We start from the raw sequence: 72,089 nt of genomic DNA, 5'->3' as shown, positions 1-72,089 counted from the left end.
ATTTCGAGATTTATAGTGGTGAGGAGATGATTCCATCATCTGGTTTGTCCTCTATCTTGTTCTCCTAGGGTATCTTGGATCTTACTTATTTTGCCCTCTGGTATAGCCTTTTAACTCCAGCTACTCCAAGCAAGACCATTTCACTGGGCTGATGCTTCTCTCTACAAGGGCCAGTAAGAAGGTATGAGACAGTCTGCTTCATTCCTGCCAGGGTTATTTCATTGGTACTGAAAATATAAGTAAAAGCTTTTTACTTAATTGTCGCACAAATATATAATGAGATTACAATCCAAGAGAGAAATGGTTTAAAACTTTGCTTTCTAAAGTAATTTCAATATACTCTTTTAAGTCTTTCTTCTTGAGACTCCTTGCAGTGCCTTAAAGAAACACCCCTTTTCTATGCATTAAAAGGAATATCCATTTCTGAACCTATTTTCTTGCCCTCATGAAATGCCCTGTTTCTGTGTCCATTATTCTGCAGCATTATTCGTTTCTTGGCATTCATATAATACAGTTCATGAGGGGTTTGTACTTCTCTACTAGAGGCCATTTGAAGCTATACTGGAATATTTTGTCAAAATGACTAGACAACAGTACTGCTATTTTTGGTGGACTGGAGGATACTAATTATACCATAAGAAGAAGGACAATCCCATCCAAATGTCAAAAGCACTCCATTAATTAAAACTGAGAAGGATGCTTCAAGTTTTGGATATTATGAACAGTGCTGTGATGATCATTGTTGCACATGTCTTTTCCCACCTAGGTGTACAGTAGTCTAGGGATATAGGATATAACATATGTCTTTGTGAGCTCTAGTAGATATTACCAATCAATTTTCCCGAGAAGTTGTATGGAATTTATACTTCCGTGGGCAGTGTATGAGTGTTCTAAAAGCTCTATAACCTTGTTTCCACCTGGTATTTTATTCTTTTTATTTATTTGCCTTTAGATTTAGCTGTATTATTGGGTATATAAAGTTATCCTGACTTGAATTTGATTTAGCTGATGACTACCGTGGTTGAGAAAATTTTCACGTTTTGGCGGATTTGCCTCAAACTGTTTTGAAATTCCTACTGAAAATTCTTCTCACGTTTTATTTTTTATGTTTCCTTCCAGTTTTATTGAAATATAATTGACATACAGCACTGTATAAATTTAAGGTAAAGAGCATAATGGTTTGACTTACATACATCATGAAATGATTACCACATTTAGTTTAGTGAACATCTACCATCTCATATAGATACAAAATAAAAGGAAAGTTTTTTTTCCTTGTGATGAGATCTCAGGATATACTCTCTTAACTTTCATATATAACAGACAGTAGTGTGATTTATATTTATCATGTTGTACATTATATCCCTGGTACTTATTTATCTTATAACTGGAAGCTTGTACCTTTTGACCATCTTTGTCACCATACAAAGATATTACATTATACTGACTATATTCTCCATGCTGTATATTCATCCTAGTGACTCATTTGTTTCTCTCCCACTTTATATCCTGCCTTTTTACCCCTTAAATTCTATCGTTTAATGAACCAATGTTTAGTAATTTACCAGTTTACTTTATTTTTTTAAACAAAAGTATGATTTAGCATAGTTAAAATAAATTCAAAATATTTTAAAATTTTTCTTGTGACTTCCTCTTTGACTCATGGATTATTTGGAAGTGAGCCATTTAATTTCTATATCATTGGGAAATTTCCCTATGTCATTCTTTTATTGATTTTTAGTTTAATTTTCTTGTAATCAAAGAACATACTTTGGTTTAATTTTAATTTAAAAATATTTTATTTCTCTTTCCCAGGCTTTATTGAGGTGTATGTAATTATACACCTCAAATAATGATAAATAAAAGTGTATATATTTAAAGTATACAATATAATGACTTGATATGCATATATGTTGTAATGATTACCATATTAGGTTAATTACCACATTCATCACCTCACATAGTGTACCTTTTCTGTGTGTGTGATGAGAATGCTTAAGATCTACTCAGAAAATTTCAAGTGTAAAACAAAGTATTATTAACTATAGTAAATATGCTATACATTATCCCTAGAACTTATTCATCTTATCACCCTTTGACTAGCATCTCGCCATTTATCCCACACTCAACTCCTGGTAACCACTATTCTACTCTTCCTTTCTATGATTTTTTTTTTTTTTTTTTAGATTCCACATTATTTGTCCTTCTCTGTCTGGCTTATCATAATGTCCTCTAGGTTCATCCCTGCTGTCATGAAGAAAATGATTTCCTTCCTTCTAATGACTGAATTACATTGTGTCTGTCTTGTCTGTCTATCATCTACCTATCTATCTAACTATCTATCTCACATCTCCCTTACCCATTCATCCATTGACAGACACTTAATGTTTCTATATCTTGGCTATCATCCCAAATGGTGCAATAAACATGGTGATGTAGATATCTCTTCAAAATAATGATTTTGTTTCATTTAGATATAAATGGGTATATATGCAGAAATGTGATTGCTGGAATGTCTGGTAGTTCTATTTTTAGTTTTTTTTTTTTTTTGAGCAATCTCCATAGTTTTTCAGGGCTGTGCCAATTTACATTCCCACCAACAGTTTACAGGGGTCCCTTTTCTCCACATTCTCCACAACATTTGCCATCTGTTATCTTTTTGATAAATGGTGTCCTAGCAGGTGTAAGGTGATAGCTAATTGTGTTTTTGTGTGTTTATTTATTTATTTATTTATTTTGTGGTATGCAGCCCTCTCACTGTTGTAGCCTCTCCTATTGCGGAGCACAGGCTCCGGATACACAGGCTCAGCGGCCATGGCTCACGGGCCCAGCCGCTCTGCGGCATGTGGGATCCTCCTGGACTGGGGCACGAACCCGTGTCCCCTGCATCGGCAGGCGGACTCTCAACCACTGCACCACCAGGGAAGCCCCACTAATTGTGGTTTTGATTTTCATTTCCCTGATGATTAGTGGTGCTGAGCAACTTTCCATACACTTGTTGACCATTTATATTTCTTCTTTGGAAAAATGTCTATTCAGTACTTTGCCCATTTTAAAACCTTATTATTTTTGCTATTGTATTATCCGTGTTCCTTATATATTTTGGATATTAACCCCTTATAAGATATGTGGTTTGCACATATTTTCTCCCATTCTGTAAGTAGCCTTTCATTTTCTTGGTGGTTTTCTTTGTTGTGCAGAAGATTTTTAGTCTGATGTAGATCCACTTACTTATTTTTGCTTTTGTTGCCTATGCTTTTGGTGTTATATCCAAAAAATCATTGCCAAGACCAATGTCAAGGAGTCTTTTCCCTAAGTTTTCATCTAGAGTTTTATGACTTCAGGTCTTAACACTTAAGTGTTTAATCCATTTTGAGTTAGTTTTTATGACTAGTGTAAGATAAAGGTCCAGGTTTATTCTTTTGCATGTTCATATCCAGTTTTTCCAACACCATTTATTTAAGAGACTATCCTTTACTCAGTCTTGACACCCTTGTCTAAGATTAGTTGACCATGTATGTATGGGTTTATTTCTGGGCTCTCTTTACTTCTATTCCATTAGTCTATGTGTTAGTTTTTGCCAATACCATATTGTTTGGAATGCTTTGTACTGTAAGTTGAAATCAGGAAGTGTGGTGCCTCCAGCTTTCTTCTTTTTCAAGATTTCTTTGGTTATTCATGGTCTTTTGTGGTTTTATACAAATTTTAGGATTTTTTTTTCTTTTTCTATGAAAGATGCCATTGGAATTTCAATAGAGATCACATTGAATCAGTATATTGCTTTGGGTAGACCTTTCAACAATTTTAATTCTCACAATCTATGGTCATGGGATATCTTTTCATTTATCTGTGAATTCTTCAATTTCTTTCATCAGTGTCTCATATTTTTCAGTGTACTGATCTTTCACCTCCTTGGTTAAATTTATTCCTAAATATTTTATTTGTTAATGCAATTATAAATGGATTGTTTTCTTAATTTATATTTTTGATAGTTCTTTGTTACTGTATAGAAATGCAACTGGTTTTTGTATTTTGGTGTTTTATCCTGCAAATTTACTGAATCCATGTATTAGTTCTAAAACGTTTTGGTGGGATCTTTAGGGTTTTCTATATATAAGATCATGTCATTTGCAAACAGGCCCAATTTTTACTTCTTCCTTCCCAATTTGAATGCCTTTTATTTCTATTTCTTGCCTAATTTCTCTGGCTAAGACTTCCAGTACTATGTTAAATAGATATGGTGAGAATGGGCATCCTTGTCTTATTCCTCATCTTTGAGGAAATGATTTCAGCTTTTCCTTGTTGAGTATGGTGTTAGCTGTGGGTTTGAGTTATACATGGCTTTCCTTATTTTGATGTACATTCCTTCTATATCCAATATTGTTGAGAGTTTTTATCATGAATATAGGATGAATATTGTCATTCTGTTGAGATGATCATATGATTTTATCCATACCATTCTGTTAATGTGCTGTATCACACTTACTGATTTATGTATATTGAAACATCCTTGCATCCCAGGGATAAATTCCACACGATTCTGGTGGTACGTGATCCTTTTAATGCACTGTTGAACTCTGTTTGCTAGTATTTTGTTGAGACTTTTTGCATCTATTTTCATTAGGGATATGGGCCTGTAATTTTCTTTTCTTGTTATGTCCTTTTCTGGCTTTGGTATCAGGGTAATGCTGGCCTTGTAAAATGAGTTTGGAGGTACTTCTTACTTTTCAGTTTTTTGGAAGAATTTGAGAAGTATTAGCATTAATTCTTTAAATGTTTGGTAGAATTCAGCAGGGAAACTATGTGGTCTTGAACTTTCTTTGTTGGGAATTTTTGATCACTGATTCAATCTCTGTACTGGTTTTTGCATTTTTCATTTCATTTATTCTGTTCTTCATCTCCAGAATTTCTGGGTGGTTATATTTTATGATTTCATCTTTCTGTGTAACCTCTCAACTGGTTTGTGTATCATTTTTCTGATTTGGTTTTATTGTCTTTATGTGTTTTCTTATAACTCATTATGTTTCCTTAAAACAATTATTTTGAATTCTTAATCAGACAGATTATAGATCTTTATTTCTTTGTGGTCAATTACTGGAAAATTATTGTGTTCCTGTGGTGATGTCATGTTTTCTTGATTTTTTTGCATGTTCCTTTACATCTTGTGCTGCTATCTTTGCATTTATAGAAGAAGTAACTTCCTCCAGTCCTTACTGAGTGGCTTCTAAAGAGAAATATTCTCACCTGTCAGCCCTGCTAGGGATTCTGAGGTTTTCTCAGAACTTTTGGATTTACCCCTCTCAAACTTATGGATTTACCCCTCCCACACTTATTCTCTCTTGGGGAAGGGTGATAATTCTGAAAATTGTATGCCTTCTGTTAAACTTACAAAGCCAGACTTAATGCTGACAGCCTCCCATTTTCTTTCTCTAAGGTGGTGCTAAATATTCAAGTTTGTGTGCTTTCTCTTAATCTTTGTAGTTGGGCTGGCTTTCTGCACATGCTCACTAACTGTCTTCAAAGTCTGATACTTTCTGCTCATGGGGCACACTCAGGCAGCCCATCATAGGGGTTGGGAGTGTGTAGGTGAGGCACATGGAACACTGGGGGTGGCTGTGGGCCAGTCAGGGGGATCCACAGGTGAGGAATCTTCAGCATTCTCTGGACAGGCTTTAGATGGAATCCATGAAGCAGTTAGTAATCCAGTCGAGGCTGGATTAGATTGTTCAGTTCACCTGCGATATTCTCTCCAGGAGTGGGGTCCACGTGACCACTAGTCCTCTACCTCAGAGCCCTGAGTTATGTGTGACCGCCCTGTTCAGCTTTCCTCTCTCCTCTCCCTGAATGGGGTCCCTGCATGGAACTCAGCCTGCTTGTGGGTTCACCACCACTCCCGGTTCGTGTCTCCCACTTGTATTAAACGGTATTGTTCTAATCTTATCTATACGCATGAAGTGGAGGAAAAGCCTTGGGACAGGGGAAAACCTTGATCTCCATCTAGGTTTCTTTTTAATATGGAGAAAAAACCCTATTGAACTATGTAATGCTTAGATCTGAAAGGCAAACTAACTCCCTAGGTGACAGTAGCATGAGCAAGTAAATGTAATGCTTCCATGAGAGCCCCCGTGGAGCTTGCAGGTTGAGAGAGAGCTCCTTAAACAAGCTTTCTTCCAGGACCTGGGACTGCTTCCCTCAGGACCAGGCCCAGCAGAACTGGGCACGGGGCTGGCAAGACCAGTCCCTCCTAATCTGAAGCACCAAAGCTCCCCAGGCCCGCAGTTAGTAGGATCCACAACCTTTTGATGAGCTCTGAGCCCTGGCTGCTGCATTCCTACTCTCTCCCTGCCCCACAGTTGTGCAGGCAGCCTCAGTACTCTGGATGGACTGGGAAAGAAGTGGACCTCTTAGCAGCATCCTGCACAGCTGGGGAAGAAGGTTCACTTTCCCTTGTGGGAGACATCATAGGCTAAGAGAGTCTCTCTTGGCATTGAGCTGTGCTGTCTTGGGGGAGTGTGATGTGGGCAAAAGTGAAACTATTCCTTTTACCCTCCTCAGTACGTCTAGTCTCAGATTTTTTGCTTCAATAGAGTACTAGACTACCAAACTTCCACAAAGATATTCTCTCTTTTTCATGGGTGATAGTCAAAATTGGTGTTCTTTGAGGGGAAAAAGAGAAAACTCCTATTCTACAATCTTGCTGACATAAATCTCCCCCATTATTAAATCTTATGTTTATAATTAGATTTTTCTGTATTGTGCTTAAGAATTAGTGGTATGCCTGCCATGATATCATTAGGTAATGTTCTTGTAGTATGTTCTAATATAATATAGATAAGTTCTATATAGAAATGTTCACATATATATATGAATTTCTGGAATCTCTAATCTGTCCTATTTCACTGATATATTTATTTATCTTTACACTAACACCTCACTGTCTTAACTATGGTAAACTTCATGATAAATTTGATGTATGACAATGTAGTGGTACAACGTTTAAGGTCAATTTAAAATGATCATAGTTGTACTTTGTATTTTGAATTTTCATATAAATTTTAGAATCAGCATTTTCATTTGGTAAGATAAAATACTGCTAATATTTTAAATAGCATTACATTGAAACTATTGAACGATTTAGGAGGAATTGACCACTTTGCAATATTTAGACTCCCAATCCATGAACATTTACACCTTCCTCAATTGTTCCCCATAATGTTTACTATAAAGACTCTCATTCGTTTCTTCTTTAACTGTTCTCGATTGTGGTAGGCAGTATGGCAAAAAATCCACAAGCTAGTCTCTGGAACCTGTAGATATGTTACCTTGCATAGCAAAAAGGAACTTCGTAGGTGTGATCAAGTTAAACATTTATGGATGGAGATTATCCTGAATTATCTGGGTGGACACAATGTAGTCACAAGGATCTGTAAGAGGAAGACAGGAGGGTCTGAGTCAAAAGAGACGTGACAAAGGAAGCAAAGACTGGAGCAACGTAGCCATAAGCCTACTAATATAGGCAGCTTCTAGAAGCTGGAAAAGGCAAGAAAAATTCTCTGCTAGAGCTTCCAGAAAGAATGTAGCTCTGCTGACCCACTTTGTAATTCTGATCTACAGAATTCTAAGATAATGCATATGTGTTCTAAGTTTGTGGAAATTTACTATAGCAGCAATAGGAAACCAATATGGCCATAATATTTACTATAAAGATCTTGAACATCTTTCGTTAGTGTATTTCTGAGTATTGATATTTTTGATGCAGTTGTAAATGATATTAATTTCATTTTCTAAATACTCTTTGCTGTAAAATAGAAATGTAATTATTTTAGTACAGTATTTACCTTGTTTCTAGTGACCTAATTAAATTTATTTATAAATTTCGATATATTATTTGCAGTTTTTTGGGAGTTTCTATTTATACAATTATGTTATTTACAAACAGCAGCATTTCATTTCTTCCTTCCCTATACTTCCTAATTCTTTGTCTTATGGCATAATTTAGGATCTGACCTAGTATGGGGTACTAGTAGGAAAGAATGTATATGCGAATATAATGTGTTAGACATTTGAAAGATATAAATAGCTGTTATAGATATTATGGAATTAGATTTTTTTCTGAGTATAATTAATGCCTTAGAGAAAAAGAAAGAAAAACTAAAGGTGATTAGCCACCAATTAATACCTAAGTGTGAAAGCTAGTCAGTCTTTTTGAAAACACATAAAGACTCCTATCTCCTAGGATCAGAGGGTAGAAAAATCTGGAGACCAGGCCTAGTACAAAACTATAAGAGTAGAATACTTTTCAACAAATGGGTTGGGAAAATATGCAAAAATAATTAACCCTAAACATACCTTGCACTTGGTTTAGGTAAAGAGTTCTTAATAGAATTCAAAATCATAAATCATAAAACAAAAGAAAAATCCTCTTTTAGTGATAGGGATAGACAAGAATATATTAATTGGCTCACTGGTCACCTTCCTTTTACTTGAGGCCTTGTTAATGCTCTAGGGAAGACACCAGATATAGCATAACTTCAGTTGCTGTTAGTACTTGCCCATTGTCATTTAACATAATCTATTTGGTTCTGTAACAGCCAGACTGGTAATTATATACAGATAGACAGTCACCTCCATCCTTATATTCTTTATATCTACAAGATCACTATTAATTTCTGCCATTACTCTCTGGAAGTAATCTGTGTGTGTGTGTGTGTGTATGTGTCAGTGGAGAGGGTGTTGTTGTATTTGTATTTGTATTTTTATTTACTAACATGTCCAGATGTGGCAGATGGGTAAATTTAGAGAAATCACACATTAATTATATTACAAACAAGGAAACCTTAATTGAGCAATAATTTTTCATTGACAAGACACATAAAGAAAATAACAATAAAAAAATACATTTGCCAAGTGATCCATGTTATGAATTTATGAATTGTATTGACAGAAACATAAAGAAAAAAATTCAAACTTCCCTTTTATTTTCAAAGGAAATGCTAATCAGAGTAGAAAAGTATAGAAAATGTTGGTATAAAAAAGTAAAGTACAGTTTAGGTAAGACTGTGGGAAAACAACTGTTAATACCAGTTTAGGTAAGACTGTGGGAGCACTAGATTTGTCCTTGCTCCATCAGGCTATTAATTATATTAACATATGTTTATTGAACACCTGCTACTTCTGTGGTATTTTATATTTATTTCCCTTATACTTGTTTACAACCCTTTGAAGTATAATTCCTAGGATAATGATTGCAAAACTTGAGACAGAAAGTTGAAATAAGGTAAATAAGCAGCAGAACCAAGGAGCCAACCTTGAGTTCTGCCCCTGATTTCCTAGCTCTTGACTCTCTACCAATCATCACTGAAAACTGATGAATCACAGTGAGCATAACATAGTTGTTCTTGGGATAAGATGGGCTATTTTAACACATACTCTACCACTTATCTATGGTATTTATCTCTTTAGAAGCTCTCTAAGGTTAGAAATACTCAAAGACATAATTTTCTTAAAAGTAAATGACATGGTTCTAAGTGCCAGGACCATGGACAAGTGAATTTCAGTCTAATGTCAATAAAATTTTGATAAAAAAATTCAAACAGATGATTTATAAATATTTAGAAAGGCAGTGAATGACCCATAAAAGCCAATGAGGATTTTAAAAAATCCTCACTTAATTAAAGTTATTTTTTGATAGACTTGTAGAAGAAGAGGGTTCATTCCTCCATTCCATCATTTAGACTTTTATTCAGCAAACAGTTTTTGAGTGCAAGGAATTCTTCAAAAGACAGGGGATAGGCTTGTGAATAAAACAAAAAGGCCCTGCCCTCTTGGTGAAAAATGAAAAAAGGATAAAAATATAATTGCCTAATATAAGTGTATATCTATATCTATCTATCTATCTATATATATATCTATATACCTATGTATCTATATCTACATCTACATCTATGCCTATACCTACCTCTAAATCTATCTATCATCTATTGATCTGTACATGATACATATTATGTGATATGCAATGTCAAGTAGTGACAAATACTATGCAAAAACATAAAACAGTGTTAGGAGATAAAAAGTGATGGAAAGGGCATGTTCTTTGAAGCAAGATAATTAGGGAAGGTATTTGTTGGGATATATTTGGGTAGAGTTTGTACACTGTGAGGGAGAAAGCCATGTCCCTATGTGAGGGAAGAACATTTCATGTAAGAATATCAGCAATTACAAAATTTCTAAACAAAGGCAATGTTTTACAAGAATGGTTGGAGATAACTAGAGTTCATATCATGTGGGGACTTATAGGAAAGACATTGATACATTAAGAACAGGGCTGTAACCTAATCAGATTTGAAGGATTATTTTGTATCCTGAGCAGAGAACAGTCAGAAGGAGGAGAGTAAAAGCAGAGAGGTGAGATATGAAATGCTAAAGCTACAGAGTAAGAGAATTTTAACGTGATTATTGACAATTTTTTTCATATTTTTGAGGAATTGATGGATAATTCTGAACTTCCTGATAATATGGTTAGCTACACTTAATAACTTCTCAGTGAGAATCCCAAGGGAATGTTGATTAATGACTCAGTGTCAGCTTGGAATGAACAGAGGCACAGGACTTTGTTCTTTGTCAGCTTGGAATGAACAGAGGCAAAGGACTTTGTTCTTAATATTATCCTGTTGAGCGTCTTTATCTGTGATTTAGCTGGGTACATGGAAAACATGCAAATGAAATTCACAGATGACCTGAAGCTGGCAGTAAGCCATTGAAGCACATAAACAGGCTATAAAATTACCACAACAGACTGGAAAATATAGTCATATTTTCCAGAGAAACTACTTTGCTTCAGAGAGGCAAGTTTAAGACACCAGACAAAAATTCCACACGAAGCTAAGATCACCAACCCTACAAACCCCCAAGTCCCATGGAAAGTCTAAACACCATCACAGAGATCAGACTATAGCTACAATGGCAGAGAAAAACAAGAAAGTGTGCCATCCATATGTCAAAAATTTTCAGAAATTTCTGTCAGTAAAGAAGAGGATTTCATTTTCTACAGAGAAAGATAACCAGGGAAATCACAGTTCAAATCAATAACAAAAATACATTGTTGATGCAGTAGGAATATTTCAAGGGATATATAAACCAAACTTAATAGAATAATATTGAACCCTCTGGCGTTCACTAGAGTTATTAAGCAGGAAGTCATAGTATAAGAGGGTTGGCTAACCACTGTTAACACTGAAGAATGAGGGAGATGCTTTAGGGAAGTTATAAAGTCTACATAATCCTACCCCTTCCATGCACTCAATAGAATTATATACATAGAACAAACACTGGTGAACAAGAATTAGTCATTAAAAATACAGAAAAACAATCAGAAAGAAAACTAATTCCATGAAGGAAAGTTAACAAATTCAAAAAAATCTAACAGTACAAAATTTAGAAGTTTTGGGGAAAAATTTTATGTAAATAATTAACACTAAAAAATATCCTACGAAGCTGATGGGCATCTAGTCAGAAAAGGAATTTGTATACTACTGGAAAATCATGTTGGCTTCAAATATTCTCAAAATAAAACAAAATTTTGAGTAAAGGAAATGTATCTCAGTAATTTTATATTCAGAAAAAATTCAACCAGCCATAAAGCAATGAATGATCTTATATCTGCATCCATCCTTGAGCATTTACTATTGAGAAAATTACTAGAAGAGTATCATATCTGGACAACAAATAACTCCCTAAAAATAAAGAATGAAGGAATTTGGAAGGCTATAGTTTAAAAAATAATTGATTAGGAACTTTGACTCTATTCAATCTCAAATCAGGGCAAACTAATTTTAAAAATTATATTTAGGTAAGAGAAAAGTAAATGTGATATATCTTGACTATATAAAATGGTAATTCACCTGACAAAATCAGGTTGTTGGAATGGAGATAAAAGGTAGGAAGAAGTATGCTAAATCTCTCATTTTTCAAAACAGAGTCAGCAGGTACAGTCAATAATATAAATGTTTAAAATTATTCTAATTCTTTTCATATAATTTAATATCAGTTAAATGTCATCATTCATAATTTATATTGTACATGAATATAGTGATTTTTTTCAGTATTGCAAAATGTCTTCACACAAAAACATCTGGAATATGAGAGCTTATATAAGGATGTATCCATTAAAAATACGTCTCCTTACAAAGACATCTCAGCAGCAATTGAGAAAACACCTATATTAACAGTGTTTTAATTACACAAAGTTTTATTCCTTACTCAAATCTCTGGAGATTTGTCATTCAAGTTGGGATCATTGTTCCTCCAAGTTACCAGTAACAGGTTGCCCTCCCTATTTCCAGTGAAATCTCCCTAGAATATTTAGCTCATACTTATACTCAGATGTTTACATAAGCTCCATATATTTATAACCAAATTTCAAGCACATTTAAAAGAAACCAATGAAAGGAGGAAGTTAGAGGAAGGCAGAGAGGGACACATCTCTCCTTAAAGACACTTCTGAATTTAGCACAGACTGCTTCCTTATATATTCAATTTACTAGCACTTGGTCAGTTATCTATACACAGCTGCATGGGAGGCAAGAATGCAGTCTTTCTTCTGGACCACCATAAAAAGGCAATATGAAAAATATTTGACAAAAATAAAATTTTTGCCCTGGAAAAAAACAAGACATAGTGGACATGAAACTTTTGCTAATGTACTCAGTGTCTGACACATAGAAAAATGATGACCAAGAATTTTTGTGAGTCTAGAGAGCTAAAGTGAGATGCATGTTTATAAGATTTTGGAGGGAGGTGGCAGTATAAACCATAGAGAACATAAACATTTGCACATTTGCTTGAAAATAGAATTGGATATTCTCTGTGTTCTGTGAAAACACAGAACACTAGTGATGTTCAAGCAGAGATAGTAGTGTGGTGTAATGAACTAACTAATCTCTACAATTCATTTTAGATTTGATCCTATAATGATAAAATAGAAATTATTTTGTTAGTAAGGTTTTAAATAGCAAAATAAAGATTAAACATGTATCAGTTCTGAAAATCTCTCAATTCTTTTTGGTATTATTTTTTACTATTATAAGAGATAAAATATATCATTTTATTTCTTATGCTGGTTAAACTCTTCCATTTTAATAAATAAATGTGCCCAAGAAAAATATACTTCTATAAAGTGAACATGGAAATATTACAGGAAGATAAAAAAGGAATAACCAAAACTAAAGAGGGAAACATATGAAATAATTTTCCTTAAGTTCAAATCCCATAAGTAATGGATTTTAAATCCTAAAATCCCAAAAATTAATTTACAGTAAACATTTTTTAGACATATTTGTTTTCTTAGGGTTCTTTTACAGGTCTTCTCTACCGTGCAAGAATGTTCCAAATTCACTTATTAACCCCCTACCTTTATGTATTCAGACTTTTATTTTATTCTGGTTTAGACATCCCACATAATTTTCATTATTAATCATTGAGGTAATAGTAAATAATAGTGGTGAGAAGCACCTCACTCTTTCATCCATGGAGTAAGCTCTTCACCTGATTTTGGTTCCTTCAAGTGAAAGCAGAACTACTCTCCTATAACTCCAGACCAGACAAGGGAAATTTCAGTAATTGGAGAGGTCCAAGGAAAAACTTTTAATATTCAGTGCTTCAGTGAAAAATTAGGGATTTTCACAGAGTGGATCTATTCCTTACTAGTGAACTAAAATATTTAGAAAAAAACCCAATTCTAATAAATATATGTGATATTTAATATTTTTTGAAATCCTCACCTTATTTTTCTACTTAAAAGCAATTCCACTGCAGAGTAAATAAGCCCGTGCACCACAACTACTGAGCCTGAGCGCCCTAGAGCCTGCAAGCTACAACTACTGAGCCCACACACCCTAGAACCCATGTGCTGCAACTACTGAAGCCCACATGCCTAGAGCCCGTGCTCCACAACAAGAGAGGCCACCACAATGAGAAGCCTGTGCACCACAATGAAGAGTAGCCCCTGCTTGCTGCAACTAGTGAAAGCCTGCAAGCAGCAATGAAGACCCAACACAGACAAAAATAAAAATAAATAAATAAATTAATTAATTAAAAAAATATTGGAAAGCAATTCCCCAGATATTCTACATAGAGTGTTTTGCATAAGCAAAGATTTGCATGTCCTTAGAATGGCAGAAAGAGAATTTAGTTGGCCTTGTTGAGGATTTAATATATCCCAGGCACTGCACAAAGTGCAGTATATACATTATCTCTGAAACAGCATTTCTACTTAAACATACACTTCAAGTTCATTTAAATATTTTGCTTTGTTGTAACACTTTGCAGATATTCCCTTTAAATTTTCTATTGCCTTTATTGTTAAACTTTATAGTTTTTCCCCTTTAATTTCATATTACATTGGGCTGCAAAAAGGATACAGGATAATGTATGGGCATCGAGTAAATTAATTTAGGTGTGAACAATTCCATATACAATTTAAAGTAAGCATATAATCCTTAGGTTTTTGAGAAAGTGGGACTAATTCATTGAGTTAGTTAACGACTGTCAATTTAATTATTTCCTTTTAATACTATCTTTACACATCATCATTTTTATTAAATATTGATATGAAAGTAGCAGAGATACTAATGATTTTCAGTACCCATTCACTCCTTCTAAAGAAATTTAATACTTAGCTGGTCATACAGTCAACTCTAATAAAGACCATGATTCCATCCTCCTTTGCATTGTGGATGGGCTTTGAGACTGCCATCAACCAATGGGTTGTAAATGGAATCTCTACATAGCAGTTATGGGAATCTTCCTAAAGAGATACTATTATTATTTTTGATTCTTTATTATTTTTCCTATTGTTTTTGATTCTTTTTTCCATCTTATTACCTTGAGAACAGATGCTACTCTGCCACATGAGGATAAGTTCCAGACTCTGCACAAGGCTGAGTAATAAACTGAGTTCATGGAGATACATTTTGCCATTATGCTAGTATAATTTCCGAGGGTTTTCTATTGCTCACAGGTAAATCTATGTCTAAGTTACATATATAGTATTTCCCTTATAGGTAATACATTTTTAGCTTAGAACGATTCTTTCTTAATGTAGATGCACTAGCTTAGTATAAAAAAGAGTGAATCCTTATTTTATTTACAGTCAATTTCTTATTAGCCAAGTCAGTAAGAAAATTGCTATTAATATCAGGAAATGATGAGATTCACTTTACTAAGAACCAAAGTGTCGATTTTCAAATATGAGGGATATATTTCCACCTCAGAGATTGGTACCGCAATCCTGTCTTCTCTCTCTGAATTATTTTCCAAAGTGATCTTATTCAACAAGATATACTTTAATAATATTGATATAGTGACAAGTCTTAGAGTTATGGACTCAGCACCTTCCTCCCCTGAACTCCAGACATGTGTATCTATACTTTTCTACTTCATGTATCCACTTGGATTTCCAATGATTATTGCAAACATAGCAGAAAATAAAAGAATACTTGATTTCTACACCTACTCTCAACCTTCTGCTTAAGAATGTTCTTTTTCTTCTTTTTCTCACCCTTTTATTTCCAACCTATTGGCAAATTTTAATGACTTTATTTAAAGAACATATCAAAATTCCCCTCTCTCCACTACTACCACTTTAAATAAATCCATTCGTTAGATCCATCCCAGGACTAACAAAGTAGTATTTTATCCTAACTTCCTTCTTCAAAATACACTCCCTTTCCATTTATTCTCTATATATTAGCTTATTCATTTCCTGCACTTCAACCAGAATGATCTTTCCAGATACTCAGATCCTGAAGATACCCTATTTAAGCCCTCAATCGATTCCCATTAACTTAAGAATAAAATCTGAACTCCATATGATATTCTAAAAAGTTTGCCATTAACTAAGGCCCTATTTGTTGACTTCACTTCCTGATATCCTCCAGCATCCTCACTGAAGTCTAATCACACTGGCTTACTTTCTGGTTCTGCAACTACCAAATTTTATTCCTCTAGGCCTTTATATGACCTGCTTCTTCTTTCTGGTCTATTTGTATCCCAGATTTTGGCATGTGTGGATATCTCTTGTCATTTATGTATGATGCTTAATATTACTAGAGTAATGCTTTTCCTGGAAATTTAACTGAATAGACCCATCCATTTTTTATCTCAATTAACCTATTTTATTTTTATTATATAATTTACCACTACTGATCAATCTCATTATATTTTTGTTTTCTATCTCCCTTTACCAGAGTGCAAAATTTATGAAATAGTGGTCTTATCTTCTTGTTTATCTGAATTTCCCCAGAACCTAGAACAGTACTTGACATGAATATTTAAAGTAAATTAAGGAGTAGATTACTTTGAAGCTTATTGTCCTGAAGTCTAGACTGTTGACTAATATTGCCTTCATTACACATTACTAATTTTTGCCTCTATAGTTATAATATAAGCAATGAAAAGGAATTTTTAGATTTCATTTTGCTCTTGATTGATGCAAATAAATACAGAAAATATTCTCAGTTATCTGTAGACACTGTCATTGGATTGATGAACAATCTTCACCTTTTTGAGATGTTTAAATATTTATTTTTAAATGAAACAATTCTCTTGCTCAGATTTTAGGCTTACCCTTTGTGTGCGTGTGTGTGCACGCATAATAGAATCATCCAAGGGTTACAGAGGATAAAACAAGTGGAAGATAGGGACCTACTTCCTCTTTATTGGTTAAAAGATAGAGCTTACTTTGCACTGAGCTACTGTGGGTGACGATTAGAATAAAAATCTCAGTTTCTGGTGGCTGTACTTCCACTTACTAAACCTGTCTTTTGCCCACTCGTTTCTGATGTGATCCAGACCCAATGATTAGCTTTGTTCTTCACTTCCTAAAATAACTGGCATCTGTCAACTCCTTTTGTAGATGTGAGCATTTTCTAGGACTCAAATCCTGACTTTCAGTTCTCTACTATGCTTTTTTTGAGGTTAGTTCATTCTAGGATATCTAACACCAATCAGAATTTTAAGCTATCTTTAATGACATTCCTCTAGTCAGTTAAAAATTGATATCAGTACACTAAAATAATAATAGCATAATTGTTCATTTTTATTGGATACAGAGTAAGTATTCAACAATGTACTCAAACCTTATTTTCACTATAAACACTCTATCCTTTGAAGTGATTATTATTTTTATTTTTCAAATGAGAAAACTGAGACTCTAAGATTTAGGAAACTCAAACTCAGATGCACAAATGCACATAATTTGATTTCAAATGTCTCACATATACCCAACCATGTTATGGAGGAGCATTATTTTTCTCAGGAAAAATAAATTACTGAGTTCCTTTGTGTTCCATGACATCAAAAAGTGATAGTATCCCTTCAGTATAGGCCATCAAAATCAGGGCGTTTCTCATAGCCTATACTTGTGGAAAAAGTGCCAATATATTAATAAGTAAGAAAATTTAAAAGTTTCAAAAAAGAGGGTAATACACTATATCAAACCATGAAAAAGTTTAATTAGAGAAGATACCTATTTCATTTGAAGATAAAGATACATTTCAGTAAAACTATATAGTTGCTATTGGGTCTGTTTTAGAACTGACCCACTGTACTTTAAGTGCTGCACAGTAGAATGTAACTGGTAAAGCTTATCTGGTACTTAGAACGTAGCAAAATACAAGAAATCACAGTAAGCAGGAGTAGCCTCTTCTTTTTATATTACAGTCTCTTGAAAAAGGAGGAGAAAGTCCAGTTTAGCTTACTGAGAGATACTTTTAACTTATAGATCTCCTAACTTCATTTTTTTCCAGCGATAGAGCTTTAAAAGCGATAGATTTAAATTAATGTTACAATGTCCCATTTAAATGGATAATTATTAACAAAATCATTCAGATTACTCATCACCAATTTGAAAGCCAAGAAAGGTAAAGCTAGGGCTTCTCTGGTGGCGCAGTGGTTGAGAGTCCGCTTACCAATGCAGGGGACGTGGGTTCGTGCCCCAGTCCGGGACGATCCCGTGGAGCGGCTGGGCCCGTGAGCCATGGCCGCTGAGCCTGCGCGTCCGGAGTCTGTGCTCCGCAACGGGAGAGGCCACAACAGTGAGAGGCCCACGTACTGCAAAAAAAAAAAAAAAAAAAAAAAAAAAAGTAAAGCTATATAGGTCAAGGTCCGTGATTTCCACTTGTTTTATCCTGTAACCCTTGGATGATTCTAATGCGTGTGCATACGCAAGTACTCACACAATTAAAGGGTAAGCCTAAAATCTGAGCAAGAGAATTGTTTTCTTTAAAAATAAATATTTAAACGTCTCAAAAAGATGAAGAAATAAGGACCAGTTAAATTATAGGAAACAAAATATAGGAATGAAAGGCTATCTTTGTAATTATATATTATGTCTCTATAATCAGTGTTTGATTACTCATCCTTATTAGCAAAACTGGCTATTTGAAATATACTCAGAGTTCTATTCATGAACCTTATGTAACTAATTCAAAACATAGATTTATTTGCACAAAAACATTATAAAACACTTTTCTTTTAATTCACTGTATTCTAATTACTTAGAAAAAGAGACTTGAATCTAATTAGCATCTTAGAAATAAAATATTTGGCTTGACAGTAAAAGAGGAATCATAACCTTGTATTATACCATGTTGCCTAGGCTGTATCACTTACAGTGTGGTTTGCAGCAGTAGTTTAAGTCCATTTAAAGAATACAGAAATGATGTCCAGAATACTGAGAAATGACTTCTACTTATCTGCTGTCTCAGATACATCATGGTGTGGTTCAATTCAGAGACTATTGTATCACAATTCAGCCTTGAAGTTAAGTGTGAGCTTCATTTATAGGGCAAAATCTTTGAGAAGTGGGTTATGACTATGAAATGCAGAGGAAAATCTGACTTAGCATCAAGTATTTATTATATTCCCTTTCTTAAATAAATAATCCTCTTTATTAGGAAGAAAAAGTATTAGACATCAAGAACTATTTATGCTTGTACTTCTAGATAATTGTATAGATTTCCTTACAGAGTTAACTATAACTTTCATCTAACCAATACCAAATTAAATTCAATAAATTTTCCCATATACTATATATTCAAGTGCCATAAGGGCAACATTTTATTTAAAAGTTATTCATTCTTTCAAAATGTTATAAAACAACCCACACTCTGTTAAAACATTCCACTTAAGGACAGGCTGCCTGCATAGCACTATAAAACTGTTTAATTGAAGAAATATTCCTTTTGTTTAATTAAAGAATAATAATTTAATATTGATCCTGGGATTGCAGATAATCTACAAGCTATGACTGTGGACACTTAAGGCAGTCATACTGAGTCTGAATTTTATGCCTATAGTACTTTGAGCTGTATGACCTTGAGGATGATCTTTCACACATTTGCAAAATGAGACAAAATTTATTGCCTTACCTATAAGCTAGTTGTGTGACTTAATATGAATTTCTCACCTCGGAAAATTGGGAAACAAACCAGTCTCTCTGGACAGCCTCCCTCTTTCCACTTTCTTAGGTGAAGCACCTTGCCATAAATGGTGGAACGGGGCTTCTTCACAATGGCAGCTGCTCTGAATATTACAACCTGGAGTGCAGGGGAGTTTGCTTACCATGGTTGGAACCTTAACCAAAGAGAAATGTCAGACAGGAGACAGCCAGACATATAAATTCCTTGCAGTCCTTCAAGAAAAGTCTTCCATGCTGAGTAAACACAATGCTGAGAAATTTGCTTAGTTTGTTCTTAGACATCAGTGAGGCAGGTGCCAACAGGGTGAAAATGATGTTGCTTCAAATCTTTCCTTGTCTCATTTCCTTTTTCTCCCCCTCCCCCATTATTATCCTAAACTTGTACCTTCAAAATACGCTTTCTAGAGGACATGGCTTAAAACATATGATGTCTAGCAAGTCAATTATTTATATATCTTAGGAATTATTATTATTATTTATTTTTTTGAGGTGGAGAATGGTAGTATGAAGTTGTAAATTATAGAATATTTCCCCTTATTATAAAATTAGCATCATGAAAAAGTGTATTATTAAGGTGAAGGTTTAGAAATTAGTATGACATATGGGATAACTAAACATTAATTTGAATCTTTTGTTTGTGTTTTATTGTGACAGTGAGGCAATAAAATTAAATGCTAGTTTCTGTTTACAAGTAGCATGAAATAATGGAAGCAATTTATTTAACTAGTTCTCTTTTTGTTTTTTGTTTTCCCAATTGTGTTGAGGATAAAATTTTGCTTTAAGTCTTTGGCAGCAATTTCCTTATGGATTCAAATCATAGAATATACAACTCGGTGTAGGAAGAGAGACAGCTCCTGCATAGATTGTGTAGTTTTCAAAAGCTACTTTAAGTCTGAATTTTTATTTCTATATTCCTAGTTCCATCTGTTTTTTTTTTTTTTTTCTTTTTTGACATCTGTATGTTGAGTTCTCCCATCTGAAAAAAAAAATGATGACAGAAGAAAACAAAAACTGCAGTAGGGGGCTTCCCTGGTGGCGCGGTGGTTGAGAGTCCACCTGCTGATGCAGGGTACATGGGTTCGTGCCCTGGTCCAGGAAGATCCCACATGCTGTGAAGCGGCTGGGCCCATGAGCCATGGCCGCTGAGCCTGCACGTCGGGAGCCTGTGCTCTGCAACAGGAGAGGCCACAACAGTGAGAGGCCCGCATACCACAAACAAAACAAAACAAAACAAACAAACAAAAACAAACAAACAAAACTGCAGTAGGAAACAAAAGTCACTGGAAATGTTAAACAGCCAGAAAATTCCACATGAATATCAAACATTTAAAACAGTAAGTGTAATACCTGTGTAGTTTAAAATATACATAGAATTAAAATGAATATAAACAATAACAAAAAATCTGAAGTGGAGAAAATGTGTTTTAAATTATCTCTAACAATATTGCAGGAGGTGGTAAAGATAATAACTTGTATCCAATGTAATAAGTCAAAAATAATGGTTGTGTTATCTACTATAACCACTAAAAGAACACTGAAAGAATGTAACTAATAAGCAAATTATACAACAGAAAACAAGAAATGAACACTTTATTAATTCAAAGAAACAAGAAGGAATTAAAACAAAACAAAACAAGAAACAAAAGAGCCTAATTGAAAACATAGTTGGCATATTAAAACCTATTTCAGTAATTATTATAAATGCAAATAGACTAAATAGTTCATTGTGACTAAGATAGCCAGATTCAATTAAAAAAAAAACCATATGCTGTTTATAAGTGACACACTGAACACATTATTGACCGGGGGATCTTTGCAGAAACTAACACCTATGTCTGTAATACATCTCTGGTCAAAAATATGTTAAAATAAAACAGAAAATTGAATGATAGAAAAAAAAATGTAACATGCAAATATCACAATGAATGAAAAAACTGATGTAATTATGCTAATATCAAACATTAACTTTAAGGAAGGAAGCATTATTAGTGATTAAGAGGGGTAATTTTTAAAAATAAAGGGGTTAAACCCCATAGGAAATTATCACAATTAAAATATTTGACCAAAGTGGCATGTGGAGAACCACGCTTTCCATGATGAAAGAGTTCACATAGTTTTGTCAGGTATCCATGTAACAATTACCATAATTGGCAAATCCTGAGCCATATAGAAAACTTCAATAAATAAATTTTAAAATTGTTCAGCATCTATTCTTAGACTACTGTGAATTTAAGTTGGAAATTATTAATAAAAGGATAACTAGAAAAAAATACAAATACCTAGAAATTTTTTAAATACACTCAAAATTAATTGAAATATGAAAGAAAAAGTTTAAAATATTGGCTGAGATTAGTAAAACAGGTCAATTAGATGTTTAAATGATTAATATGGGGATAAGGAAATGCATACTTGTGGGTTGTAATTAAAGAAGCTCTCCAAGGTATATTTATAACTTTAATGCATATATTAGAAAATAACAAGATTTGAAATTAGGTAACCTAAGCACTTCCAACAGAGGAAGCTAGAAAACAAAGAGCAAATCCATCCCTAAGACAAAAAGAGATATGAGGGAGAAAACCTTGAAGATAAGAAGAGAAATAAATGAAATAGATAAATAACAGAGAAAATTAACAAAGCCAAAAGCTGATTCTTTAAAAAATAATATAAAAATATATTTTTGTAAAGAATGAGGAAAAGCCAATTAACCAAAACTAGGAATGATGAAGGGAACATTACTAGGAGTTCTATTCACAAAGAAATTAAGATGATATTGTGAACAACTGTATGCCAAGGTATTTCATAACTTAAAGCAAAACATAAATTCCTTGGGAAAGCAATTATATTATCTGACATAAGAAGAAATAAAAATTTTGATGAGTCCAATATTTATTAAAGAAATTGATTGTATTATTAGAAACCTTCCTATAAGAGAAAGTTCTATCTCAATTAGATTCACTAGTGACTGCTCCCGATGTAAGAACAATGAACATTTATCTTGAACAATGTTTTCCAAGGAAAAAGGCAATATTTCTTAACAATTGTTGTAAGACCAACATAACCAGATATCAAAAGCTGACAAACATAATAAAGGAAAATTATAAATAAATCTCTTTCATATACATAAATTACAGATACTTAACATATTGGCAAAACACATCCAGATATATAGTGTTCTATAATCAAATGTTGACTTCTATATTATTTCTACTTGTTCAAATTATTTTTTCTGTTTAAATTCTTTCTCTTGCAGTTGAAAAGAAGTACATTTTTCTATACTACCGATGAGTATATGTTGATATATATATATATATATATATATATATATATATATATTTATTTATTTATTTATTTATTTTACAGTAAGTCCTTGTTGGTTATCTATTTAAATTATAGCATTGTGTACATGTCAATCCCAAACTCCCAATCTATCCCTCCCCCACGACCCTTTCCCCCTGGTAACCATAAGTTCATTTCTAAGCCTGTGAGTCTGTTTCTGTTTTGTAATTAAGTTCATTTGTATCTTTTTTTTAAGATTCCACATATAAATGATATCATATGATATTTATCTTTCTCTGTCTGACTTCCTTCACTTGTATGATAATTTCCAGGTCCATCCATGTTTGCTGCAAATGGCATTATTTCATTCTTTTTAATGGCTGAGTAATATGCCATTGTGTGTGTGTGTGTATATATATATATATATATATATATATATATATATATATATATATCACATCTTCTTTATCCATTCATCTGTTGATGGACATTTAGGTGGCTTCCATGTCTTGGCTATTGTAAAAAGTGCTGCAGTGAACATTGGGATGCATGTATCCTTTCAAACCATATTTTTCTCTGGATATATGTCCATTAGGGGGATTGCTGAATCATATGGTAGCTCAATTTTTAGTTTTTTAAGGAACCTCCATAATATTCTCCATAATGGTTGTACCAATTTACATTCCCACCAACACTGTAGAAGGGTTCCTTTTCTCCACACCCTCTCCAGCATTTATTGTTTGTAGATTTTTTTGATGATGGCCATTCTGATTGCTGTGAGGTGATATCTCATAGTTTTGATTTGCATTTCTCTAATAATTAGTGACATTGAGCATCTTTTCATGGTCCTCTTGGTGATCTGTATGTCTTCTTTGGAGAAATGTCTATTTAGGGCTTCTGCCCATTTTTTGACTGGGTTGCTTCTTTTTTGAATATTAAGCCACATGAACTGTTTGTAAATTTTGGAGACAAATCCCTTGTCAGGTGCATCATTTGTGAATATTTTCTCCCATTTTTTGGGTTGTCTTTTTGTTTAGTTTGTGGTTTCCTTAACTATGCAAAAGCTTTTGAGTTTAATTAGGTCCCTTTTGTTTATTTTTGTTTTTATTTCCATTACTCTGGGAGACTGATGAAAAAAGATATTTCTGTGATTTATGTCATAGAGTGTTCTGCCATGTTTTCCTCTAAGAGTTTTATAGTATCCGGTTTTATATTTAAGTCTTTAATTCATTCTGGATTTATTTTTGTGTACGGTGTTAAAGAGTGTTAAAATTTCATTTTTTTACATGTAGCTGTCCAGTTTTCCCAGAACTATTTATTATATATATATATATCTTATTAATTATATTGTTTAGGTTGGGTCTTCTCTGTACTTATGTTTTATTTCCATTTGAAGTGTTTTGTATATAGAGTAATAAGTTAAATCTCTATTTTGGGTGAATTTTGTCTGACTATCACTTCCTTCATTTCTTGTAGTTTCTACTTTAGAAATTTTGTTGCTGTGTTTTTCATAGGCTAGCTGTTTGGAATTGTTGTACAACCATTGTGAATTCCAATCTTTAATACTATAGATCTATCTCATTTAATGGTTGGAGGTTAAATTCTGCCTTGCTTGATAAACCTCTGTTTTCTTTTTGTTTGCATTTGGCATATATTTTGTTGCTCATTTTATTTTAGCCTCTTTAATTCAACTTGCTTTAGGCTTATCTGTGGCATAAAGCATATAAATCTAATACAGAGAAAAAACTAAGTGTGTATAAAGTTAATATGGAAAAACAAACAACAATAACAAAAAAGACAATTAAAACATTTCAGCAGATTAAAACACTTCCCTCAATAATTTTCAAAATGGAGGCAATTGAATATAATATTCATAATATAAATACAATATAAAAATGTAACTACAAAATTGTTTACATGAAAGAAACCAAGAAATTCAAAACCAGAATATAACTGAACAGAAAAATCAAGGAAATGTTAGATTTGAACTTCCTGAAATCAAAAAATAAATTGAAGAAATGACAAAGCAATCTCATAAATAAAGACAAATTACAAGATATCTAAAATATATATGACGAAAATCACAGTAAGGAACATAGAGATAGAAAAGAGCAAATAAAGACAGTGATTGATATAGGCAACAGACAAATATATTTCAAAATATTAAAATTTGAATCTCTGAAGGAGAAAAACAATATAATGCAATAAAACAAAAACTGAAAACTGTAATTGAACAAAGACATGCTAGTTGAACATATTACAAGGGTACTAGTAAAGATGACCCAGGATGGTCAGGCGGGTGCTAGGAAGTTAACAGAAAAAAATATTTCTGTGTGGAGGAAAAAAAGGAAGTTTATCAAGGAAAAAAATAGTTTTAGGTGTCTGTCATCTTTTTTAATGAATCTGAAAACTATATAGATGATGATATTCTCACATGAAGCTTATATTTTATATATAACATAAATATATATCAATGTATATGTATATGTGTACACATATAATATTAACATATATATTATATATGGCTATATATATATATATATATATATATATATTCATATATATAGAAGCTGACCCATGAGCAACACGAATTTGAACTTCATGGGTCAACTTATGCATGGATTTTGTTCCATAGTAAATATTACAGTACTACAAGATATATGATTGGTTGAATCTGTGGATGCAGACATGTGGGCATATCCATGGATATGGATGAACTGCATGTACTGAGGGCCAATTATAAGTTAAGTGAAGATTTTCAGGTGTATGGAGAGTTGGCACCCCTAGCCCCTGTGTTGTTCAAGGGTCAACTGTTTATTTATAAATATATATGTTACATATTTATATAGCATACAAATATATATGGATATATAGATACATGGATGCATATGTATATGTATGTACATACATATATATGAACTTTATATATATATGTATATATATACATATATTCTAATACTCTAAAATTAAACAAGCAATTAATAAAAATGTAAATGGATGATGTGTGTATTTCTGTAAATCACCCAAATGGCTATTCAAATGTAGAAATAGTCAAGTCATATTATTCACTCAAAATTTCTTTGACAATTTACCCTATAATAGTAGATACTGAGTACTAGTATTTTCTGGTTAAAAAATGATATATGAAATATGTTCTCTGTTGTAGGCATTGAGTTAACATTGGGACTGAAGATGAATAAAATGCCCTGAAAACCATTAGGATTTAATTCACTTAAACGTACCCAGTTATTTTTTTTTCTGCTTTATAACAAATTTAATCAGTTATACATATACATATGTTCCCATATCCCCTCCCTTTTGCATCTCCTTCCCACCGTCCCTATCCCACCCATCCAGGCGGTCACAAAGCACCGAGCTAATCTCCCTGTGCTATGCAGCTGCTTCCCACTAGCTATCTGCCTTACATTTGGTAGTGTATATATGTCCATGCCACTCTTTCGCTTTGTCACAGCTTACCCTTCCCCCTCCCCATATCTTCAAGTCCATTCTCTAGTAGGTCTGTATCTTTATTCCTGTCTTACCTCTATGTTCTTCATGACATTTTTTTTCCTTAAATTCCATATACATGTGTCAGCATACAGTATTTGTCTTTCTCTTTCTGACTTACTTCACTCTGTATGACAGACTCTAGGTCCATCCACCTCACTACAAATAACTCAATTTCATTTCTTTTTATGGCTGAGTAATATTCCATTGTATATATGTGCCACATCTTCTTTATCCATTCATCCGATGATGGACAATTAGGTTGTTTCCATCTCCGGGTTATTGTAAATAGGGCTGCTATGAACATTTTGGTACATGACTCTTTTTGAATTATGGTTTTCTCAGGGTATATGCCCAGTAGTGGGATTGCTGGGTCATATGGTAGTTCTATTTGTAGTTTTTTAAGGAACCTCCATACCGTTCTCCATAGTGGCTGTACCAATTCACATTCCCACCAGCAGTGCAAGAGTGTACCCTTTTCTCCACACCCTCTCCAGCATTTATTGTTTCTAGATTTTTTGATGCTGGCCATTCTGACTGGTGTGAGATGATATCTCATTGTAGTTTTGATTTGCATTTCTCTAATGAGTAAAGATGTTGAGCATCCTTTCATGTGTTTGTTGGCAGTCTGTATATCTTCTGTGGAGAAATGTCTATTTAGGTCTTCTGCCCATTTTTGGATTGGGTTGTTTGTTTTTTTGATATTGAGCTGCATGAGCTGCTTATAAATTTTGGAGATTAATCCTTTGTCAGTTGCTTCATTTGCAAATATTTTCTCCCATTCTGAGGGTGGTCTTTTGGTCTTGTTTATGGTTTCCTTTGCTGTGCAAAAGCTTTTAAGTTATATTAGGTCCCATGTGTTTATTTTTGTCTTTATTTCCATTTCTCTAGGAGGTGGGTCAAAAAGGATCTTGCTGTGATTTATGGCATAGAGTGTTCTGCCTATGTTTTCCTCTAAGAGTTTGATAGTGTCTGGCCTTACATTTAGGTCTTTAATCCATTTTGAGCTTATTTTTGTGTATGGTGTTAGGGAGTGATCTAATCTCATACTTTTACATGTACCTGTCCAGTTTTCCCAGCACCACTTATTGAAGAGACTGTCCTTTCTCCACTGTACATTCCTGCCTCCTTTATCAAAGATAAGTTGGCCATATGTGCGTGGGTTTATCTCTGGGCTTTCTATCCTGTTCCATTGATCTATCTTTCTGTTTTTGTGCCAGTACCATACTGTCTTGTTTACTGTAGCTTTGTAGTATAGTCTGAAGTCAGGGAGCCTGATTCCTCCAGCTCCATTTTTCGTTCTCAAGATTGCTTTGGCTATTCGGGGTCTTTTGTGTTTCCATACAAATTGTGAAATTTTTTGTTCTAGTTCTGTGAAAAATTCCAGTGGTAGTTTGATAGGGATTGCATTGAATCTGTAGATTGCTTTGGGTAGTAGAGTCATTTTCACAATGTTGATTCTTCCAATCCAAGAACATGGTACATCTCTCCATCTATTTGTATCATCTTTAATTTCTTTCATCAGTGTCTTATAATTTTCTGCATACAGGTCTTTTGTCTCCTTAGGTAGGTTTATTCCTAGATATTTTATTCTTTTTGTTGCAATGGTAAATGGGAGTGCTTCCTTGATTTCACTTTCAGATTTTTCATCATTAGTATATAGGAATGCAAGAGATTTCTGTGCATTAATTTTGTATCCTGCTACATTACCAAATTCATTGATTAGCTCTAGTAGTTTTCTGGTAGCATGTTTAGGATTCTCTATGTATAGTATCATGTCATCTGCAAACAGTGACAGCTTTACTTCTTCTTTTCCGATTTGGATTCCTTTTATTTCCTTTTCTTCTCTGATTGCTGTGGCTAAAACTTCCAAAACTAGGTTGAATAAGAGTGGTGAGAGTGGGCAACCTTGTCTTGTTCCTGATCTTAGTGGAAATGGTTTCTGTTTTTCACCATTGAGGACGATGCTGGCTGTGGGTTTGTCATATATGGCCTTTATTATGTTGAGGAAAGTTCCCTCTATGCCTACTTTCTGCAGGGTTTTTATCATAAATGGGTGTTGAATTTTGTCGAAAGCTTTCTTTGCATCTATTGAGATGATCATATGGTATTTCTCCTTCAATTTGTTAATATGGTGTATCACGTTGATTGATTTGTGTATATTGAAGAATCCTTGCATTCCTGGAATAAACCCCACTTGATCATGGTGTATGATCCTTTTAATGTGCTGTTGGCTTCTGTTTGCTAGTATTTTGTTGAGGATTTTTGCATCTATGTTCATCAGTGATATTGGCCTGTAGTTTTCTTTCTTTGTGACATCCTTGTCTGGTTTCGGTATCAAGGTGATGGTGGCCTCGTAGAATGAGTTTGGGAGTGTTCCTCCCTCTGCTATATTTTGGAAGAGTTTGAGAAGGATAGGTGTTAGCTCTTCTCTAAATGCTTGATAGAATTCGCCTGTGAAGCCGTCTGGTCCTGGGCTTTTGTTTGTTGGAAGATTTTTTATCACAGTTTCAATTTCAGTGCTTGTGATTGGTCTATTCATATGTTCTATTTCTTCCTGATTCAGTCTTGGCAGGTTGTGCATTTCTAAGAATTTGTCCATTTCTTCCAGGTTGTCCATTTTATTGGCATAGAGTTGCTTGTAGTAATCTCTCATGATCTTTTGTATTTCTGCAGTGTCAGTTGTTACTTCTCCTTTTTCATTTCTAATTCTATTGATTTGAGTCTTCTCCCTTTTTTACTTGATGAGTCTGGCTAATGGTTTGTCAATTTTGTTTATCTTCTCAAAGAACCAGCTTTTAGTTTTATTGATCTTTGCTATCGTTTCCTTCATTTCTTTTTCATTTATTTCTGATCTGATTTTTATGATTTCTTTCCTTCTGCTAACTTTGTGGTTTTTTTATTCTTCTTTCTCTAATTGCTTTAGGTGCAAGGTTAGGTTGTTTATTCGAGATGTTTCCTGTTTCTTAAGGTAGGATTGTATTGCTATAAACTTCCCTCTTAGAACTGCTTTTGCTGTGTTCCATAGGTTTTGGGTCATTGTGTCTCCATTGTCATTTGTTTCTAGGTATTTTTTAATTTCCTCTTTGATTTCTTCAGTGATCACTTCGTTATTGAGTAGTGTATTGTTTAGCCTCCATGTGTTTGTATTTTGTACAGCTCTTTTCCTGTAATTGATATGTAGTCTCATAGCATTGTGGTCAGAAAAGATACTTGATACGATTTCAATTTTCTTAAATTAACCAAGGCTTGATTTGTGACCCAAGATATGATCTATCCTGGAGAATTTTCCATGAGCACTTGCGAAAAATGTGTATTCTGTTGTTTTTGGATGGAATGTCCATTAAGTCCATCTTGTGTAATGTATCATGTAAAGCTTATGTTTCCTTATTTATTTTCATTTTGGATGATCTGTCCATTGGTGAAAGTGGGGTGTTAAAGTCCACTACTATGATTGTGTTACTGTCGATTTCTCCTTTTATGGCTGTTAATATTTGCCTTATGTATTGAGGTGCTCCTATGTTGGGTGCATAAATATTTACAATTGTTATATCTTCTTCTTGGATCAATCCCTTGATCATTATGTAGTGTCCTTCTTTGTCTCTTCTAGTAGTCCTTATTTTAAAGTCTATTTTGTCTGATATGAGAATTGCTACTCCAGCTTTCTTTTGGTTTCCATTTGCATGGAATATCTTTTTCCATCCCCTTACTTTCAGTCTGTATGTGTCTCTAGGTCTGAAGTGGGTCTCTTGTAGACGGCATATATATGGGTCTTGTTTTTGTATCCATTCAGCCACTCTGTGTCTTTTGGTGGGAGCATTTAGTCCATTTACATTTAAGGTAATTATCGATATGTATGTTCCTATTCCCATTTTCTTAATTGTTTTGGGTTCGTTATTGTAGGTCTTTTCCTTCTGCTGTGTTTCTTGCCTAGAGAAGTTCCTTTAGCATTTGTTGTAAAGCTGGTTTGGTGGTGCTGAACTCTCTCAGCTTTTGCTTGTTTGTAAATGTTTTAATTTCTCCATCAAATCTGAATGAGATCCTTGCTGGGTAGAGTAATCTTGGTTGCAGATTTTTCTCCTTCATCACTTTAATTATGTCCTGCCACTCCCTTCTGGCTTGTAGAGTTTCTACTGAGAGATCAGCTGTTATCCTGATGGGGATTCCCTTGTGTGTTATTTGTTATTTATCCCTTGCTGCTTTTAATATGATTTCTTTGTGTTTAATTTTTGACAGTTTGATTAATATGTATCTTGGCATATTTCTCCTTGGATTTATTCTGTATGGGACTCTCTGTGCCTCCTGGACTTGATTAACTATTTCCTTTCCCATATTAGGGAAGTTTTCAACTATAATCTCTTCAAATATTTTCTCAGTCCCTTTCTTTTTCTCTTCTTCTTCTGGAACCCCCATAATTCGAATGTTGGTGCGTTTAATGTTGTCCCAGAGGTCTCTGAGACTGTCCTCTGTTCTTTTCATTCTTTTTTCTTTATTTTGCTCTGCAGCAGTTATTTCCACTATTTTATCTTCCACCTCACTTATCCATTCTTCTGCCTCAGTTATTCTGCTATTGATCCCATCTAGAGTATTTTTCATTTCATTTATTGTGTTTTTAATCAATGCTTGATTCATCTTTAGTTCTTCTAGGTCCTTGTTAACTGTTTCTTGCATTTTGTCTATTCTATTTCCAAGATTTTGGATCTTGGAAATAGAATCTTGGATCATCTTTACTATCATTATTCTGAATTCTTTTTCAGATAGACTGCCTAGTATCTCTTCATTTGTTAGGTCTGGTGGGTTTTTATTTTGCTCCTTCTCCTGCTGTGTGTTTTTCTGTCTTCTCATTTTGCTTATCTTACTGTGTTTGGGGTCTCCTTTTTGCAGGCTGCAGGTTCATAGTTCCCGTTGTTTTTGGTGTCTGTCCCCAGTGGCTAAGGTTGGTTTAGTGGGTTGTGTAGGCTTCCTGGTGGAGGGGACTAGTGCCTGTGTTCTGGTGGGTGAGGCTGGATCTTGTCTTTCTGGTGAGCAGGTCCACGTCTGGTGGTGTGTTTTGGGGTGTCTGCGGACTTTTTATGATTTTAGGCAGCCTCTCTGCTAATGGGTGGGGTTGTGTTCCTGTCTTGCTAGTTGCTTGGCATAGGGTGACCAGCACCGTAGCTTGCTGGTCGTTGAGTGAAGCTGGGTGTTGGTGTTGAGATGGAGATATCTGAAAGATTTTCGCTGTTTGATATTATGTGGAGCTGGGAGGTCTCTTGTGGACCAGTGTCCTGCAGTTGGCTCTCCCACCTCAGAGGCACAGCACTGACTCCTGGCTCCTCAATTTGGGATGTTTTGTTGTCTATTCATGTATCCCACAGATACAGTGTACATCAAGTTGATTGTGGAGCTTTAATCCGCTGCTTCTGAGGCTGCTGGTAGAGATTTCCCTTTCTCTTCTTTGTTCTCACAGCTCCCGGGTCTCAGCTTTGGATTTGGCCCTGACTCTGCGTGTAGGTCGCCGGAGGGAGTCTGTTCTTCGCTCAGACAGGACAGGGTTAAAGGAGCAGCCGCTTCGGGGACTATGGCTCACTGAGGCCGCGGGGGAGGGAGGGGCACGGGGTGCGGGGCGAGCCGGCAGAGGCTGGCGTGACGTTGCACCAGCCCGAGGCGCACCGTGCGTTCTCCCAGGGAAGCCTTCCCTGGATCCCGGGACCCCGGCAATGACGGGCTGCACAGGCTCCCGGAAGGGCGGCATGGACAGTGACCTGCGCTCGCACACAGGTCTTTTGGCGGCGGCAGCAGCAGCCCCAGCGTCCCACGCCCGTCTCTGGGCTCCGCGCTTTTAGCCCGGCTCGCGCCCGTCTCTGGAGCTCCTTTAAGCAGCGCTCTTAATCCCCTCTCCTCGCGCACCAGGAAACCAAGAGGGAAGAAAAAGTCTCTTGCCTCTTCGGCTGCTCCAGAGTTTTCCCGGATTCCCTCCCAGCTAGCTGAGGCGCATTAGCCCCTTTCAGGCTGAGTTCTCACCGCCAGCCCCAGTCCTCTCCCTGCGCTCTGACCGAAGCCCGAGCCTCAGCTTCCAGCGCCGTCCGCCCCAGCAGGCGAGCAGACAAGCCTCTCGGCCTGGTGAGTGCTGGTCGGCACCGATCCTCTGTGCGGGAATCTCTCCGCTTTGCCCTACCCAGGTACGTGGGGGAGTTTCTTGCCTTTTGGGAGATCTGAGGTCTTCTGCCAGCGTTCAGTAGGTGTTCTGTAGGAGTTGTTCCACGTGTAGCTGTATGTCTGGTGTATCCGTGGGGAGGAAGGTGATCTCAGCGTCTTACTCTTCTGCCATCTTCCCCGGAAGTCTGTCACGGAAGGTTTTACCCTGTTATTTCTATCATTCAGTTCTATTGTATTAATTTCCTAATGTTACTCATAACTATTACATAATTTAATCTCTTTTAACCACAAACTTCTTGTTTTAGCAGTACATATTTATGTAATTGTTTTTAGGAAAAAGTAAATAAGCTGAATAATAATTCACATATTAATTAAATATTAACTGTTTGTATTAAAACAAAGTTTTGGGGAAAATTTGCAAGGTTCTATTGCTCATCTGAAATGTCAAATGTTTCAAAGTCTCCTTTGAGAGAGGGAACACAACAAAAGCACTTAAGATTCTGAAGGAACACGGATGGTAGGAAGAAGATAATACAAAGCATTTGTTTCTAAGGGCAAAAGAAAGACATTGGTGATATCAGAGAAAACCTTTCTAATTGTTTCTCAGGGAATTAGTGGCAAGTAATATTCTACTGATAAGTATGGTTTGTTCCAAGTTTGTAAATCAGACTTAAGCATTTGAAATGTAAGTAAATATAAAGATAGAAAAAAACACCACTTTGCTTCTAGTTCAAATTCTCCAGTTAGTTCCAAATACCTATTTGTATCTTGCCCACTGAGAAATTAGAATAGGGGCAGAGAGGAAAGTTTGTTGGGGGAAACAGAGAAAATGTCTTTCCATTATTTTTTATAAGGCTCCCATTTTAATATCCCCCAAGTATATTTGTCTTTGTTTCTCTTTAGCATCATTATATCTTTAGCATCCCACAGAGGTGGGAGCTCTTGAAGTAATCTATGAACACTCTTGTAATTTTTATTATGATAAATGAAACTACATATTTTGGAATATAGATATAGATATATAGATTCAAAGATGTATGGGATGTGTATGCTGCTAAGTAATGTGAGTTTACAGATAAGCTAGTTATATATTGTAAATGCTCACATTTTAGTCAGCCATCTGTTCTTTAAATATTAGGACTTATGCATAGTTTCAACATCTGTGCATGCACATGTAGATTTGTACAGTGCTGGTAAAGTGCTGACAAAAGTGTAAACAAAAAAGTAAACCAATGAAACTTCAAAGGCCTTTGCTTTTATGAATTTATGTAGATTTATCTCCTGCCTCTAAAGTACATCTGTTGTTATCTTCATTGAAATTTAAAACTAATCAGAATCCTTTTGAGAACAAAAATGCATTTAAATTAAATTTTAAATGCTTCATAAATTCATTTGTAAATGTACACAGGTGAACTAGATTTTGAGTATCAGTAAGATAATTTACCATAAGCCATACATGGCCACCCAGTTACTTTAAAAATATCACTACTGATTAACCTTAAAGAATTTAGTAGCTATTTACTGTGACTGACTACATTTATTCCAATCAGGAAAAAAATTGCACACACACAACATCAATCTGATAAAGGAGAAAAAAAAAAAAAAAAAATATATATATATATATATATATATATATATATATATATATTTTTTTTTTTTTTTTTCGGTACGCGGGCCTCTCACTGTTGTGGCCTCTCCCGTTGTGGAGCACAGGCTCCGGACGTGCAGGCTCAGCGGCCATGGCTCACGGGACCAGCCGCTCCGCGGCATGTGGGATCTTCCCGGACTGGGGCACGAACCCGTGTCCCCTGCATCGGTAGGCAGACTCTCAACCACTGAGCCACCAGGGAAGCCCCAGAAAATATAATTTTTGAGGTCAGTATTTCTGAAGAGTCTACCAAAGATATAAATATCTCTCCATATATAAAGGGAAAAATAAAGGAAAAGGAAGAAAGAAAAATGGAAAAAAGGAAGGAAGGAAGGAAAGAAGAGAGTGGGAAAGAGAAGAAAAAGGGAGAAAGAAAAAGAGAGGAAGGGTTATAGAGAATGTTAGGAGAGAGAGAATAAAGGGAAGGGACAGAAAGAAAAATAAGTTACAAGAATGAAATAATTAACTGAATAATTCATATCAGAGAAAAAGTATTTAGGATTTTAAAAAGTTAGCATTTGAAGTGAAAATACATATGCCTTAAAAAATCTTGGAAATGGCCTTATTGTATTAATTTTTTTATGTATGGACACAACTTTTATCTTAGAGCATAGGAAAAAATATTTTTTGGGGGGAGAAATGCCACATTTAACTTTAAGCCATATGGAGAACAGATGAATATTATTTAAATCCTAGCCAGGTCAGATTACCATATAACCAATAGGGAATAACAAAATAAATGCAATGAGGTTTCAATATGCTTTCAACTGGGAAAAAAAGAGAGAGAAATACATGTACCTGAGATTATTACAATGATTGTTTTCATTTGAGTTTGCAATATACAACTACATGAAAGTAGATAAAATCTCAAGTATTTTGAGATATTTCCTGTACACTATGAATATTCATTCTTTATTTGTTGACAATTAGGGTACTAAGGGACTCTCAAGGTGGACAGTGACATCGCACATTATGCAGTTAAGCAGCAGTCTTACTCTGAAAAATGCAAAGCCTTTTTGAGTGTTGGAGTTCCGAGTTTGTTCTTAGTCCTTTTCTGTAAGCAAATCGCCATTGCTATACTTTTGGGAAGTTTATCGTTAATCACTGATTTCCATATAACTATCAGAGTTAGCCACCATTTTAACAGCATGACATAATAATAGGGTGCATTATTTGTTACTAGTGTTGGGGAAGGGGAAACTTCCCCTTCTACCCTTCTTGTGTTCTTGTGGCTGGACTAATAATGAAATCAACACAAAACAGATTAGCAGAAAAAAAAAAGAAACAACTTTTAATTTGTGGGCTTGGAAGTCTCCTAGAAAAAGAACCTAAGAAGTGGCCAAAGCAGGTAGCTTTTATACTTTTTAGACAAAGAAACAATAAATATGTGATAAATTGACAGGGTAAAGAAACTTAAGCTTTGGGTCCTTAATTAGTGAAGAATCTAAACAGAATTTGGACTTGGGGGTGGTAAATTAAAGAAATAACAGGATTTATTTATATGAGCTTCTCCTCTCAAATTCCCTATCTCTGGAGATAAGGGTGTTCTACCTCAAGTTAAAGGGATTACATCTTTCACATGGGAGATTTGCTTCCTGCTTTTAGGGATACAGAGAGAAGGGTCAGAGTGTCCCTCTTGCATTGGCCATTTCTTAAGTAACTTTAATTCAAAGCAATCAATACAACATTGAGCCATATTTTGGGGTGACTGGCCCTGGGCCCCAACACTAGATAAAACCATGAGGGAATTCCAGAGACCCTGGAAACTTTCACTCAGGATTTAGGGAAAGTTGATTTACTTCTCGGGGAATCAGAGACGTTCTCAAATAGGAACCCCCAGCACATCATAAAAAGCCTGATTTTCTTTGACTGGTATCCTTAGTTTAAAAAAACAAATACTAAAATACCGCAACTATTCTGGAGGTTTTGGAAATGTGTTTATTTCCTGCAGGACTGAATAAGAGTGCATCAACAGAGGGGGCAGTATGGGAGATCTTCTTTCATCCAGGCAGTTTCACAAGACCCAGCTTTAGGGTTCTAAAAGGAAGAGCCAGATTATGTTTTTCCCATTTCAGCACTCTCTGCCTTTTATTCTTAGTATTAACTATTAGGTTATCACTGAGTCCTAGTTTATTCTGGTATTTTATGATTGTCTGAGCTTTCATATGTATAGCAGTATAATGTGAGATATAGCAATAAAAATTGAAAATTTTATGTTAGTTACAATATCCCCATATAAACTTGTAAATGCCCTTGAGTATCCTTTCTAATGTTGGAGCTGGTTAGATGAAGAGACCTGGAGGTGGTCTTTCTTCATTTTTTAACTTCTCCTCAAATCCAACCTGTATCTTCTACCTTTCTTAAAGTTGTGAGTAGAAAATGCTTTCTTGGGCTTCCCTGGTGGTGCAGTGGTTAAGAATACTCCTGCCAATGCAGGGGTTAGAGCCCTGGCCTGGGAAGATCCCACATGCCATGGAACAACTAAGCCTGTGCATCACAACTACTAAGCTTGTGCTCTAGAGCCTGCGAGCCACAACTACTGAAGCCCACGTGCCTAAAGCCCATGCTCCACAACAAGAGAAGCCACTGCAATGAGAAGCCCATGCACCACAAGGAAGAGTAACCCCTGCTCGCCATAACTAGAGAAAATCTGCGTGAAGTAACGCAGCCAAAAATAAATAAAATAAATAATTTTTAAAAAATGCTTTCTTCTTTGTAAATATTTCTGATTTTTTCCTGGGCACCTCAATTTGGTTGCTGTTTGATTTTGAGACCTGAGTTTTACAGACAATCTATAAAAAATACAGCTTTTGCTTTCTGTTACAATTTTTTTCTGATTTTTTATAAGATTTTTTTTTATGTGGACCATTTTTTAAAAAGTCTTCACTGAATTTGTTACAATATTGCTTCTGTTTTATGTTTTGTTTTTTTGGCCACGAGGAATGTGAGGTCTTAACTCCCCAACTAGGGATTGAACACGTACCCACTGCATTAGAAGGTGAAGTCTTAACCACTGGACTGCCAGGGAAGTCCCTTTTTTCTGTATTTGTTAGTAATCATAGAGAACATGATTAGTTAACAAAAATGAATTATTTTTCTTTTCAAATAAAAGCTTGACTTGGTTTTAAACATTTCCAAGGCTATAAGCATCCATTAACTCTCAACAACGTATAGGAAATAAACTGATCAGAGCTTAATGTGAAATAGAATGTCTGAGATAAAACTAATATCAACTGGCAGAATTATCTTTAATATCATTATAACATAAAGGGGTCCTGGAGCAGTCTCTGCTTTTAAGCATAAATGCCATTTTTGCTTTGTCGTAACTTATGTACTAATGTTTTAATGTGCATGACTATAGTTTAACAACAACAAAAGATTGCAAATTAAAATCTCAATACATTATTGCATATTTAAGCTTTTGAGATATTAAAATCAATTGATTTTCTGATGGTGATTATTTTAGAAAATAGATTTTCACCAGCAAAAGGGATTCTAATCTTAAAAAAGGAATTCACCTAACTTTATTTGTATCCTTCTGTAACTTCTTTACGACTGTTACAGCTGCTACTTTTTAGAGTAGCTACTACATCTTTCTGTGAACCAAGAAACAATATTAATGGTACTAACAGAGGAGGAGTTCAAATACTTAATGAATTTCAGAAGTAATAACTATTTTAGAATTTAGGCATCTGACCTAATCTCAGTAGTAGGCACTGGAGGATTTAAGACAATACAAAGAAATTAAGCAAATAGACAAAATATGGAGCATATACATGAAAGAAAATTTGGTGCTGTGCAAATAACATGCTATATAAATGCTTCATAACAATATAATGTGGGTGAATAATTAATATAAAAGATCTTTTTTTTAAATGTGTGACTTTTATCAACTTGACAAGCATGATGATAGTGATTTGTCTTCTCCTTACTTGATTTGAATTCATCTGCTAGAATACATTTAATTATACACATTCCAATCCTAGGAACACATAGATAAATGAAAACCAGGAGCTCACAGCAAAAGCAATATGAAAGATTAAGAGGGTGAATAGATAGACTAATGAGAAGGGATTAAAATACCTCAAAGTTTATGAGCTAGAGTGAACAAAGTCTGCCTGGGGACATAAAGTCTATCTGTAAATATCAATTACATGTAAACATGGATTAAGGACAAAATTTTTAACCCAAGAGTAAAGACAGGAGCACTGGATAAAAAAAATAGGACAAATGAAATATACTGGATATTTGAGAAACAACTGCATTGCTTCAGAAAGATGACATGGGCATAACTTTTTGATTCTTTTGGAAATATCTTCATAATGAACTGAATGGTATAGAGGCAACATAGTTGCCTGGCTTAATTCTATTGAGAAGTCCTCAGTGACAAAATATGGGAAGCATTAAAATTTAAAAAGTAGCAGTGTGTTGCACTGTTTCTTTGGAAGACCATAGCCCTAGTTCCTTATGTGTGGCATGCATAGTAAACTGAAAAATATTTTTCTTTAGTTATTTCTATGATTATGTGAACTCCATTGTAAGTAGAGTACTTAGATTTTAGTTTTTCTATAATAGAAAAGTTGAGGAATTTAAAGGCACAATTAATTGAATAAAATTAATCTGTAATGTCTACATTTAAAAATCTAAGAACCCTGTATCAAACTATGGACTATGTTCACAACTATGAGCCTGCAAAGAGTATTGAGAGCAACCATTTATTTAAGATAATTCTATGTGTCCTGGTGTTGGACATCTTGCCCTAATGCCTTAATAGACTCTGATTATGGGCTTTGAGTATGACATTCCAAGCTCCCATCTTCCCTCAGTTTCACCTCTCTCATAAACCTGATTTTGGTGATTGGATCCTTCATTTTGCATTTTTATCACCCCAGATTCAAACATAATCCTAAATTTCTATTATTTACACAAATTCTACCCTTTTACATTTTGCAGACATCGTATTAATTGCCACTATCTTCTTGAAACACTATGTTAAAAGACTTTTGTTGTAAAAAAACAAAAGGCATAGTCACTTAATGATGTATAACATGGGTATAGTAGAAGAAAGTACCAATTCTTGTACCATGGATGAGCCAGTCTTAATCATGTTATGTATGATTCTAAAGCCTGTGTTCATATCGTCTCTAAAAGACTCTTACCTGAGAGAATTCTATTTTCTACATAACTAGTTCTATCACAAATGCATATATGTCTTACTCCTTACTTTACATTGTCACTTGGATATTTCAAAAATGTCTTAAACATGAAATTTCCACCACAGATCTATTGTTTTCTATCTAGCCATGCTCCCTTTTTGTAATTGCAGCTCCAAGCACAGTGCCTGACAGCAGTATGGATTTCAATAAATGTGAACTAAGTAAATGAATGAAGAAAATGAATAGGCTCTTGTTTTCCCACCCTTGCAGTGAGGGAGTTGATCTGGATTACTGATTCTCAGTTTCAGATTGTATCTAAAATTAATGTGGATGAATAATTATTTTAATAAGTGCCTACAATGCCTCTGCCCTAGTACAGTTGGGATGGAGCATAGTAGATTCATTTCTCATCTTAGTTCAAGTAGGAGGATCCAAGTAGGTTATTTCCTAGGAAGAAGTTGAAGTTTAGCTCAGAGATGACACAAAATAATATCCAGGGAATGGCTTGCAGTGGAACTTATGATATAGAAAAAGATTACTGAATTCTAAGATGGTGGAAAAATGAGGATAAAAAGCAGATAGGACTGGAGAAAAAATATCTTATTTCTGAAACTCTAGATGAAGCATAAAGATAGTTCAAAATGTAGTATTAAAGAATAGAAAACTTAGGGATTGGGTAATCAGAAGAGTCTCCCCGCTTCCCATTCATCTACCTTGACTACATACATACACTCCAACTTAAATGAATTTGAAGCAAATGAAAGATGGATCTAAATTTGGGTGTGAGCATAGTTTTGGTGCTCTGAAATTACTTCCAAAATTTTCAGCTCTACTATAGTGGTAAAAGCTCTCTACAGCTACAGTAATCAAGACAATTTGGTAGTGGTGAAAAGGTAGACATTTTACATGGATGAGGAAATAAAGGGGTCCAGAAATAGACACACATTATATTGTCAGTTAATTCTGACAAAGTTGACAAGCTGTTTCAATGAGGAAACTATATTCAGTATAAATATAGACCCTTACCTCATATTATAAACAGAAAAGTAACTCAAAATGGATCATAGGAATAAGTAAAACCTGAAAGTATAAAACTTTTAGAAAAAAGGTAGGAGACCATTTTTTCTACATTGGAGTAGACATAGCTTTCCCAGACACCAAACAAAACACATGAATCATTTTTGATATATCAAATTTCATGACCAATATTCATTTAAAGTTTGGTGTTCAGAATATATTATTTAATAAATGAAAGAACCAGCCACAGATTAGCAGAATTAATTTCAACACATATATTAGACAATGGATTTGTGATCAGAATAAAGATTATAACACTTTACTAATGAGGCAAACAGTTCAATAAAAATGGGCAAAAGTGAACAGATACCTTATAAGAGAAGACATATGCCAATAAGCATAGGAGAAGCTCAACATCATCAGTTACCAAGAAAAGCAAATGAAACCATCATATGACTAAGCATATATTAAAGGGGCTAAAATAATAGTAATAGTGATGATAAACAGAAAACAACGAAAATAAAAACGAACAACAACAAAAAACTGACTATGCCAAGTATTGGTGAAGGTGAAAAGCAATTAGTACTCTTCTACATTGCTTGTAGGATTGTAAAATTGTACAATTACTTTGGAAAACAGTTTGGAAGTTTCTTAAACAGTTAATTATTCATCTATATGTGACCTAACTTTCCACTGCTAGCTAACGATCTAAAAGAAAGGAAAGTGAATGTCCATACAAAGACATGTACATAAATGTTCATACATTTTTATTTTCAATAGCCAAAATCTGGAATCAAACAAATTGTTCATAAAAAGTGAATGGGTAAATTGTTGTTTACCCATATAATGTTATACTACTCAACAATAAAAAGGAAGCAACTATTGATACAGGCAAGTACAAGAATATAGATTATTTTCAGAATCCATATGTTGAGTGAAAGCAACTAAGAAATGAAGTATAGGTACAGAATTTATATTTCTGAAATATGCAATTTAATGTATAATAAGAGAAAGCAGATCACTGGTTGACTATGGATGATGTTGAGGGGGAAAATGTGTTTCAGTAGTGGTACTGGGAACCTTTGGTGATGGAGGATATGTTCATTTTCTTGGTGTGGTGAAGGTTTCTTAAATCTGTGAATTTGTCAAAATTCATAACGTACTCAAAACGTGTGCAAATTTTGCATATCTATTTTACCTTAAGAAAGTGTTTTTTAAAAAGTGCCTCCAAGCACTCATTCATTCCAATTTAAACTTTCTCTGGCCAAAGGAATAGAGAAGTAAGTGACTTCATTTTTAAATCTCTTCCTTCCCACACCAAGTTTAGTTAAAAAAAAAAAAGCAAGCAATAACATTAAAATATTAAAAGTTACTCACCCATCCCCTATAGGAATTATATTATGAGTATAACCGAAGATGGTATTAACCAGGCGGTTTTAAAAATGGGGAGAGTAAAACAACTTCTTGCTCAAATGTTTCATTATTAACCCATAGTATTCAATCTATTAAATAAAAAAAAGCCCCCATTTTAAAGTTTTAAATTTTAAAATTGTTTTTTTTTGTTTTGTTTTTGATTCTTTTCCTATAAGGTTGACCTATATCAAGCCCCATTATTTCTCAGAGATAACAAAATATGCAGAGATATATTTTAGAAACTGTTAATTGTTGGGAAAATATACCAGCAATGCCGTGGACTATATTTCAAAAATTGTAAAGATTTTTATTTTATACTCTACTTTTGTAAAACAATTATTTTTTTATTTCTAAAAAGTATTTTTTAACAAAATATCACTTATATTCCTTTATTTTTGTAAATTTTTAAATTATCATTATTTTATTTTATTTTTCTTAAAATATATAATTAAATTTCCTTAAAAATATACATTTTATGGGAAACCAAGATTTATGCTTATGCATGACTAATATTGGTATTTGAACATAAGCTCTCTTGATTCTAGGGATGTGTTTCTCAACCAATGAACTAACACAATACTATAGAATAAACATTTTTTAATCAAGTTTGATGTATATATAAAATTTATTTTGTCATAACCAAGAGAGCCAAGTACTACCACTGAATGTAATGTTAAGCTGAGTTTGGCATGATAGATGACAGGTAAAACTAATGGTAAATGCAGCATGAGGCACAGGGTAAAAACAAGCATATAGCAAAGTTAATTATATGCACTCTGAAATATTAAAAGAACTTTGCTTCACAGTTATAAAAGAGAACACATCAGGTTGACAAACTGGCTTATTTAGTTAATTATATATGCTTAGGCAGTGAACAAGAAAAAATAAGATAATAGATAATGTAAACTTTCCAGTGCCCTACCAAAAGTTCTAGTATTCAGTAGCATTCCAGCAATACAAAAATTGTGTTAATAGTCTATGAGAGATTCAGAAATAGCGGATTGTGTGATTAAAGAAGCACAAGATATGTATTAACTTGGTATTGGTATTCAGTTTGCAGTAGGAACCAGAATACATTTTCACAATCTCTTTCCAAAGCAGGTAAAGAAATGGCTCATAACAACACATTCTTACAAACATAGGAAGTAATTCTGAACATGTTTCTCTTTTATTATTCTCTGGACCAAGCTGTGAGACATTTAGGAATTTATACAAGTAAATAAGTACAAAATAGTATAGGAATTTTTCTGTTTTCCTTTGTTGCTTGTTGAGTAAAAAATGTTTCCATACTGTACTTTTGGAAAATTTAACTTATATAAGTAATATCATAATATATAAGGTACATTTACCTTCACTTTTAACCTTAGGTCACCAAGTGCACAGTTAACTGGAGATTTGTAACTATTATGTAGAAAACTGAGCCAGTTCCAGATACAATAAGCAATAGACAATAAACTCTATACCTGACAACTAGCGTTTTTAAAATTTACAGACATTTAAAAAATGTCTGTCTCCATTTAAGTAATATTGAATCATTCTTTTTCCATTTAAACAATCATAAATGTTTCAAAATCATGTTATATGTATTCACTTGAATATGTATTTAGTATCGTTTTATTTCTTCATTGTCCCTGCACTACGAACTGAAATTCACACTGTCTTGAAATAATGTCACAACTTTTCCAGATTTGTAGATTTACTATTAAATAAGCAGTCAGGCAAAAACAATGTGAAAGGTTTCCCATGGCCCAGTTAAAAATGAAATTTCTCAGTTTGATTAAACTGATTGATTCATTTAATTGATTAATAATGTGTGTATGTAAATTTATATATTTATAAGTCAGTGACAACTTCTTGGTAGCAGGATTTTAAACATTAAACATAGGCCAAATAATTGATTGAATTATAATTCAATTGGTTACATTACATGTTAAGTTAAAACACTTGAGGGATCTGAATCTTAATATAATAAAGACAATATTTTCCAAAGTAAATTTCAAGCTAATGCTGTTGTTGACAAGTACAACCCATAGCCAGTCTTTCTTTCCTTTTTTGTTTGCTTGAGGAGTTCTGCCAAGCCTTTAAATTCCAAGCATTAAATCATTAGTTTAATCATTAAGATAGTATGCAATTACCACAGTTCTACAATGATAAATAGCTTTCTTTGTCCTTATTATTTCTGGATTCTCTTAAATAAAGATTTTGCCCAACACTCTTCTGTTTCTTGAACTTAAAAAATAATTCTATTAAAGGAAATGTTTTCATTTCAGAAAATTCTTTATTCAGAATTCCAGAAATAGAACAGAAACATGATTGCAGAAAAATTAATGAATGCTTTTATTACTTAAACAATAAAATTAGACACAAATGGAAATCACATTAAATTTTAATATATGAAAAGCTAATACAGAAATTTAATTGTGCAAAATATTATTTGTAAAATATAAAGTTGGAGAATTCAAATGATTTTTTTGGCATTTTTAATGTTTAAATAGGCTTTGTTGACAAACTGTATAGACAATATCTTGTAAAATGAAGGTTCTAACAAGGCAGAGAAAGCATATAAACTGTGAAACATAGTATTTTTTGTTTTATAATTATATTTACATTTTTCTCAAAATTACAAAATTGATGGAGTCATTAAAGAAAAACTGCAATGTACAGAAAAAAGAAAAAAATAATCAGCCATGATCATACCATGAAGAGATACTCACTTTAAAAATTGTATGTTATTTATTATTAGTCTATATCTTGACTTTGGTGATTGTTACATGATAGTGAATATTTTTTAAAGCTCATCAAATTTGCATTTGCACTTCCAGATGTGACGGAATAACCTGTTTGTCCATTTGCCTTAAACAATCAATAATTCAGCCAAAATATAAGAAGCATAATTTTCAGACATGAACCAAATATAGCATAAATTAGTGATTTCTGAGAAAACAAAATAAATAAGCACAGGAAACCAAATAGACCCTGGAGGCCTCCCTAAGTTGATAATATAGAATTTAAGATTTAGGGTAGACAAGGCATCTATAATCCATAGGGCAGAGCACTGGAGAGAAGTAATCTACGTAAAGAGAGAGATCTGGATGTCTAGAGTATTTCCCTTGAGTCTTCATCTGAATAATGATCAATGTTGGACACAGGGAAACCGTCCAAGCCCAGGCAAAGAAGCACAAAAAAGAGAGCAAGCAATAAAATCACTAGAAACATCAGAAGGCCAGCTATAATTTATGTTCTCATTAGGCAGAGTGGAAATACCTCCTCAACATATGGAGTAGCAAGTAGAGGACTCTAAAAGGAATGGCCTCAAAAATGGGGCCAAGTTTACTGTAGATTAAAGGCTGCTCTGGTCCTGCCTAACAGAGCTTAAACTCAATCCTGAGGAATAACTAATTGTTTCCACTTAAGTGAATCCTGGAACCAAGCCCAAACATATTTAAAAAAATATAAAAACAGAACAAAACAAAATCTGGCTCCAACATAAAAATATCACAAACATAATGACTAGCATCCAATCAAAAATTTCCAAGCATGCTGATAAGCAGAAAAATATGATCCATAATAAGGAGAAAACCAATCAATAGTGATAGATCCAGAAATGACAGATAATGGAATTAGCAGATAAAAGAACTATTAGAAATATATTCCATATATTTAAGAAATTATGGTAGAGGAAAGCATGAGCCTAATAAGGAGAGTTATGGGCAATATAAAAAGACCCAAAACAAACTTCTAGAGATAAAAATACAATGCCTCAGAAGAAAAATACACTGGATGGCATTAATTAAGCATTAAGTCTATAGAAGAAAATGTTAGTGAACTTGTATTTATAGCAAAAATACTAGATTCTATCAAAATACATTTTATCTTATTTACTTCTAAGATTTATAGATTCAGCTATTAAATTTAAGTCTATGATCTATTATGTGTTACTTTTGTATACAGTGTGAGGAAAGGGACAAAATTCATTTTGCATAGGGATATTTGTTTGTTCCAGCACAATTTGTTGATAAAATCATTCTTTTACAATAGAATTATATTGGCAGCTTCATTAAGAATTGATTGCTCATATAAGGTGGATTTATTTCTACACCCTCATTTTTTTCTATTGATATATATGCCTATATTTGCTTTATTGCTGAACTACCTTGTTTACTGTAGTTTTAGACTAAGCTTTGAAATCAGATAGTGTATGTTCTCCATCTTGATTCCTTTCTTTCAAAATTTGGCCCTTCTGTGTCCTTTGTGTTTCCACATAAATTCAAGAATCAGTATGTATGTTTCTAAAATATATTATTCAATAGGATTACATTAAACCCATACATGAATTTGGGGAGAACTAACTGATATCATAAAAATACTGCATCTTCTACTCCATTAATATTGTACCTCTCTACATTTATTTAGTCTTGTTTTATTTTCTTCAGTAATACTTTGTAGTTTTCAGGATACAGGTCTCCCAAATAATATGTTAAAATATTTCTAAGTTTTGCTTGCTCTTGATGTTGTAGTAAATAGTTTTTCTTCTTTTTAAAATTTTTAAAATTTTAGAACAGTTTTATATTTACAACATTATTGCAAAGATTATACAGAGAATTCCTATATACTCCTCATTCAGTTTTCCTATTATTAACATCTTCCATTGCTATAGTACATTTGTAACAATTAACAAACCACAAGTACTGATACATTATTACTTTATTTTGTTATTAATAACTACTTTAAAATTATATACCTCATTCTGATTGCCCTAGTTTTTTCTCAATATCTTTTCCTGTTCAGGATCCCACCATGATACCACATTACATTTAGTATACAGTTGACCATTGAACAACATGAGTTTGAACTGTGTGGGTCCACTTAAACATATATTTCTTTCACTAAATACATACTACAGTACTATATGATCCAACTTGGTTGAATCTGAGGATGCAGAACAGTGGATATGGAGGAATGGTGTATACGGAGGGCTGACTATAAATTATATGAGAATTTTCGAGTGTGTGGAGAGTTGGCATCCCTAACCTCCACGTTGTTCAAGAGTGAGATGCAAGAGGGAGGGGATGTGGGGATATATGCATACATATAGCTGATTCACTTTTTTATACAACAGAAACTAACACACCATTGTAAAGCAATTATACTCCAATAAAGATATTAATAAATAAATAAATAAATAAATAAATAAATAAAACCTTAAAAAAAAGAGTCAACTAATATCTTCTTAGGTTGCTTTGATTGTTAAAGTTTCTTAATTTTCCTTGTTTTTGATGAAATTGAAAGTTTTGAGGAACACTGGTAAGGGATCTTGTAGAATGTCCCTCAATTGAGATTTGCCTAATGGTTTTCTCATGATTAGGTTGAGGGAATGTGTTTCAGAGAGGAAGACCAGAGGCATAAAGTACTGTGATCTTCACATTATATCGGGGTATATACTATCAGTATGTCTCGATATGTCACATCACTCTTGATGTTAACCTTGATCGCCTGGCTTGAGGTAATGATTGTCAGTCTTCTTCACTGTAAAGTTACGCTTTTTTTCACTCTCAGTTCATAGTTTTAGAAGATAGTCACTATTTACAACCATGATTAAGGAAGGGGAAGTGATACTCTTCCTCCTTAAGGGGAGAGTAAGTATATAAATTACTTGAAATAATTCTGAACATAGAATGTATTTACTCTCATATTTATTTATTTCATCAATCATTTTTATATCAACATGGACACATAGATATTTTATAATTTGGTCATGTTGCTCAAATTTTTCCAGCTTTGGCTATGGAGACCTCTTTCTATTGACCTCTATGTCCTTTTGAAATATCTCCATTATTGTGGATAGGCGTTTTGTTTATGTTTTTGTTTTTTGAGATTTTTCTTATTTTCTGACACCATAAGATACTCCAGGATCATCTTGTGTATTTCCTATCGAGTATTAGAATCAGTCATTTCTCCAAGGAGCACTGGTTCCTTTTATTGGTAAGTGGTATTAGAAAACAAGATCTGAATTGTAGGGATACTAATTACCACCAGGCTATCTTCACTTCCAGGCCTTCTCAATTGAAAAAGCATAAGAGATATATATGAATATATAATACTAACCTGTGTATACATACATATCTATAAATATTTCTATGTGTAACAACCTGTATTTATATGAAGGTAAATATGAGTTCATACTGATGTTTCCAATTCTAATCCATTACCACATTTATTATTCTATCTTCCTCCCCTTGTATATCTGTAACTCTCCACTCAACAGTAAGAAACCCAGTTCCCAGGACTTCCCTGGTGGTGGTAGTCCATTTGCCTTCCAATGCAAGGGATGAGGGTTTGATCCCTGGTCGGGGAGCTAAGATCCCACATGCCTTGCGGCCAAAAAGCCAAAACATAAAACAGGACGAATATTGTAACAAATTCAATAAAGACTTAAAAATAGTCCATGTCAAAAAAAAAAAAATCTTTAAAGGAAAAAAAAAAAAAACGAAAGAAACGTGGTTCCCAACATCCACTATCCATTTACTTATTTGTTCAACTCTAGTAGACATGTATAGTTGTTCCAGAATTGTTAACCAGTAAATCCATGGGAAAAAACTTTATCAACTAGAGTACAAGTCTTATGTACAGTTCCTTTTGCCTTTAGTCTTACAAACTCCACTCATTTCCAAAGGTGCTTAGGTCAACATCTCACTCCCCCAGCCCCTTCAGCGAGGTAATGTCATACAGTTGTAATACATTTATACTATTTTGTTACATTCTACATTCCATCCTGAGATCACCTGAACTCCTAAATGATTTTTCAAAATTTACATAAGGTTTACTCTTTGTGCTGTAAAGTTCTAGAGACTTTGACAAATGCCCACCATCTTGTATTCACCATTACAGTATCATACAGAATATCATCATTTCTCTACCCTAAAAATAATCCCCTGGGAATCACCTATTCAACTCTTTTATATCAAGTGTTGATCCAGTGAATTTGCTATGCTCACCGATTAGTTATAGAAGTTTTTTTGTCCATTCTTTGGGATTTTCTATGTAGACAATCTTGTCATTTGCAAATAGAGACAGTTTTATTTCTTCATTTCCAATCCATACACCTTTTATTTCCTTTTCTTTTCTTATTTCACTAGCAAAGACATCCAGCAAACAAACTGTAGTGTTGGAAGAGGACCTCCTTGCCCTGAACCTTGGTTAGCCTTTCTAGAGAATTTATTTCCCCCAGTTTTGAGGTAAAGTGTCTACTTTCTTACTATTAAGTATGATGCTACTGGAAGGTTTTGGGGTAAGTGTTCCTTATCAAATTGAAGTTTTCCTGTATTGCAGCTTTTCTGAGAGGTTTTGTTTTTAAATCGTGAATGGATATTAGATATTGTCCATTATTTTTCTGTGCCAATTCTGTGATCATATAATTTTTCTTCTTTAACCTGTTGATGTGGTAGATTACATTGATTGATTTTGAATGTTGATCCAGCCTTGAATGCCTGAAATAATTTTTTTCAAAGACTTGTTTAAGAGCAGTTTTATTTATTTTTTTAAAAAAATTACTGAAGTATAGTTGATTTACAATGTGTTAATTTCTGCTGTACAGGAAAGTGATTCAGATACATATATATTTTCTTTTTCATATTCTTTTCCATTATGGTTTATCACAGGATATTGAATATAGTTCCCTGTGCTATGTGATAGGACCTTGTTATTTATCCATTCTATATACAATAGTTTGTATCTGCTAATCCCAAAATCCCAGTCCTTCCCTCCCCAACCATCCCTCCCCCTTGGTAACTGCAATTCTGTTCTAAGAGCAGTTTTAGATTCACAGAAAAATTAAGAGTAAAGTACAGAAGTTTCCCATATACCTCCTACTCCACACATGCACAACCTCCCCCTTTATCAACATCTACTACCAGAGTGGTACATTTATTACAACTGATAAACTATATATTTTTAAATTCCTACTATTTATGGCTAGTATATAGAAATATAAATTACTACACATGCAATTCTTACTGTGCATGCTAGCATTGGGCCATAAACATGACTGTTTGAACTGAAACATTACAAGTCAATCTTAATAATCAATGGTAAAAATTAAATTTGTTATATTCACGCAAAGAACATATTTTTCCTATACCAGAAATGGCCTTTGGAATACAGCAGATGGATTCATTTGGATCACCCTGAGGCTGGGGCACATATCTCTTGCATTAAATTTAGGCTACCTGGGGGGGCAGAGATCATGGTCAGCTGGACCACCTTGGATAGGGGAGACATGCCCTTTGGGCATAAAAATGGGTCACAGGTGCTGTTAGTGATCATATACCTGCCTGAAGGTCACCAGATCCACTGAGAGTCAAGACCCTAGGTCACAGAAAGGGCTAGTTGTCTAGTTGTTATATTGTTTACCTGCAAGCCCCAACTTACCATGAATAGATGCAGCGTCCAGAGAAGGTAGATCCCCCAGAAAACCTTGTGATGTACATTCAACTTGAAATGAGAGACTGGAACAAAAACTTCTAGTAACCAGTAATTAGGCACATTTTCTGTTGTTGTTTATAGGGATATATACCTGCTTGTAATTCAGTCCCTTGGCTCCCGCTCATGAATCTCCCACCCCTTATGAGCTTTAAGGTTAAGGAGAGAGAACAAAAGATAAAAGAGCCCACCATCCTATAATGGGGGTGCTAAAGCATCCTAATATTATAGAGAGCACCAGGATCTTTTGGGAAATTTCAGGACCAAAACATATTTAACAGTACCTGGAAAGATAACTAATCTCCCTCAAAAGCAAGAGCATGCAAGCCTGGAGAAATTACTAGAAATTTAAATGTTGATTTCAACTTGTGAATGCTGGCAGACAGTAGGATGTGGTTTACATAGGAGACTCACTTCTAACTAAGGCACTAGACTGACCCATCAGAAGGGGAAAAGAGAGCTGCTGAACTCAGGGAGCAAAAAATACTTCCTTAGACTCTGATTCCATTTGGGGACAGCCTATTGTATTAGGAAAGTTCCCCTCCTGAATTGTAGAAATGTCTAAGAGATGAATGCTGTTGGTTCTGGGCCAGACTCCTGGGAAGTTTGCCAGCAACTGAAGCACTGTGGCTAATACAAAAAGCAGAGTGACTCTGAAAGAACTGTCAGGGAGAAAATTGTCAGGAGTGAACAAACTGGGTTAAGGACAGGAATCTAAAATAATTCTAGGGGAAGAGACATCTGGAAATAAAGGAGGATGAGAAAATATTATTAAGAAGGCATCGTGGAACTTTGAAAGCTGGGAAGCATTAATAAGATTCAAGTTAAAATAGTTGAGGGTGAGATTGGTTCAAGATGGCAGAGTAGAAAGACATGCTGAACAATCATCAACAGGAAGATGCCAGAACTCACCAAAAAAGATACCCCAAATGCAAAGACAAAGGAGAAGCCACAATGTGATGGTAGGAGGGGCACTACCACAATAAAATCAAATCCCAGAACTGCTGGGTGAGTGACTCACAAACTGCAGAACACTTATACCACAGAAGTCCACACACTGGAATGAAGGTTCTGAGCCACATGTCAGGCTTCCCAACCTGGGGGTCCGGCAATGGGAGGAGGAATTCCTGGAGAATCAGACTTTGAAGGCTAGTGGGATTTGATTGCAGGACTTTGGCAGGACTGGGGGAAAGAGAGGCTCCACTCTTCAAGGACACACACAAAGTAGTGTGCACATTGGGACCCAGGGGAAGGAGCAGTGACCCCATAGGAGACTGAACCAGACCTACATGCTAGTGTTGAAGGGTCTCCTGCAGAGGCAAGGGGCAGCTATGGGTCACCAAGGGACAATGACACTGGCAGCTGAAGTTCTGGGAAGTATTGCTTGGCATGAGCCCTCCCAGCGTCTGCCATTAACCCAAGAAAGAGCCTGAGTAAGCTCCAGTGTTGGGAGGCCTCAGGCCAAAAAAACCAACAGGAGGGAACCCAGCCCCACCAATCAGCAGACAAGTGGATTAATGTTTTCCTGAGCTCTGCCCACAAGAGCAACAGCCAGCTCTACCCACCACCAGTCCCTCCCATCAGGACACTTGCACAAGCCTCTTAATAGCCTCATCCACCACAGGACAGACAGCAGAAGCAAGAAGAACTACAGTCCAGCAGCCTGTGGAACAAAAAGCACATTCACAAATGATAAACAAGATGAAAAGGCAGAGGGCAATGTACCAGGTGAAGGAACAAGATAAAACCCCAGAAAAAACATCTAAATGAAATGGAGATAGGCAATCTTCCAAAAAAAGAATTCAGAATGGGGCTTCCCTGGTGGCGCAGTGGTTGAGAGTCCGCCTGCCGATGCAGGGGACACGGGTTCGTGCCCCGATCCCGGAAGATCCCACATGCCACGGAGCGGCTGGGCCCACGAGCCATGGCCGCGGAGCCTGTGTGTCCGGAGCCTGTGCTCCGCAACGGGAGAGGCCACAGCAGTGAGAGGCCCGCGTACAGCAAAAAAAAAAAAAAAAAAAAAAAAAAGAATTCAGAATAATGATAGTGAAGATAATCCAGGACCTCGGGAGAAGAATGGAGAAGTGACCTGGAAAACAGAATGGTGGAATTCACTGATGGAGAACAGAATAAAGAATAAAGAATGAAAAGAAATGAAGACAGCCTAAGAGACTTCTGGGACAACATTAAACACAACAACATTCACATTATGGGGGTCCCAGAAAAAGAAGAGAGAGAAAGGACCCGAGAAAATATTTGAAGAGATTATAGTTGAAAACTTCCCTAACATGGGAAAGGAAATTGCCACCCAAGTCCAGGAAGCACAGAGTCCCATACAGGATAAACCCAAGGAGAAACACGCTGAGACACATAGTAATCAAATTGGCAAAAATTAAAGACAGAAAAATTATTGAAAACAGCATGGGAAAAACTGACAAATAACATACAAGGGGACTCCCATAAGGTTAACAGTTGATTTCTCAGCAGAAACTCTACAAGCCAGAAGGGAGTGACATGATATACTTAAAGTAATGAAAGGGAAGAAGCTACAACCAAGATTACTCTACCCAGCAAGGATCTCATTCAGATTTGATGGAGAAATCAAAAGCTTTACAGACAAGCAAAAGCTAAGAATTCAGCACCACCAAACCAGCTCTACAACAAATGTTAAAGGAACTTCTCTAAATGTGAAACACAAGAGAATAAAAGGACCTACTAAAACAAACCCCAAACAATTAAGAAAATGGTAATAAGAACATACATATCAATAATTACCTTAAATGTGAATGGAATCAATGCTCCAAATAAAAGAAACAGGCTTGCTGAATGGATACACAAACAAGACCCGTATATATACCATCTACAAGAGACCCACTTCTGACCTAGGGACACATACACACTGAAAGTGAGGGAATGGAAAAAGATATTCCATGCAAATGGAAATCAAAAGAAAGCTGGAGTAACAATACTCATATCAGATAAAATAGACTTTAAAATAAAGAATGTTACAAGAGACAAGGATGAACACTATGTAATGATAAAGGGATCAATCCAAGAAGAAGATATAACAATTATAAATATTTATGCACCCAATATAGGAGCACCTCAATACATAAGGCAACCACTAACAGCTCTAAAAGAGGAAATGGACAGTAACACAATAATAGTGGGGGACTTTAACACCTCACTTACACCAATGGACAGATCATCCAAAGAGAAATTAATAAGGAAACACAAGTTTTAGAAGACACAATAGGCCAGATAGATTTAATTGATATTTATAGGACATTACATCCCAAAACAGCAGATTACACTTTCTTCTCAAGTGCACACGGAACATTCTCCAGGTTAGATCACACCTTGGGTCACAAATGAAGCCTCAGTTAATTGAAATCATAACAAGCATCTTTTCTGACCACAGTGCTATGAGATTAGAAATCAATAACAGGGAAGAAAATGTAAAAAACACAAACACATTGGAGGCTAAACAATACCTTACTAAATATCCAAGAGATCACTGAAGAAATCAAAGAGGAAATAAAAAAAATACCTAGAGACAAATGACAATGAAAACATGATGATCCAAAACATGGGATGCAGCAGAAGCAGTTCTAAGAGGGAAGTTTATAGCTATAAAAGCCTACCTCAAGAAACAAGAAAAATCTCAAATAAACTATTTAACATTATGCCTAAAGGAACTAGAGAAAGAAGAAGAAGAAGAAGAACAACAACAACAAAAACCCCCAAAGTTAGCAGAAGGAAAGAAATAATAAAGATCAGAGCAGAAATAAATGAAATAGAAACAAAGAAAACAATAGCAAAGATCAATAAAACTAAAAGCTGGTTCTTTGAGAACATAAACAAAATTCATAAACCATTAGCCAGACTCAACAAGAAAAAGAGGGAGAGTACTCAAATCAATAAAATTAGAAATGAAAAAGGAGAAGTTACAACACACACGGCAGAAATACAAAACATCCTAAAAGACTACTACAAGCAACTCTATGCCAATAAAATGGACAACCTGGAAGAAATGGACAAAGTCTTAGAAAGGTATAACCTTCCAAGACTGAACCAGGAAGGAATAGAAAATATGAACAGATGAATCACAAGTAATGAAATGGAAATTGTGATTAAAAATCTTCCAACAAACAAAAGTCCAGGACCAAATGGCTTCACAGGTGAATTCTATTAAACATTTAGAGAAAAGCTAACACCCATCCTTCTCAAATTCTTCCAAAAAATTTCAGAGGAAGGAACTCATTCTATGAGGCCACCATCACCCTGATACCAAAACCAGACAAAGATACTACAAAAGAAGAAAATTACAGACCAATATCACTGATGAATATGAATTAAAAATCCCCAAGAAAATACTAGCAAAGAGAATCTAACAAAACATTAAAAGGATCAGACACCATGATCAAGTGCAATTTATCCCAGAGATGCAAGGATTTGCATCTCTTGCAAGGATTCTTCAATATATGCAAATCAATCAATGTGATACACCATATTAACAAATTGAAGAAGAAAAACCATATGATCATCTTAACAGATGCAGAAAAAGCTTTTGACAAAATTCAACACCAATTTATGATAAAAACTCTCCAGAGAGTGGGCATAGAGGGAACCTACCTCAACATAATAAAGGCCATATATGACAAACCCACAGCAAACATCATTCTCAATGGTGAAAAACTGAAACCATTTCCTCTAAGATCAGGAACAAGACAAGAATGTCCACTCTCACCAGTATTATTCAATGTAGTTTTGGAAGTCGTAGCCATGGCAATCAGAGAAGAAAAAGAAATAAAAGTAATACAAATTGGAGAAGAAGAAGTAAAACTCTCACTGTCTGCAGATAACATGATACTATACATAGAGAATCCTAAAGATGCCACCAGAAAACTACTAGAATTAATCAATGAATTTGGTAAAGGTGCAGGATACAAAATTAATGCACAGAAATCTCTTGCATTCCTATACAGTTATGATGAAAAATCTGAAAGAGAAATTAAGGAAACACTCCCATTTACCATCGCAACAAAAAGAATAAAATACCTAGGAATAAACCTACCTAGAGATAAAAAGACCTGTATGCAGTAAACTATAAGACACTGTTGAAAGAAATTCAAGATGGTACCAACAGATGGAGACATATAGCATGTTCTTGGATTGGAAGAATCAATATTGTGAAAATGACTATACTGCCCAAAGCAATCTACAGATTCAATGCAATCCCTATCAAATTACCAATGACATTTTTTACAGAACTAGAACAAAAAATCTTAAAATTTGTATGGAAACCCAAAAGATCCCGAATAGCCAAAGCAGTCTTGAGGGGAAAAAAAACAGAGCTGGAGGAATCAGGTTCCCTGACTTCAGACTATACTACAAAGCTACAGTAATCAAGACAGTATGGTACTGGCACAAAAACAGAAGTATAGATCAATGGAACAGGATAGAAAGCCCAGAGATAAACCCACACTCCTATGGTCAATTAATCTATGACAAAGGAGGCAAGGAAATACAATGGAGAAAATATAGTCTCTTCAATAAGTGGTGCTAGGAAAATTGGACAACTACATGTAAAAGAATAAAATTAGAACACTCCCTAATACCATGCAGAAAAATAAACTCAAAATGGATTAGAGACCTAAATGTAAGACCGGACACCATAAAACTCTTAGAGGAAAACAGGAAGAATAGTCTTTGACATAAATCACAGCAACATCTTTTTTTATCCACCTTCTTGAGTAATGGAAATAAAAACAAAAAGAAACAAATAAGACCTAATGAAACTTTAAATCTTTTGCACAGCAAAGGAAACCATAAACAAGATGAAAAGACAGCCCTCAGAATAAGAGAAAATATTTGCAAATGAATCATTGGACCAAGGATTAATCTCATGTAGCTCAATATTAAAAAAACAAACAACCCAATCCAAAAATGGGCAGAAGACCTAAATAGACATTTCTCCAAAGAAGATATACAGATGGCCAAGAAGCACATGAAAAGCTGCTCAACATCACTGATTATTAGAGAAATGAAAATCAAAACTACAATGAGGTATCACCTCACACCAGTTAGAATGGGCATCATCAGAAAATCTACAAACAACAAATGCTGGAGAGGGTGTAGAGAAAAGGGAACCCTCTTTCACTGTTGGTGGGAATGTAAATTGATACAGACACTATGGAGAACAGTATAGAGGTTCCTTAAAAAACTGAAAATAGAATTATCATATCACCCAGCAATCCCACTACTGGGCATATACCCAGAGAAAATCATAATTCAAAAACACACATACACCCCAATGTTCATTGCAGCACTATTTACAATACCCAGGTCATGGAAGCAACCAAATGCCCATTGACAGACATATGGATAAAGAAGATTTTGCACATATATACAATGGAATATTACTTAGCCATAAAAAGGAACGAAATTGGGTCATTTGTAGAGACATGGATGGATCTAAGACTGTCATACATAGTGAAGTTAAGCTAGAAAGGGAAAAACAAATATCGTATATTAATGCATATATGTGGAACCTAGAAAATGGTACAGATGAACTGGTTTGCAGGGCAGAAATTGAGACACAGATGTAGAGAACAAACGTATAGACACCAAGGGGGGAAACTGGTAGGGGGTGGAGGGGTGTTGAATTGGGCGATTGGGATGGACATGTATACACTGATGTGTATCAAATGGATGACTAATAAGAAAAAAATTAAAAATAAACAAGTAAAAAAAAAAGAAGAAGGCATTGTGTGAGGAATGCCTGTGTTAGAATACTACCATCCTCTAGATATCTGGCCTATTCATTCTCACAACCACAGCACACAGCCTCTGAGTTCTCAAATATACAGTAGAGGAGAATTGCTTGTCTTGCCTAAAAATTACTTAAAACAACAACAAAAAAACCCTCTCCACTATTTCGATTGCTGCTCTGCCATTGAGTTTCTCTGAATCTGCTCAGACAAAGGGAGAACAAAGCCTGAAAGGCAACAATGCCTCCCTAGACAGTTGCTTGCTGAAAAGAGAGGATATCCTTAACATTCCTAAGTCAAGGGGACTCCAAACCCCTGGAAACTGATTTTTGGCTCACTTGATGAAACTGCCATTCCTTTAGCCTCAACCGAATAAAGCTAGCACCGTTCAGCTTGCTCACTAATGCTGGCTGATGGTTTTCATAGTGAGGGATGGATCAAATCAGAGTTTGTTGCATGGTGGAATGCTGATATGGGAAAGATGTATCTATACAATAATCACAGCTTTTAACAGGAACTCAAGACTTCCAGGAAGAAAAGAGTGTAGAAATGGGAAGTGACAATGAACTTCTTCCCTTTTTCATTTTTTTTAACATCTTTATTGGAGTATAATTACTTTACATTTTTATGTTAGTTTCTGCTGTATAACAAAGTGAATCAGCTATACGTATACATATATCCCCACATCCCCTCTCTCTTGCCATCTCCCTCCCACCCTCCCTATCCCACCCTTCTAGGTGGTCACAAAGCACCGAGCTGATCTCCCTGTGCTATGTGGCTACTTTCCACTAGCTATCTGTTTTACATTTGGTAGTCACATGAAAGGATGCTCAACATCACTAATCATTAGAGAAATGCAACTCAAAACTACAGTGAGGTATCATCTCATACCAGTCAGAATGGCCATCATAAAAAATCTACAAACAATAAATGATGGAGAGGGTGTGGAGAAAAGGGAACCCTCTTGCACTGTTATTGGGAATGTAAATTTATACAGCCACTATGGAGAACAGTATGGAGGTTCCTTAAAAAAATCTAAAAATAAAACTACCATATGACCCAGCAATCCCACTACTGAGCATATACCCTGAGAAAACCATAATTCAAAAAGAGTCATGTACCACAATGTTCATTCTTCCCTTTTACTACTTCAACTTCAGCAGATAGACATTTATACCTGGATGAAACAATTTCTGAGACTCTGTGGAAAGATAATAGTAGTGTAACAGCCTATCTATCTATTTCACTCCTGAGGGGAAATGACACACCACAGTTGACTTGACATACATATAATATTCTCCAAAAAGCAAATAAGTATTTGGGGTCAGGTAGAATGATAAATAACTCCTCTTTTTATTCTTGTCTTGGATATATGGTATGAGCACCTGAATCAGGGGGTTGAACCAAAGTACAATGAGCAGAATTGTCTAAGGGGACTTCCAGAGGACTCAGAAAATTTGATTTGTAGCTAGTGGTCTAACAAATAGCTTCTAAATTTGTTTTGATAAAAATGTTCAAAAGTACTTCTGTTTTATGTGAGATGGACGATAGTCCACATTTGTCCCAGATTCATGCTTCTGCTTTTACTCACAGTTTAACCTGCAGGGATGTTAACCCTGACATTTCATAGAACATCATGCTGTATTAATGGTATCATCCTGGTCGAATCTGATAAACAGAAGAAATAAGTATTCTGGATGCCTTAGTAAGATGTGTACATGCCAAAGTGAGGGAGATAAACTTCAAAAGGTTTTCAGGGGCCTTCAATATTCCTGAACGTTTTTGGGAACCAGTGGTATGGGCATGCTGAGACATCATCTTTAAGTCAAGGCTGATGTACCTTTCATGCTCTACGATTAAAGGAACAATTTGAATTGCTCCAAAAATCAACTTGGTGAGCTTCCATGGATTTGGAAGGAGATGCTGAGAAGCCCCAGTAGAAGAGTGGAGCAGGTAGAATTCTAAGATAAACTCAGTGGCCCTCACCCTTGTATAAGCTCCTCCCTTTGAGTGTGGGCTGAACTTGTGAATTTGATGGACTATCACTCCAATGATTATGTTATATTATATGTCAAAAGATATTTTACTGAAGTGATTTTGCTCCCAAAGCAGTTTATTTTAAGATAAGGAGATTGTCCTTGGTGAGCCTGACCTAATCACGTGAGTCTTAAAATGAATAAGGTTCTTCCTGGTGAGAGACATTCCTTCAAATTGCGAAAGGATTTAATATTATGGAGATTTTCTGTAGTTGGCTTTGAAGATGGAAAGTACCAGGTAGCAAGGAATGCAGGGAAACTCCAGGAGCTGAGAGTACCCCTTGGCTAAAGTTATGAAGGAACGAGGACCTCAGTACTATAAAAACAAATAATTGGATTCTCTCAGAAATCTGAATACACTTGGAAACAGATTCTTCGTTAGGTTCTCCAGACAAAAACTCAATCTGGCTGATACCTTTATTTCAATGTTAGACCTTTAGCAGAAAAATCAGCCAAACCATGTTTGGATTAATGACCTACAGAAGTGTGAGATAATAAATGTGTGTTGTTTTAAGTTGTTAAATTTGTGGTAATTTATTACAGCAGCAATAGAAGAACTAATATCAGATAGCAAAGAGCAGTTTCCTAAAATTCTGGAAAAAAGCCATGTCTTTTGCTGCAGAGCAAAATTTACCATTTGCAAGATATTCTAGCAAGTGATTGGATCCTTGAATAAACTAAGTAGTTCACTCTGAGTTATCAAGTGAGTTTACAGGCACCAGATCTACAAATCTTGACTTTGCTATTACCTGATCCAGTGAATCACAAGTTCAGAGGGCACAACAGCAATCTCTTTAGGATGCAGATGGTACATTATAGCTTGGGCTCAGGTAAGTTGAGCGATCAGACACCTGTGTTGCTCACTTCTGTTGCACAGACGCCTTTGCTTTAACTCACACCTATAGATTATGGTGCATCTTTTTACAAACAAATAGCAGTTGAGTGAACCAACTCAGAACTGGTTTACTGATTCCTTAGCTTAATATGTTGATGCAATCCAAAAAGAGATGGTTTTGTACTCCAGCCCTCCTTTAGTATTGTCCTAAAGAATGCATGAGGTATTGCCCTAAAGAATGCTCTCAGAAGCATAGCTGTGAGCATTAAACATAGTTATTCACCTTTTATGTTAAAAAATGGCCTAATATATGACTAAACACTTATTTCTGGACATTGGTCAATAGCTTGGATGATTGGCTAGGGAAGAAACAAAATTGAACTTTCAAGAGACAGTGGATGGATATTTTGGAGTGGCACAAAGTGTTAGATATTTGGGTCTCAGTAATTCACAACAGAGAGCATCCACCAAAGAGGAACCACTCAACATTCTTGTAGATAGATTCATTCTAAGGATGTCAATCAGGCTCTTCTGATCTATCCCAGCACTTGCACAAATATTCGTGGGTGGAGTGGCCATACTAGCAGCTATGAAGCCTACACATTAGCTCCTTCTCATCAAGGCTCATCTTGTTACTACCTTTGCTGAAGGCCAAACCTGCCAAAAGCAGAGACCAATGTTTAGTCTTTAATGTGGTACTAGTCTTCAAGAAGAAATCTAGGAACTTAATGGAACACTGACTGTGTTGAATCACATCAACCTCACCAAGGACAATGATTATTTCTTATTGGCCTTGACATCAATGTTTGCTTTTTCTGACTGCAGTTACTCTTCCAGCACAACCCCACATAGGATCCACCATATTGCTAACTCAGACCAAAGAGCCCATTTTATGTTTAAAAAAGTTCAGATAATGGTCTATTAAAGTTAAAGTACCAGTTTTAGAAAAACACTGCAAGATTATGGAACTGTCCTACAACATGGAACGTATATGCCAGGTAAATAGCTTAGTTGGTGTTGTTTTCTCAAAACCTAGAATGCTGGTTCAGGAACCAAGAGGTAGATGTAGAATTAGTCAGTTGCCATGTTACATCCTGTAACTCACTTGCCAAATTTTCACTTTGTATCTCCTCACCCATAGGCTTGGCAAGATTAAAAGTCCTGGTCTGGAGTGAGGTGATGTAGGTTTCTACCAAGGAATACAGAACTTGAAGTTATGACTCTCATAGCTTCAATATGACTCTCACATGGTCATATTGGGCTTATCATGCTGTTGGTTCAGTAGACAGTGAAAGGAGATTGTTGGAGATTGTTAAGAGTTTTGGCAACACAATAGGTCAGAAAGGACTATATCTGGAATTCAGGAGATTCGCTGGGGTAAATCTTGATGATCCAGACATAGTGATAACTATGTGTACAGTTGCAACAACCTTAACCTGACAAGTACAACAACTGAAGGCTCTAATTCTTCAGGGATCAAGGGCTGGGTCTTCTCATCAGTCAAGAAACTGAGACCAGCTGGGGATAAGAGTAATCTAAGACTATACAGTAAAAGAGAGAGATGATGAATATCAGTTAAATCCTAGGGACAAATTACAATTCTGGGTATGTTAAGTTATTCAATTAACACTCTTGTATTAAGCTTTGTGTAGAGTCTGAGGCTGGCCACTACAACTGTGGTGTACTGGACTTAACGTAGGGCACAGGAGATCTTGAGCGGTGCAAGGAGAGGTGGTCTCTATCAGATATTTCTTATATTTACCTCAAACTTTACTGTAGGTTTTTGCTCTAGCATGACAGCATTTTAACATGGATATACAACACATGTCTTGCTTTCTGAATGGTGTTTCTCTGCTACAGCTCCATTGGAAGACTGTTGAAGCTGAATCAGCCAGGATGATGCATGCATGCACATATAACTGTGGGGCAGACTGGGTAAACAAATACCCCTATTCGTGTCTCAGGCTGATATGCATTTTATAGGATTCCTCATAGAGTTCTTAGTGGGATTGGGTCCCAATGGCCCATAGTGGAGACAGCCTAATAATGCTACTTAAGACAACTTTCCCTCTTTCTTTTTTCAATTACTGCCTTCATTTTGGTGCCTTAATGTCACTTCTAAAAATAAACACCTGCATAAGAGTCCTTGTCTCAAACATGCTTTACTGTGGGAACCCAAACAAGGACAGCAGGGTCCCTGAAATATCCTATATACAAAGTAACTAAACAATGAAATATCCCCATCTTTACTATGGGCTGTTTGCCCAAGTTTCCACCCTGGTTATTCATCTCAGGAAAGCTGTAGTCCTGACCATCAGCAGAAACCATAAAGAAAAACAAAAAACAAAGCCTGAGGGAAATCTTTTCAAACCCAAAGCTGTAATGTTTTCCTTGAAGCCTAATAGATTTCAGGGTCAATATACATGTTTAGCTAATTTCCAAAAACCTGTTACTGTCAGACTCAAGGTGTTTATAGTCCTTTCAATATGTAACTTTCTAGTTCAAACTGTAATTAATAATATCACATGTATGAAAAGTTATCTGAGTTATGCATTTGACTTCCTTTCTCTGGGTGCCAGGCTCTTAGAGTCAGAACACTAGAGTAATAGTTTTATTGACATCAGAATTCTAGGTAAACTGTTTTTATTATTTTTGGGCATAAAAAAATCTAAAGAACTTGATAGAGAAGACACAGTCTAGGAGCCTGACCAATTTCTTTCCCCACTTTCTCAATTTTCTCTTTTTCTGGACGTTCCAGGAGAAAACGTGAAAAGAAGCAGCACGGAGACTCCAATAGCCACTCTATTAATAGACTCTTGCTCCCTTTGGGGAAAAAAAAGTAAAGGAAATATTTTAGGATGTCAAAACCATTGAGATTTGGGTAAACTCTGACTATATGAGACTTTATGTGTATACACAGCTATCACAACAATACATCTGCCAGTGACTTTTAATGGTTGTTAATGCCTCAGAATATATGGAAACTAATATATTTCTAAGTTTGTAAAATAAATTTGTGGTGCTTTACAAATTTCTTTTCAGATATAACTGAATAATAAGAATTAAGGCATGATAAATATACATTTTAGAGGAAACTAGGTGTTACTCTTAATGATAGACTCAAAGCAACCCCAAATACCTTAATATTGATGTAATAATAACCATATAGAATCTTTTGAATATGAAATCTATCAAAGAATTTACATGAAGGTAGTAGTTTATGATATATAATTTTCCCCTATTATATAGTTTTATGTGAATTTTTAATAATAGACGTTTATGCTGGTTATTTCCTTCTATAGGGATTTTACTTAATTCTCTACTTTATCTTACATTTACAACATTTGTTAGAATGAATAGGAATATTTATATAATTACAATCCAGTCTCACCACCACAGCAAATTTTTATTATGGGTAAATCTATATTAATATTTTGGTGTAATATCCCATTAGACCTTTGGGTAGAAGTCACTTTATCTGTACTCCATGATATTCAGTGAAGCGTAATTTTCATGGAAAATGCTATAAGCATATTTCATCCTCAGAAAGTTAATTAATACGCTAGAAGCCTTGCCACCAAGTTACATTGATCATATAAAGGATATGGATATCACTTAAAATAAAAACAAGTGAAACAATCTCATAATTTCCTCATATTTCCATGTCATTTTACCTATTTCAAATTTACTTTAATGGTCCAATTAATTCATAATTTTGTGTATTTTATAAAATTTATAAGATGAATCAAAATAATTTAATACTACATTTTAAATTTTCTTTTTTCCTCTAAAATAATATATTGTGTCTATTTGATCACATATTCAGACATAATAGTTATTCAAATTCTTAACTATGGGCTTTATAATAAAAATTGTATATATTCATATTTATGCATTGAAAAAGAGAAGTGCTCAATGAGCTATGAATAAATTATGACTCATTAACTCATTGATCACAGATATGAAAGCGTGGCAGCCTGGAATACTTTCTAAGTGTCATGAAAAGGACAGTCCTTTTTTGCAAAACTGTATATAGTGGTGTTGGAGGAGGTCACGGAAAGGGCATGACCACTGGATGACATGCAAGCTGCAGATTACCTGCCTCTTGTGTTTTCAGAATGTACATTATGCGGTCCATTTCCTTACTAATTGCTACTTCAAGGATACAATCTTTAGAGTAAAGTATTACTGAGACCATCTGGACAGTATGCGTGACTGAACTTAAGGCTTCTATATAAACTCTTAAGATTCTGGTGGCAGGTGAGGAGATCTACTCATCTTGCTACTACACATGACAAGCCTCCTACGTAAGGTCCCTTGATTGTTAACACAGCTGCCTACCAATCTGGAGTGGTCTTTCTTCCTTCAGTCTCTTTGACCTCTGCATAAAGGGGGCCAGTTTCAAATTTCACCCTGGGAACCCCTAAGGAACTGAGGTTTGAACCAGCAAGTGGTCGAGCACTTTACCTTTCACTGAAAGGAGAAGCAGGAGAATCCCTTCCGGAAAGGGTAAGGTCATTCTCTTTCTTTCAGCATTTGCACAGTGAAAGACACACACAGGAAACTGGGGAATGTCTCCTACTTCAAAATGAAGAATCAGATTAAGTATTTTTGCAATGTTTTTCATATTATTTTCTGGAGATCAAATTTGGCACTGGTGAGATTTGAATCAAATACACATCATTATATTAAGCTGCTTGCAGTAGAAATTTTTTAACACAAATGTGAAAGATAGTATTTTTTAAATACAGTTGACCCTTGAACAACACGGGTTTGAACTGCATGGGTCCACTTATAGGCACATTTTTTTCAATAGTAAATAATATAGAACTATACAGACTGAGGTTGGTTGCATAAGAGGATGCAGAAATAGGGATACAGAGAAACCTAGGATAGGGAGGGCCAACTATAAATTATATGCAGATACCGGGGGAGTTGACACTCCTAATGCCAGCAGTGTTCAAGGGTCACCTGTAATCTGCTTAGTATATATATTATGTATATATATATATATATATATATATATATATATATATATATATAAATATATATAATACATTTAATTATTTTTCAGTATACTTATTTTTCAATCATATTTCCTATCAAGAGAGCTAAAATTGACTTTTATTTTAAAATATTGTTACCGAATTAGACGCGAGGCTCCCTCTTGGGGACCAAGCCTAACTCCTGACTCAGTCAGGGAGTTCTTTCCCACTCAGGTTTGTGCTAATAATAATGAAACTGAGTTTGTGCAAGCAAGACAGGCTCTTATTCAATGGCCAGAGAATGGAGAAAGGGAGCTCAGGCTCTAAAGGCACCTTCTCCCCGAAGGGATGGGAGTATAGGAATTTAAGGGTTAGAAGGCAGACAGGTCTTCTGGGCCTCTAGGAAAGGGGTGGAAATTTCCAGGCACTGCCAGGGCATGCACAGTCTTCCAAGCTCCTTTGCACGGGGCACAGATTATGCCTAGCTGAGTACAAATCCCTCCTTTGGGCGGAGATTTTAGTATGATAATGAAGCAAAGGTAACTCTCAGATTCCTCCAGGTGGGTTCCTGTGGTCAAGTCTCTGCTGGTTCGAGGTGGCTGACCACTGTATACCTCTCAAAGCATATATCTCTCAAAGTACAGCTGCAAAGCATCTTTGCCATATACCAGGTACTTTTGAAACAAACACAGAGATAATCAGGGCAAGTCTCCTTCAGCTCTCAGGGGTTGGTATAGAAACAGAGAGAAAAATCAAGGCAAGGAAAGTGGTGACCTTTGGCCTACTTTGCCCATTATCTTGTTTCTGCGCCTGGGCCCTGGGCTGCATGGGTGACAATATTATTAATTTCTTATTAACAATCATCACAGTAATTATTTAATAAATTGTACTTATTGTTCCACTATCAACTATTAAGACTTCTAGTCACTACATTTAGACAAAAGGTCTGAGACACTTCTCTGAAAAATGTAGGTTTCTCACTTGGGAAATGAGGGTTGTAACTATACACATGGTCTTACCCAGACAAAAGAGTAATGGTTAAAGGCTCTGGCTCTAAGTCACACATCTACTGATTCATTGAGTGCAAGGTGCTCCTCTTTGAGTTACAATCTTTTCACCTATAAAATGAAGACAATATTATTAATGCCTAATTGAAAAATTGCCAGAAATATTAAATGAGATATTCCACGTGAAGCACTTTACACTGTGTCTGGCTCATATTAAATGTCAGTAAATGTTATTTTTATTATTGTTATCTCTATGGATTTTTTTGGTGAACGCTGGATAATGTTTGTAAAATCAATTTGTATATTATTAATATCTGTTCAATATTAATTTATCACTTTATTAGTATCAGACTGAAAAAAAACCCTCAGTTAATTACTTTGGAGTAGTTGATCTCTATGTATTGTACCAGACAAAGATAATAGGGCAAAGTCATTATGTGGATCAGGAAACAAATAATTTTCATTTTTTAATTTAATTTTTTCCATAAATTTATTTATTTATTTATTTATTTATTTTTGGCTGTGTTGGGTCTTCACTGCTGCACACAGGCTTTCTCTACTTGTGGTGAGCTGGAGCTATTCATTGCGGTGTGTGGGCTTCTCATTGCGGTGGCTTCTCTTGTTGCAGAGCATGTGCTCTAGGCGCACAGGCTTCAGTAGTTGTGTCACATGGGCTCAGTAGTTGTGGCTTGTGGGCTTTAGAGTGCAGGCTCAGTAATTGTGGCACACGGGCTTAGTTGCTCTGCAGCATGTGGGATCTTCCCAGACCAGGGCTCAAACCCCTGTCCCCTGCATTGGCAGGCAGATTCTTAACCACTGCGCAAACAGAGAAGTCCCCAAATAATTTATAATGTTTTAATATGAAAAGAAACTATCAGATAACTGTATAGTGTTACATTATTTATGAATTAATGACATGTTGAATATCTTATCTTCTACTCTGCCCCTAAATCTTAAGAGTGGACACACAATAGGATTTTCTTGCTAGAAGTGAGAGTAACATAGATAACCCCATTGGAAGATTCTAAAATTTGTAACAAAGTAGGCAATCAACAATAACATTTGCAAAGGGGGAGAGTCTAAGATTTAACTCAAGGGCAAAAAGTCCAACTAAAAGAACCCTACCCAGTTAGATGGCAAGATGTGGTAGACATGTACAGGCACTGCCCAATTCCTGCTTCATAAAAGGGCTTGATGCCCACCAGCAGGGGGTGCAGGTGGCACATGGTCTCCAGGTGGCAGCTCCTTCATGCCAGCCTCAACTCCCCCAAAGTCATGTCCTTCCTGTGGCAGCCCACAAACAGCTACTGAGCTAGGTGGTGATATAAAAGTCCTGTCATTTCAACAGGCAACACATACTCCAGAGTTCCCCACCATATTGGCTGAGGCTTCGTCAATCCTGAATTGAAGTTTGATTTCTTCTTTTGCCCAATCCAGCTTCTTCTATTCACAGGTGTTGATTTCCAATAAAGAATTTACACCTTGGGCTTCCCTGGTGACGCAGTGGTTGAGAGTCCGCCTGCTAATGCAGGGGGTGCGGGTTTGTGTCCCGGTCCGGGAAGATCCCAATGCCGCGGAGCGGCTGGGCCCATGAGCCATGGCCTCTGAGCCTGCGCGTCCGGAGCCTGTGCTCCACGACGAGAGAGGCCACAACAGTGAGAGGCCCGCGTAACACACACACACACACACACACACACAGAACTGACACCTTAAATTTCATCTCAGTGTCTGCTTCTCAAGAGATAATTTGTGACACTAGAGCAGAATAAGAGAGACTTTTTCCTAGCTTATAACTGAGATAGCAAATCAATGTAAATTTTTTTTCCTCAAGTTATTATGAAATATGAGAATAGGTATAATGATTAAAACAATTTGTTTCCTTTGACAATTTTTGGTAATAAAACTAAAGTAAATGATATGAGAAAATTAGGGACATGTTAGTATAGGAGACCTAAATGTCAATATTATGGCACAGTCATAGAATATTATGCAGTCATTACTTATCATGCAGTGATGTTTATTAAGTAGTAGTATTAATGTCAAAAATATTTTCAATATTTTAGGAAATAAATGGAATTTAAAAATCCAATATATTTTTATTTAGGCTAAAGATACTATGCACAAGATAAAATATCTAATGTGATTTTATTTATGTTAAAAGCATTATGCCTAGAGGGAGATATGTCAAAATTTTTAAAATGTATACTATTATTTCTTTTTTTAAAAAAAAATTATTTATTTTTGGCTGTGTTGGGTCTTCGTTGCTGCATGCAGGCTTTCTTTAGTTGTGGCGATCGGGGGCTCCTCTTCGTTGAGGTGCATGGGCTTCTCATTGTGGTGTCTTCTTTTGTTGCAGAACATGGGCTCCAGGCGCGCAGGTTTCAGTAGTGGTGGTGTGCGGGCTTCAGTAGTTGTGGCATGCGGGCTCAGTAATTGTGGTTCGCAGCCTCCAGAGCGCAGGCTCAGTAGTTGCAGCGCACGGGCTTAGCTGCTCCACGGCATGTGGGATCTTCCCAGACCAGGCATTGAACCCGTGTCCCCTGCATTGGCAGGAAGATTTTTAACCACTGCGCCACCCAGGGAAGTCCCACTCTTATTTCTTAATGGTAGCAATTTTTGTTTTCTTCATAGCATAGTTTTTTGTTTGTCTTTCAGAAAATGAGCATTTAAACATGAGGAGTTTACTATTAAGTGACTAGATTTCTGCTCTTATATTGCTTGTTTTCTAACCAGGAAGAAAGGGCATGTAATAAATTAACGCTATTGTCACACAAGTTACTCTAGGCATTCTATTTCTAGTATTCCATACCACTTCAGATCTCATTTGTTATTTTGGCTGCTACATTATTTCACATTAATTAAAAAGTCAATTTAAAGTTTATAGCTACAAAGCCACAGTTCTCTATAGACAGTTTATTCGATGAGGTATTTGAAACTAAGGGCAGAATGTGTCATTTGTTCCTATTAAGGTTCATCATTTTAGATTCAGCACCAGTTTCCAGCCTGTTAAAATTTGTTTATATCTGGAGTCTATCTTCTGTTCTTCAAAGGTATATGTCATCTGAAAATTAAATCACTTCCATCGATACCTACTCTAAATTTTTGTCAAAAATTTCTTACTAAGATTCAGAATTTGCCATAAATTTGCCTTAGGTTTACAGAGGCCAATTAGTTGGTACTTTCTGAGTTAGGTTATTCAACATGTTAGGTATCCATCCAAACGCAAAACTTTCTAGTTTATAGTTCTTAAACTTTTCCCATAAATATAGTAGGAGACAATAGAACAAAAAAAGAAAAAGTTTATCGTGTGATGAAACAGTCTGTCAAGAGTTTAGACAGGATGAATGACAATATTGTACCTTGAAGTATGATATATGAGAGATTTATCAGTATTTGCAATACCTAAATTGTCAGATAAACCATGGAACATAAATAATAGATGAATATATGAATGAATGAATGAATGAATGAACCTAGTATGTAGGTAGACTAATTGATCCATGACAAATAAATGTAAAGTTACCAAAAATAAAAAATAAAATTATCTAGAGGACTTTTCTTCCATTTTGCTACATCTGGATTTTGAGTCAGGTTTTTAGGGTAAGAAAATCCACCTTTTACATTTATCTATGCAGATGTTTCTTGTCTCCTTTTTGGTTATTTCAATTTTTGATTCCTAAGTGCTTCCATGCTTTCCAGTCTTTAAAATTATGATTACTAAGCTCATTTAAGTATTATCTTTCCTGAATTTATAGACATGGCCAAATTACTGTTATTCTATGAGATTGCCGAACAATGTCTGATTCATTTTAGAGGCAAATGCTTTCGTATTTTCAAACTTATTCATAGATATTATGCATGGATAAGCACCAAAGCAACATTATTTTATTGCTTTTATTTGAATTCCTTTTATTTTCTGCTACCTCCTAGGGCTCCACGTGGTCTCTGCTTTTAACATAATCATGGAAGACTGTAGACCTTTTTTATCTGTTGTCTAAAATAGTCTTCCCACTGTTCCATGCTTATTTTTTCTCGTACTTTTAAAATCTCTTTTAGAAATCAATATTTTGACCTTGACATATTCTTAATTTGAGTATTAAAAATACATTCCTTACTTCAGTTTCATTTTCTTTGACTTGGTTTGCTTTGTTGAACTAAAAGTTATGAAAAGTAAAACTAGGACATTTTCTCTGAGATATTTTTCTTGATGAGTTTGCATTATTCTATTCAAATCATGGCAAAAAGATTCCAACAAAACATGGGTTTTATGTCACATAGTGTTTAATTTATTTTGGATTGGAAGGACATCTTTTAAACTCTCAAATTTATCAGTCTATATTGTTTTTTGTTTGTTTGTTCGTTTTGTTTTTTGTCTTTCTGTCCCACCATTCCCAGTTCACACATTCTTGGTCACTCATTCTTACCCCTCCTTATGATTCCCAGTCACATGGTTCTCTTTCCAACCATGACAACTTACCTTTAGAATGTCTTCTCCTTTACTTTGCCCACTCTCTTTCATTCATTCACTTTAAATATTTCTTCGAATCTTTCTTCCACTGCTGCATTTACCATGATTAACCATATGTATCTCTTTCTAACTTCTTATATTGTATTTAAATCTAATTCCCAGTACTGTGATTTGAATATATTCATATGCTTCACGTGCTTTCACAATTTTTTTGTGTTTTATTCTGTAATAAAAATTCCCGCTTCTCTGATATAAAATTAAATATTATCTCTTATAAGAAGCTTTTCTATTTCTACCAGGCAAAATTAATTATTTGATTTTTAGTGACACTGAATGACTATTTTACAGGTATCTTGCATAATAGGAGGCATTCTAAATGCTTTTTAATAGTTTACTATTAAACAATCACTAGTTTCTTTGTAAGGGATAAATATATATGTAAGTAATTATTAAAATTAAAGCCTTTCTTTGCCATTCTTTTACTACAGAGCCTAGGACAGGGAAGTGGTTGAAGTTAAGTTATTCAATTAAAATATGAACTGTATTCAACTTGAGATGCTTTATTATAACTTCTAAAGACTAGCAAATTATCCACCAAATAGTAGTGTTCAATAAATATTGTTGGATTAATTTTTCAAATAAAATTGAAATGTCATTGGTCACCAGAGAGTAGTCACAGAAGAAGTAACTATAAGAAATAGGTAAAATATATGAACACATTCTAAATGACCAGATCCTAAGAAAATTATAAAATTGAAATGGAGAATTAGAACAATTTACTTAAGCAAAAGAAAACATTTTAATCTGCCGTAATATCACTTATTTTCTATTTCATTGTGTGTGTGTGTTTTGTTCCACTCTTTCCTCTTTCCTCATTTCCTGTGGGTTATTTGAACATCATATAGTAACCATTTTGATTAATCTATATTTTTCAAATATTATTTTATTGTAGTAAAAGCACTTAGCATGAGATCTATCCCCTTAAAATTTTAAATGAACAAAGTATTATTGTTTTTTTAATAAATGTTTGTTTGGTTATTTATTTATTTATTTTTGGCTGCATTGGGTCTTTGTTGCTGTGCACAGGCTTTCTCTAGTTGCGGCGAGTGGGGGCTACTCTTCGTTGCAGTGCGTGGGCTTCTCATTGCAGTGGCTTCTCTTGTGGAGCACGGACTGAGTTGCTCCATGGCATGTGGGATTTTCCCTGACCAGGTCTCGAACCCATGTCCCCTGCATTGGCAGGTTGATTCTTAACCACTGCACCACCAGGGAAGTGCCCACAATGTATTATTGTTGACTATAGGTATAATGTTATACAGCAGATCTCTAGGGCTTATTAATCTTGTTTAACTGAAATTTTATACCCGTTAATAAGTAATTCCTCATTTTTCCTGTTTTTCAAGTCCCTGGCAACAACGATTCTATGAATTTGACTACTTTTTATACCTTAAATGAGTAGTATCATGCAGTATTGGTCTTTCTGTAACTGGCTTATTTCACTAAGCATAATTTTCTCCAGGTTCGTCCATGTTGCTGTATATGGCAGAATGTCTTTCATTTTCAGTCTGAATAGTATTCCACTGTATGTATATAACACATTTACTTTATCCATTCATCTGTAGATAGACATGTAAATTGTTTCTGTATCTTGGCTGTTGTGAATGGTGCTGCAGTAAACATGGGAGTGCTAATATCTCTTTGAGATCCTGATTTTAATACTTTAGGATGTATACCCAGAAATGGGAGTGCTGGATGATATGGTAATTCTGTTTTTAATTTTTTGCAGAACCTATATACTGTTTTCCATAGTGGCTGTATGATTCTACATTCCCACCAACATTGTGCAAGAGGTCTGATTTCTCTATATCCTTACCA

The sequence above is a fragment of the Mesoplodon mirus genome (assembly GCF_964341445.2).
Source record: "Mesoplodon mirus genome assembly, chromosome: 16".
Lineage (NCBI taxonomy): Eukaryota > Metazoa > Chordata > Mammalia > Artiodactyla > Ziphiidae > Mesoplodon > Mesoplodon mirus.
This window is presented reverse-complemented; position numbering follows the sequence as displayed.